This window comes from Channa argus, chromosome 13, assembly GCF_033026475.1.
Source record: "Channa argus isolate prfri chromosome 13, Channa argus male v1.0, whole genome shotgun sequence".
Classification (NCBI taxonomy): domain Eukaryota; kingdom Metazoa; phylum Chordata; class Actinopteri; order Anabantiformes; family Channidae; genus Channa; species Channa argus.
The window spans coordinates 23,142,446-23,213,442 of NC_090209.1; the positions used below are offsets into that span (position 1 = coordinate 23,142,446).

Here is a 70,997-nt window from a genome sequence, read left to right on the forward strand (position 1 = left end):
ATGGTTCTCTTTGAACAGCAAATTCTCAGTGTTTGAATGCTAAAAAGTAGCACCTAGTGGCCGTTTGAGTCCATAATGGACCAAACTATTTCTGGTCTCACCTCTTTCACTGTCAGCTGGTTGGTTTTCTGCAGCATCAACAGATTCTGCTGCAGAGGCTGTGCATTGCACTGGTTGTTAAGGGACTGTGTATAGTTGCTAATGGTCTTCTAGTCGAGTTTTATTGCTGTCAGTAAGACAGCTGAACTAGAGAATAATAATTATTTTGTCTGAAGTCAAATTCATACAATATTTATATTTCTCATATTTTAGTCTTGCAGAACATAATGGCTCTCATATCTAATTGTTTGCTTGGATTGACCTCACTGTAAGCTTTAATTTTGTGTTTGTTTCTTCAATTCTTTGACTGCGTGTACACACGAATAGCTACCTAGACACCTGCCACAAAAGGAACCATTTGCTGGAGTTTTCCCTTACAGTGTAGTACAGAGGTTGTAACCACAACCACAAGTGATTTTTTAATATGACTATGTTAGTGCATTTTTTTTTTTATCCAGTAACCATCTAAGGAGGTAAATATGCGTGAAACTAAGTCCTTGTTGGTTAGTTAAACAGCACCTTAAACACCTGTCCCCCAAACCGAAACGTTCAATCATGACGGTTCTCACTTTCTGCAGAAAGTAGAAATCAGTTTATCATTTTCACTTCCTGCAGTCATCGTAAAGCTGTGTGAAAAGTTAGCAGTTCTTTTAAACCTCTCTTCAGCTTTTTTTTTTTTTTAAAGTTCTCACACGTTGACTTCAGTTGATTTTCATGTGTACAAACCGAAACTGTGGCACTGTGGATCCTACTTAATAGATACGTCCAAAAGTTGTATTAACTGGAACTTTCAATATAGAAAGTCAAAGAGAGTAGACTACAACATGAATCTTTTTATCCCTGACAGCAGCTGTAAACACCTTGAACATGCTCATGAACTGGACAGTAATTGGGACATACTGAGATACTGCACAAAAAAATTTAATTCTCCTCCAGGCTTTACCAATGCAAAATACTTTTTTTCTTATTTTACTGCTGAAGCCTTAATTATTGATTATTGTGAGTGCACTCTCTTTTCCTCTCCCTGAAGTTCCCTGAAACATCATAATCCTTTTCATTATTTAGTCGATATAGTGAATTCTTAAATTCTCCCCCCCCTTTTTTTTTTTTTTTTTTTTTTTTTTTTTTTTTATAAATGTAATGTCTGGTAGTGCACAAAAATAAAATGACATTTAATTCAATTCAGTTCAACTTTATTAATGTAGCGCCAATTCACAACAAAGTCCTCTCAGGGCACTTTACAGAATAAAGTCAAGACTATGAAGATGTATAGCGAGAACCCAACAATTCCCCCTGGAGCAAGCCATAGGCAACAGTGGAGAGGAAAAACTCCCTTTAACGGAAGAAAATCTCCAGCAGAACCAGGCTCAGGGTGGGCGGCCATCAACCTTGACCGGTTGGGGTGAGTGGAAAGTGAAGATAGAAAAGAAGAGAGCAACAACAAAACATCGGTTAGGTTGGTAGGACCAATAGCTGCACGCTGGAAGACACACAGCTTCAAAGCCGGGTACACCTGCAGAAAGGGACAGAGAGAGGGGGACAGAGAAGGAGAAAGACAACTACGGGAGAAAACACACATACGGGAGATAATGACATACAGTTGTGACAATTGCGGGGTGAGAGGAAAGAGGGTCAAGAGGAGGAAAGGAGCTTAGTGCATCGGGGGGTGGGTCCCCCAGCAGTTTAAGCCTATAGCAGCATAACCATAACTAACTATATGCTTTATTAAAGAGGAAGGTTTTAAGCCTAGACATAAAACTAGAGTCTAAGTATTTTGTTGCTAAGTCATTCATTCACTCATCCACACAGTTTACATGAATGGTTGTTAAAAATAAAGAGTGGGTATTCTGGTCTGATTATTACTGTGGTTGTACAAGACTTTTTTGCTGGGGGGCTATTGGCTTCTCCAGTGTTTCCTTCATTACTGGTTTTATTTTTTATGCAAAGGAGGTAGTAATTGAGTGATCAGCTTTATTACAGTGATCCTATGGACCAAAAAAGACATGCATCTGCTCTCTCTGTACAAATTTATTTTTGTGTTCTCTAGTCTTTATGTTAACCTCGGTAAATTTACTAAAGCTGTTTGATGTATATACGTGGTACAAAGTTGTTACGGATGTAGATGTGATTCGATCTGCTTTTATTTAAAAAGACTTAGAAGGGATTTTCTTTTTATGTGGTGATTGGATCAACAGACACAGTTTGTTGGTGGAGCACAGTGGGCCGGAGGCACTATAGATCTAAATAAGGGATGAAATAAGATGAGGTAGGTCAATGCTGTTGAGTTGACCCCTCTGCAGGCACAAGTCAGAGCTTTAAACCTGATGCAGGCAGCTACAGGAAGCTAGTGCAGAGATCTAAACAGTGGTGTGTGGTGTCCTTTTTGGCCATTTAAAAATGAGACGTGCATTTTGGATCATCTGGAGGTATCTTGTGCGCGCTGTACTATATATATATATACCATATATAAATATTAATGTGAAAAATATCAGATTAATAGCAATACATGTGGGGGCCTGGTGGATCACTGGTAGAGCAGTGGGTTTGGATGCAGAATGCTGTGGGTTTAAATCCCAACCTACCAGGTGTGGTCCCACTAAGGGTTGTCTTGGTGTTGGTCCCAAGCCCATATAAAAATGGGAGGGTTGTGGCAGGCAGGGCATCCGGCGTAAAAACTCAAATCAACATGCGGAACATGTGGACAAGGGACAAAGGGACAAACCAAAACCTGTTGATCTATACATGTCAGGGAGAGTTGTTGGTGTGACAGTATTCAGTTGAATATCACTAAGTGATGGGAATGGCAAAACATTACAGCTTTGAACGGCATCTGCTATTGGGAAATGATATGCCACTGAACAAAGCAGATCAGAAGTGGTATTATGTCTTAGTCACTTTTCTGTCTTTGTGCAGCTGTTACTGTCTTTAGTCTGACCCTCTCGTGTCCCCCTCCAGGTTTTTTGCAGGTGGGTCAGAACGCAGTGGGCAGCAGATCGTCGGGCCCCCCAAGAAGAAAAGCTCAAATGAAGTGGTGGAGGATCTGTTTAAAGGAGCCAGGGAGCATGGAGCTGTGCCTCTGGAACGTAGTGGGAAAGGCCTTGGGGAATCCAGCAAAGTCAGGGTAAAGTGAAGCCAACAGTCTTTTTTAATTAGTTTTTTCCACAGCTGCTCATGTTGGTCACATCTTTCAAAATACTTTTTCTGTGGTGCTTCTATAATTTGCTACTCTTCGAACTGGATGCTGAGCAGGTCATTTAACTTCTTTTCATGTTTATAACATTGTCATCTTGTGTTTTGTTTTTATGGACTTCTCTCATCACACAGGCCTTTGGTGGTGGTGGTTACAGGCTGGGAGCAGCACCTGAGGAGGAGTCAACTTATGTAGCTGGAGAGAGGCAAGGCTCCAAAAGCCACCAGGATGTGAGTAAAGATGGTCATAGGTCCTGCTTCTTATTTTTATCATGTCTTGCATAATATCCTGGATCTTGGGAACTAGTCAACCCCCTGTAAGTGGCTATGTAGCTTCTAAAAGGATGTGATTGTTCAACCAAATATGTGTCTATACACATACGGTATTGTTGTGTAAAACTCAGAGAAAAAGACAACCATTTGGATTGGCCTAAAAAGTGTGTGTGTGTGTGTTAGGTACATGTGGTGCTTAAACTGTGGAAGACAGGTTTCAGTCTGGATAATGGTGAACTTAGAAACTACACTGATCCGGGAAATGCCAACTTCCTAGAGGCAATCAGAAGAGGGTGAGAATAATCAATTATATAAATGTTCATTTGAGTTCACTTTTTGTTCTTACTGTAAATGTGAAGGATGGAGTTGAACTTAAAGGTGAATCACCTATTGTAGTAAAGACCTTGTTGTTGTTGAGATCATGTGATTAAGCTATTGTTCATCTATTGTTTGCAACCCTGAAGGGAGATTCCCCTGGAACTGAGACAGCGTTCTCGAGGGGGCCAGGTCAACCTGGACATGGAGGACCACAGAGATGAAGACTTTGTAAAACTCAAGATGGCCTTCAAGGCCTTTGAAGGTGAAGGACAGAAATTGGGAAGGTGAGACTGATTAAATTAATTTTACTACGCATGTTTTTTTATATTGTGTCTTCTCTGAAATATTACAGGCCAGAACGCAGCAGCAGGATTCAATGCAAACCACAAAGGCTGGTAAACAAGTAGTACTGGTTTTCCAGTGGAAATCATCTTTAGTCTTAGCATTGACTGTCTGCATGGGCAAATTTCAAAATCGCTGACTGTAAATGGTTGTGATAGAACTTTTATACCATAAAATTTTGGAGCACATTAAGCTTTCAGTTTTAAAACTTTAAAACAATCCCAATAATAAGACATATTTATGTCCAGTTTGTACAACTATAACTTTCCAGATATGCACTTTCAGGATTCATACTTATTAAACTTTAAATGGTACACGTTAGATGGCTCTTCAGAGCGTTCTTAAAAGTTAAACAAAAAGTTCTTTCAAAGTAAAAGTGAAGGATAATATATATTTATCAAGCTGCTTGATCCTACTTAGACCAAAGTTAAAGATTAATCTCTTAAAAGCTCATGAATTTTCACATGAAGGCTTAAAGCAGGAATATGTGGTATCTTGGTCCCTAAAACACCATAAAACTAACTTTAATTTACAGATGTCTTAACTTCTGTAGATAGAAATGTCGGTCATACATTTTTGTTGTATGATGGCAGAAACTATGAAAGAAACAGATAATTTACAGCTCTTAAAACTTTGCACTTTTCTTGTGTTCAGAAATTATTCACACTTAACTTAACATTTTGTTATGTCACACCTCATTCCAAAATGGATTAAATTCATTATTTTCCTCCACATTCTACAAACAATACCCCATAATGACAACATGAAAGAAGTTTGTTTGAAATCTTTGCAAGTTTATATTTAAAAAAAAAATAAATCACATGTACAAAATTCTCTATATAAGGTCCCACAGTTAACAGTGCATGTCAGAGCACAAATCAAGCCATGAAGTCCAAGGAATTGTCTGTAGACCTCCAATTGTATCGAGTGCTTGTGCATTGTATTGACGCACAGATCTTGGGAAGGGTACAGAAAAATCTTCTGCAGCATTGAAAGTCCCAATGAGCACAGTTGCCTCCACAATCCTCATATGGAATAAGTTTGGAACCACCTGGACTCTTCCTAGATTGGGCCGGTTGACCAAACTCAGAGAGAGAGAGAGAGAGATAGAGAGAAGGGCTTTGGTCAGGGAGGTGAAGAATGGGAACCTGATGGTCACTCTGAAAGAGCTCCAGCCTTTCTCTGTGGAGAGAGGACAACAACCACCACATGGTGGTGGCAGCATCATGCTGTGGGGATGTTTGCAGCATTGTACAGAGACATCCTTGATGAAAACCTGTTCCAGAACACTCTAAACCCCAGACTGGGGCAACAGGTTATCTTTCAAGCAGGATAACAACCCTAAGCATACAGGCGAGATCAGAAAGGAGTGGCTATGGGACAACTCTGGGAAAGTCCTTGAGTGGCCCAGCCAGAGTCCAGACTTGAACATCTCTGGAGAGATCTGAAAATGGCTGTGCACCGACGCTCACCATCCAACCTGATGGAGCTTGATAAACTGATAAGACTTGAGGCTTTAATTGGTGCTAAACGTGCTTTAACTATGCAAAGGCGTTGAATATTTCTGTTCATGTGATGTATTTTTTTTTTTTTTTTTTCATTTTTAATACATTTGCAAAGAGTTCAAACAAACTTCTTTCACGTTGTCATTTTGGAGATGCATGGTTTTCACCAGACAGCAATGGCAAGCTGAGGAACAAATTAGAAAACCGTTGTGCTAAAGATAAAGGAGGTTACATCACGTAAATAAATGCAGACAGTAAAGTATCACTAAAGGTAATGGCAAACAAAATTAGTACCAACTTGACTTGTTTTCTTTTTTTTTTCTTTTCTTTTTCTTGTTTTCTTACATATTTGTTCAGCCAATGTACTTTCATTCTGACCATAGTTTTTACTATTGTAGTCCCAATAACTTAAGATGTTCTCTCCTTTTTTCGCTCTGTAGTGCCACCCCAGAGTTGGTTTCAGTTCTAACCACCAGTGAGCAGGACCAGGCTGCTAATGAGGCACAAGCCCGTGTGTCTGTCAACCTTGACCCCTCCCAACCTGTCACTAACATTCAGATCCGGCTGGCCGACGGTGGCAAGCTGGTCCAAAAGTTCAACCATACCCACAGGTGATTGATTAGCGCTTTTTTCCTCGGAGTTGACATGAAGAGCTGTGCCTGTTTAGTCTGTATTAAGCCTCAGAATGATGTCTCTCTGGCTGTGTTGCAGCTTTTCCCACAGGGTAAATCTATTTTTAACTAAGCTCTGCTTTATGGGTTAAAACCTGTGTTGTTTGACTGCACAGGAAGACATAGGAGTGTCTTCCTGTGCAGTTTGAGGAATGTGTTTTAAACACGGCAACAGATAGAAAGGAGAAGGGTCACATGTTGAGATTTAAACAGTAGCTCTGTCAAAACAACCGAGGGAGGTATATGAACCATTTAAGGTTTTCTTAATGTTTCTTACTGTCTGGATCAGCTGAAGTTGATGTGTTTTCCTACCCCTTCAGGGTGTCTGACTTGCGCCAGTTTGTGGTGGCGGCCCGGCCTGCCATGGCCGCCAGAGAGTTTGTTCTCATGACAACCTTTCCAAACAAGGAGCTGACGGACGAGAGCCAGACGCTGCAGCAGGCCAATCTCCTCAATGCTGTCATTGTGCAGAGGCTTCAGTGAGTTAGAGGGTAGGTGGGGGATGAGGTGTATCCCCACCGTGTGGTGTGGCTGAACAACTGCAGCCATGTGGAAACTTCTGCTCCTGAGGGAGGAGAAAACACAGACTTACCGATGGACTAATTTCTGATTTATTTTTTTTTCTAAAGTGAAACATAGCATTGTGCTCCCTAGGGCCCCACTCTCACCCTCCACCCCCTCTGTGGTGGGCAGTAATGAGTGGAAACTAAAAAGAAAGGAATAGATTTCATTTAGGAGCTGTTGGAAAGCTGCAGATGCTGTTCAATTGTTGTAGATTTAAATCCAAATACATGGCAGCAGTCCAGCTATCTGAAGAGTGGTTTGTTTGCAGAGATGCTCGCTAAGCCTGGCTCCATTAAAACTTGCTCGCCACTTTTTGTTTTCTATTAACCTTAATTTGCTCTAGCTGCTTTCAGGCGCTGGAGCCTCAACAGATCAGTGGCAGATTCTGTTTGCTTCTGCCTCAACAGCACAAACCAGAAAGAATATTAATCTCGTTGAGGTTAAAATGCAAGTTGGCATGGTTTTGTACAAGTTCCCATTTTCCCCCCACTTGCTCTACTTGGTGAGAGAAGTGTAACGATGTGACAAAACATTTAGGCTTTCATTTTCTCCAAACCAAGCTAAACCAGTAGCCTTATGCTCCTTCGTTCACCTCCACAACCACACCCGTCCCTTTGTTCAAATGAAGATGGAATAATTCTTTTTAAAACCGACTTGTTTTCCCCTTCGCAGATGGTAGGATTGTCCCAGTTACACAGTGTCACTTAGATATTGTGTAATGTTACCGCTAAACATGGCTTTATTATAAAACCAATGGATGAACAAAATAACTAATAGATTGTAAACACTGATTTGTAGTAGTGGAAGTAAATGCCTGTGCCACTGACATCTATGCATCATGGGGCAACACTGAAATATGTTTGGACCTCTGGTAAAATAAATTCATTTTATGGTTGATGTACAAAGAACTTGTTGTCCTGTGTTTTTTATTTTTTATTTTTTTTAACTAGAGTTTCAGATGAGCGACATCTTTACCATGTTGGGAAAACCTAGTGTAATTGTGTGCAAATACAGAGGTGGACAAATTATTGTCACCCTGTCAGTCAAAGAAGAAGAAACATTATTTTCTCAAATGATTTGAAACTGACAAAAGTATAAAAAGAGAACAAGAAATAAAAATCTATTTATTTTTGATTTGGGTCCTGATTTTAATTACATATTTTAAATAACACAACAATGGCCAAACCAAACAGAGTAACTGATAATATTGAAGATGTGATGCTGATTACAGGGAACTTATTTTGAAAGTATCACACCCAGCTTCATAAATCATTGATGCATAGTTCTTTATTTGCTTTGTCATATTTATATCTCCAGCATATTTTACTGCTGATGATGTGTGTTTGCCCATGTTTTGCAGCTGTTTGTGCTCAACATGTGACTGAGGAAACCTGAGAATGTTTTTATTTGATTTATTTTTTGTTCAGGAGCCAAACGGTTGGGTTGGGGGGGCTGTTAGGGGTTAAGTGTCCTGCCCAAATGTTTTCCTGTTACTGTTGATCTGCCAATATTGACCATCGGGTCCTACAGTTATTCTAAGCACTCGCTGTCGTTGGACTCTACAGGAAGGAAGATGCTAATGTTCCTATGGCTGCAAATTGGCCCTTTTGACGTAAGCAGAGAGTATCTGGGTGTCAGCTGGGACAGCAAGACACTTTGACTCAAAGCCATTCGCCTAAATTATAGACCATTTTCTCTCTCTGATTTTTCTCTGTGCCAGGGCACTATAATCTGTGTCCATTAGAATTTTTTTTATTTCCAATTATTGTAAGACTTGACTTTTGTCTTATATTTCTTAGAAATAATACTAATCCCTCAAACCTCCAATATGGGGTAAATAATGTAACAATCTGCTTGTGTGACTGCGCCTGTAATAGTCTAATGATACAGATGTCAACGAGATTGAATTAGCAGCCAGGCCACGCAGGCAACTCCCCAGGTTTGGTAATATATGCTGTGTAATTGATTTGCTTAATCAAATCTGCACCAGTAAAGCAGTGATTGGGTGGAAGTCTCACGACAATCTAGTTTTAGGCCTTAACTGTTTCAGCTCACATCGTGGTCTTTTGTAATAAAGTTTAACCGATCGATAACTAATTACAAAACAGAAGAAAAATCCCATTTTGCTTATTTTGTTTGACAACAAGTCAAAACTTAAAAGTGCTGAGTTCACTATCGCAGAAACAACTGGGACGACACAGGGAGGACACTTTTTGTTTAAGCATCAGTAAATCAGGAATAATTAATGCTGGATCTGTCCAACTTTAACATGTCTTCTACTAATAAAACTGAAGGGTCACATTTTCTGAAAATCGGTTGGTTTGCTAACAGAGACCGAGCCACTGTGGCATTACATCACTGGACTGGATATCTGTTGCCGATGTGTATAATTTAGTTCTTCCCTGTCCAACAGAACAATTTAAATATCCCCAATGACATTCTTCCTATCAGCACCTGTCAAATCCTGTCAACTTCCAATTCACACGTGTTGGGTTTTGAGGTTTATCTGCAATAAAATTCTTTTAAGGAAAAAGTCCTTTTTTCCAAATATCTACAGTACAACCCCCTGCACATTTGACTGGGAGAAATGCTGTTATGGATATGAAATATTGAATAACAGGTAGGAGTGTGGTTGGACTTCTGCCAGCTCAGAATGGTGATGACATTAACACAACTCTTTTCTGACTGATCACACTGGCAGCACTTCAACTAGCCTGGTGTTTAAAACACTCAGTCTCTGAAGAAGCTGGTACCACCTGGAAATGTGAAACCAAAGGCTTAAAGACAGATTCCACCAATTTTTAACTTTCCACCTATATGGTTCTTGTGTAGGGAGAAAGTCCTCTGTCTTCCTTATATTAAAATATCTACACTTTTAGCTGAAACAAAACACCTCCTGATGACATCATTGGGAGTTTTTCCACCTTCAAGGGCACAGTCATCATCTGGAAGAGCACAGTGACAAAAACTACGTCCTTTGCAGTGTGAGGATTGACAGGAGTCCCAGGCTTTTTGAAATCCACCACCAGGTCCTTTGTTACTGATGCTGAGCTGGAGATGATTGCAGACCAGTTAACAAAATGTCCACCACCGATGAATACATGATATCTCCACGCTGCACACATCCTACAACCGCAGTCATCAGAAAGCTTCTGACGTGGGACCTGTGGTGAAGCTCTTTGGGGGGGTGAATATGAGGCACATCAAATCTATTGAAAAAGGTGTTAAACTCTTTAGCCTGTCAGTCCATCAGTCGCCATGTGTCTCACAGAGTGGCTACTACTGGCCTCAAAACATCCCTGCAGGGCATTTGTGGCCCCCTCAGACCCTCTTTTCGCTGTCTTGCTTTTAAAATAATTTAATCCAGTGCAATAATTTGGCCACAGCCGCCAGGGGGCTCGTCGTCCCCCTGAAATCCGTGTGTACGGATTTTACTTTGGAGGCGGTGGGCGGAAGTGTTGTATAATATGAGGGATTGACGCTGGTCTCCCTGCAGAGCGGCACAGAGACAGACAACTGAGAACATCCGCTGGAGGAGCAGGCAGGCAGAGAGACAGACAGACTGCGGGAAGTGTTGCCGGGCGCACCGATACGATGGGAGTCGAAATCGAGACCATAACCCCAGGCGATGGTAAAGCGACTGCACGCAAAGGGAAACGTGTTTGTGTCCGTGACTAAATGCATGTTTTTGACGCGTGTCTGTGTGCGTGTGTCCAACCACCACAGCCGCAGAAACACCGCCTTAATTGCGTGCGTCCGTTTTATTAAGCGCCTCTTTGGTTTCTCCACAGGAAGGACTTTCCCCAAAAGAGGACAGACGTGCGTGGTGCATTATGTCGGTGAGTTTCAAATGAGAAAGTTATTGCTCTTAACGCATGGAGACGTTCTGCACATTTAGTTGCTCCCGGTGGTTGTGTCCACTCGCCGAGGCCGTGCGAGTGGAGTGACGGCTGCGAGCAACTGTCTGCTGCACGCGTGTGAAAAACATCCAAGCGCACAATCCTGAAAGTGTCGCTCCGAAAGCTGCAGATCCTCACAGGAACGTCGCGTTGCCGTGACACAAGAGTAGATTTGCAAACGCAGTGGATTGTCTTCAACTATTCCGAGCACACTGTTGTTTAGCCTCAAATCCTCCATGCTGGGATTTCTCACTAGGGCAAAGAAGCACGCTGCAAGACACCGACTGGGCTGCGTGAATGTTTAACCCCTTCCCCACATTGCCACTCTTAGGACGAACATTTGGTCCGAGATGTGATAACGTGCTTGTGGTGGTGTGTCCCGCGGACGGGGCTGTGGATTCATCACTGCGTAAAATAATGCGCGCTCCAGTTTGGGGCCAAGCGCTCGGTTACGGTCTCATCAAGACCAGTGGATAATGTGGGGATTCGTCTTGTCTGGAGAGATAAAAAAAAACAAAAACGGGAGACACAGATGGGGTTCGCCGCCGGGTTCTCTCAGAGGCCCAGACAGACAGACAGAGGGACCAGACAGCTAGGGTTTAAATCCCGTCTCATTCCCAGCGCGCTTCTGTCATTGTTGGAGTTGTTGAGCGGATTATAACCGTCTGGGCGACGGAAATAACGGCAAGATCGATGTATTTTGTCAAATTGTCTCCAGAGACTCAAACAGCATTTGAGCTGTTTTCACGAGGTTCTTCGCTAAATTAATCGTGAAGGGGGCTCCGAGCATCAGTTTTGGCTTTCAGTTCTTCTTTGTGTCATAGTGATGCACATACGGCAGCGGTGGTTATTGTGATTATGCACTGATAATCTCATTTATTAACATAAGAAGATAACAATCCAGAGCCTAAACCTACACTGCACGTTCAAGATATTCAGATTCCCATCATAAAATAATGGAACATATGAATTCTTCACAAGCTGCAACCACTGATTCTTTACTATTGCTTAGTTATTTTATACGTTTGCTACGTAATTCTAGTGCACTGTGAGGCTTTTTGCAGGCTGAGCTGAAAAGCTCAGGATGCTCAACATGATGTTTGTGTTCAGCAGATATGTGCAGTTGAGGCAGGGGGAAGATTCAGGTTGTAGCTAAGGTCAATGAGACTCACGCTCCGATGCTCTGTAGGGAACATGATGTCTATACATAATTTCATGGCAACCAGTCGATTAGTGTGTGACCCCCCCCAAGACAGACTCTAGAATGAAATCTATTAAATGTCACTACAATTTAGATACAACGCAGTACAGATTTCAGTTTAAATAGAGAACTGATAATGAAACGTTTGGCATCAGCAGCAACACTGGACTTCAGATGGCGTTTGCTCCCCTGCGTGCCAGGCCGTATATTTGTCTGCACCTGTTCTCAGTTTGGCGAAGCTGGTCTCAGCCTGGTCAGATAACGGCTCTCTCTGTAACACAAGCCTCTTTGCTTCAAGATTATGTTACTTGAAGTAAGACCCAGTTTGGGCCATGCACGTTGACATAGCTTTTATTTCCTCCTAGGCAAGAGCCTGCATTTTTTCCCCCCCCTATCACACAAACTGCAGGATTTCCTGTCTGGGCAGTCTCCCCTTCCTGTCAGCCTACAAAGCAGCCTTTTTAAATGGGACATGAAACACGATACTGTTACACAACCCTTTAAAATTGTAGACACTCGAGTGAGATCAAAACTTGGAATTGCTGTGTTCATTTATTAATTTTTTTTCTCTTATTGCTGTCAGCAGGAAGTGGTTGGCGTGAGAAAATGTCAGCACTGTGATGTTTGGTGGTGGGAAAAACGGCAAACTGCTGCTTATTGCCCTTGATACTTGGATCGGACCTTTCAGCTCTTACAGTTCCACTAAGCTGCTATCTATACGTCCACAAGAGGACAGGACACCCACTCCACTGTCTAGATTAAAGGTTGCATCTTGCCGGCCGCCCCCTGATGTGCCCAACATTATGTGCAATGTTGCACCTTCTCCCACACACGCACACACACGCACTTCCATCACCCCACACTAAACCATCACACACTCGAGCTGCCTCGCCGGCGCTAATAACAGTAATAGTGCTGGCAGAAATAGTCTCCAATGGGTGCTATTCTGCGGATTGATGCATGCGTTTTCCTGGCTGGTATGCTGAAGCCCACCCTGTAGACAGCTGCAGCGGCTATTTGTGAGATCCTTGGAATCCCTTCATTTGTGCTCTCAATATACACACAGCAGGGAAGATGGATGCCAGACAAGCTCGGAAGTTATACGTGTTTCTAGCGTTGTCTGTTTATTTCCTGACTGTGCACCTCTGTCTGCCGTCTTGTTCGTAGGCTCCCTGACAGATGGCCGCAAGTTTGACTCATCTCGTGACAGGGACAAGCCTTTCAGGTTCAAGATCGGCAAGCAGGAAGTAATCCGAGGCTGGGAGGAGGGCGTAGTGCAGGTATGATGGAGAACTGAAAGCACACAACAAATGTAAAATAGGATTTATTTAAGTTGGCCTTTTGTCTGCCTGGTGACCGCATACATATTTTGGCTGCTACACTCATTCAGCATCTCCGTTTTGCGGTTTTACAGTGCATGCAATGCTCTCCCTTCAGGCGGATTGTCGCCAGTTGTGATTCAGAGGGAGAAATAACTGGAACTGCGAGACATAAGACACATTATTTTCAGCCGATACTGTTGTTAGGCCATTTGCTGAAGTACATTCTTTTACTAACGTGGCTCAGTTAACGAGTTTTCACTCAAGGTTTCCATTAACTCTGAACACACTGGGTGAGTACGACATGGACACATTTCTATATCTCACGCAAGGTCTTGCAGATTTGTGGTAGTGTAGCTTCTTGACCTGCTTATAAGTATATCACTGTTTAATATCTCAATGAGGCATCTATTGAAAAGCTTTTGATGGCACATTTAGATTTAAAAAAAATGGATCAGTATCAGTAGGGGGCCTGGTGACTCAGTGGAAGAGCATTGGGTTGGGATGCAGAAGCCCGAATCTCAACCCACCAGGTGGCCCTTGGTCGCTGGGCGGAGAATAATTAACTAACTTTCCATGATGCCCGATGTCTCTTTTCTCTCTCCTCCATTTGTGTCATCTGCATCCTCCTACATCCAGATGAGTGTTGGTCAACGGGCCAAGCTGACCTGCTCGCCTGACTATGCTTACGGAAACAAAGGCCACCCGGGCATCATCCCTCCTAACGCCACCCTCATCTTCGACGTTGAGCTTCTGGGTTTGGAATGAAACAAATTCACAGCCGATTTCTTTGTTTTGTGTAAGTAATTTGTTGGCCACAAAAGGTCTTAAGTTGTGCTAGAAAGTGCCACAAAAAAGTCTGAAATACAGTAGGTGGTGATCCGAGGTGGCTGAAGTGCACAAATTCAGTACTCAAGTAAGTAATTACATGTAAATGCCTAATAAAATGCCAGATTGATGCCTCGTCGATAAGGTTTATGCAGAAAACTGAAACTTTTTTAATTTCATTCAAAAGTACATTCAGGGGGCTTCACACCAGCAAAACTAAATTGTTGGAAAGAAGTAATATTGTGAATTCATTTCAAATGTGTCATGTGAGCTGCAAACAGAATACTGTATGTATGTATAGACAAACAGTTCTCGTACTAACTACTAATGACTCTAAAATCTGCAGATTTACTAGCCAATAAAGAAAAAACATATTTCACTCTAGACCTTGTAGGTTCTAAATCAGGACTGTAATTTATCATCTAGATAGAAACAGAATGTGTTATAAAATAGTTTGCCAAGTGCAATATTTAACTATATAATCTATATATCTTCGGTCAGATAATACATTGTACCAACAGCAATCTGTCTTATTAGTTAAGAAGCCAGTGAGCTCAGTTGCTTAGGCAAGAAGTCCAAGCAGTTAGCTGTTGACTCCTGTCCCACATCTGTCTGAAAACATTCCTCTTTTGTGCAGCTGTTATACAATCTAAGTGGATGAGGAAACAGAGCTACGTTTGCTTTCGCCATTTAGTGACAACCTCTGTCCCTCAAAGCTCAGTGCAATCAGGAGGGCTTGTAATTATAAGGATACGCCTGGATCTTTATTTATCAAAATCGTATAATATATTTATTCAAAAAGTGGACATTATACATGTAAGTCCGCAAGCAGCATGTTCCTTGTGGCGGCCTCGTCTGGCTTATTCATTACATAACCTGTTGTACGCAGGAACTTGGTAGTCAGCCCCAAATCACATCACCTTAAAGTAATTATATGGTTCAGAATAGGTCAATGTCACTGGATGAACGACTCTATGCAAAAGTTGTTTGCAATTCAAAACGTTTTCATCTGAAAAAAAAAAACATAATTAAATGCTGTGAAATGACTTGAGGATATGTTCCCTCAAGCAAAGTGGACCAATCAATCAGTTGAATTCAAATTCACCATATTTGTACTACTGTCTACTACATTTGTATAGTTGTTGCGTTTTATTTTTACTACACAAAGAAAAATGAGCTTGGAGAGACTCTTCTGATGTGATGGCCAGTAAATGTTTTATTGCCTGCCGTTTTAGGCAGGGGCCATGTTGAAAACTGTCCTTGGCGGTGCATTAATGAAAGCTCACACGGCCGAGCTCTGTGAGGAGGCCTGCTAAATGCGCAGAACTAAAGATGAAATTTAAACAGATGTGTAAAAAGTGGATATGATGGCCCATTAAAAATTATGCTGTCGAGCAAACGACTCAGATTTCAGAGCGGCCTTAAAGACGTCCGGTGTGTTGGCTGCGTTTAAGCGAGTTTAGTTCCTCTACAAGCTGATCTTAAGTGTGATTTGACGAACCTTTCGAGAAAAACTGCACGGTAGCACATTTGATTACATGCTGATCACTGGTACCTGACAGACGAAGTTGGGTGTTTTAGGTGCCATTGCTCCTGTCGATGGGTAAAGTGACCACTACAGCAAAATGACTAAACCCTTCGGATGTGAGCACCGAGCTACATCGGAGGATTTTATTTGCGCTTAATCCGGATTTTTCCTACTTTCTGTCTTCACAGGTGACTTCCTACCTGGGTGACCTGGAGAGAAGCGAGGAGAGTCTGCAATTGATTCGATAAGAGGCTTCAGTCTGTAGTTCCACTACTTATTTCATCAAACATGTTTGTGTTATTTTGTCTCTGTGACTAAGTTAATTAAAATTTTCCAAATTTTCATATCCTTTCTCTTAAAAACTATGGGCCATAACCTTACAAAGTTTCATGTTCTTAATCTTGATTTTTTTTTTTAATTTTTATTTTGTTTTTGAAGCTTTTCATTGTGTTTTTTTGGAAGTGTTTGGTAGTGCATGGTTACACTGAGAAGTACAAAATAGCAATGAATCACTAGCAGCGGTGTTAATCTGTAGCGAGTAAATGCGTTCGAGTATTGTAATGTTCCAGAGCTGGGGCTTGTTTTATGACAGAATCAAAAAGTATACTCATAGAAAATGAAAAGCACACATTTGCATCAGAAAAGTGAAAAGTGTTTCTGATTGACGGATAAGGTGTAGTGTTGAATTTAGTAGCCACCTGTAGTGAGATGTCTAGTTGTTAATGGAGGCCTTAATGGTGCAATGCAGGACCTGAGTTTGCAACCCCACCATGTTTTTTTTTTATTGTTTGAATTGGTAAGTGAAGTGTGAGCTTCACAGGGCTAATGGGCACAAAGGAGAACCAATCACAGTTCTAATGTGTGTCTAAATATTCTGACTGCGCACACAGATACTACCTTGCCCTGTCTGCATGGAAACCATAGTATTTACACTTTGATAGCTTTGCATCCGTATCCATTTGCATTGATATTGCCTTCTTCTGCTCTGCCACATCTTTAAACCCCATTTAAAGCCATACACAGGTCAGGTGTTTAATTTGAGTTTATTTATTTCTACAAAAAAAACAAAAGGGGGGGAAATGCTTGAAATTTACAAAAAGGGGTTTGAGGAATCGATCGAATTGTGACCTCCCCCAACTTTATTTTGTGTAAAAACTTCAATTGTATTTTTCCGATGCCAACTTTCTATCGCTGACAATTAACAAAGCTAATGTGTTACCTATGATGATGGGTAGATCTTTTTTTTGTTATTTTCAGTTTTTGCCAGCGTCAGTTGTTTGCTACGCTGCCCAACTAAAGTCTCTGTTGTGGTAGAAAACCAAATGCTGACATCCTACTGGTTTTTGTATCGCTAATAACTCTCTAATAAATAGTTAAAATGGATTTTGAAAGAATGGAAATTCTTACCTGGCTGTCAGATATTGACTATGTCTATTAGCCAAGCTGCAACTGGTGTGGCAGCAGTCCACCTCTGTACTGTGTAGTTAATGTGCTGATACGTTACTGTATGCAGGCTAAACCAATGATGACATATATAAAATAAACAAAGTGCTCTCCACTTGCCTATATCGAAGTATTTTCTCACTTCTGAATTTGGAGTACATAATTAAAATGTGTGTACGTGAAGTAAAGTGAGTTTTACATTACATTACTTTTTAAATTTTAGATTTAAGTTAAGACTATTACACTGAACCAGGTAATAAGCTTAATTTACAAGGAAGACAAAGGTCATTGGGTGCTCACTTAAGAACCGACACCACTGGGAATTCAGAAAAAGTAGAACAGCATTTTTGAGGTTGAATCTTTTTGTTGTGTTTGTTGGTGGATTAACCTGTTTTCTCGCCCCGAAGCTGTGATCCTACGCAAGAAAGTTCAAGCGACTGTAACAGTGCATAGTCACATTACAAGTCAAGTAGCTGACATACAGTGAACCTCTGGCTTTTGTTGCCACTGGCCTCTCTATTGTGATTCGTTGCATTGTATATTCAAATCCTGATTTATTTTGGAAAAGGTTACTGCTAAAAAGAGCGAAAGTGGACTTTATTTACAATCAACAGCTTCACGTGTATCCTCTCCGACCTTCAAAATACAACGCCCAGACCCATCAGTTCCGCACTGGTAACAATGCCCAACAAACAATCGGCCCTATGAGCTGGCAGTTATTAAAAGACATTTCAATACTTCTGAAACAAGGAGATTATTACAACAAACGGGTTTGAATGGGAACAAGTCACTTACCTCATATGGAACTATTGGATTGTGGTAGGTCTCTGCCGTGTATTAATGTCTCCAGTTCAAGGACAACTACTTGGAGCATTTTTGTTTAGGAATTTTGTGCATCTGCATTTTGTGATTTGGAGGATTTTCATTGGTTGTTGGTCATTGTTGCTATCTAGTTTCTTGGAAACCTACATGGACAGAAAATGAACTGGTGAAGAAAAATAACCACTGGGAATTGGTCTGTGGCCATAGATTCTTATTAAAAACAGTCCTAGTATTTGTCAGGCAGTGAGAGGAATACAGTAAATAATTGTTCCTGGGAAAAGGCTTGTGGTTATTTCTTCAGGGCATTGTAAACATTTAAGGGGCTTGTCGTTAATGGGCTGCCAGCTTATTAGTTACACCAAATCTAATGTGGTCTAATCAACAAGCCTGCAATACATCCTCCCTTAGAAGATGATATTCAACAAATTTGTTGATATGGTTTTAGGAAATTGTTGATTAAAATGAACAAATATTTTGGAGGCTGTAGGTTGTGCTGCTGTTGAACAAAGAAGCATTTCCATTTTGCAGCATAGCATAAATGATAATTGAGTGGACAAAATATTGAAAACATCTACCAGTTTACCACTGCAATTCAAAAGTGAAACATCTCTAAAACACTTTTATTAAATTCCCATTCGCCTAATTTGGTTCTTAAAGTGCGGCTTGACGATTGATTTGTAAATAGAGAATAAGGCAATATTGTGGTCGTGCTTTAAATATATGCAAGAAAGAATATGCGAGAAAAAATAGAGAAAAGCAAAGTGAGTTGAACATTTTAAGGGCGACTTCACAGACACTGAACTTGCTCCCTTTGATTCTATAATGAATATGTGAATGGTAGCAAACGTCCATGTATTAAAATATGTCCTCACCTTTATCTGAAAAACTCCTCAGGATGACATCATCTGGAGGTGTTTTCAGTTCACATGGTGTCATCTGAAGGAGCTGGTTCCATTGTCCATAATGCGAGCAACCAAATTACATCATTACAGCTGAAAAACTCCTCCAGAAGATAAGAGTGATAGGTTTATGTATTTAGTTCCGCTTAAAATATGAACCAGTTAACGGTAAGCAACCCTGCACTTATCTAGGCTTGGGCATACGAACTTTGGCAATTTTAAACAGCCAAATAAATCCTGATTCGTACCAATACTTTAATGGTGAAACGTGTCCACATAGGACAAACAGAGCCAGGACCGACAAACTTGCCAGACACCACAAGTGTTGTTCCACAGGCCATCGAACGCAACCACTGAAACAGTTGCTACATTGCTGCTCTTGTCAATCTTGGCCTCAGTCACTAGACCCCTAAACAAGGGGTTGTGTTAAAAGCCTAATGCACCTTAGGTATAAATACATAAACATAAAGAAATGATAATTTAAAAAAGTACAGAGTTATCTGATTCACCCTTAGCTAACCACTGACAAAGTATCTCCACCAAGTTATGTAGTTCATGTCGCTTTTTCTCAGTTCTTTATTGACAATGTGTCATGAACAACGTGTCAACAATATCAAGCATTCATAAAATGTTTTATGTCATGTCATAATGCCGATCACAAGATGCTGAGTCAACGTGCACGCGACGGGTGCGAGGCGTGGCGTCCGACGTCACACATTGATCGACGTGATGCGAGACGACCAGGAAGCCAGTAAGTGACATCACTGCTCAGAATTCCCCCTCAGCACCGTTTCGGCGACGAAAAACACTGAACTAAACGAGTGTATTGCTGTGTCCGAGGTTTCTCTCCAGTGTTTACGCTGATTTTCACGACCAAGACATTAAAGGTGAGGCTGACTCAACTTTACGCCGTTAAACGAAGCCCTCATTAGCGGCAGCGGTTAATGTTCCATCCAGGTTTAGTTTACCTAACATGCTAACGTTACGGCTAGGTGCAGTTAGCTCTTTGCGCCGGAACAAAGACGGCGCGATTAGCAGCTCAGCTGCTTTTTATTTGCATTCATAATCAATTCGTTTTGTTCCAACTCCAGCTATCGTACAAGATTTGCTATGTTATGGCCGTTAGGAAGGTAGCCACCTCCGGTGAATTTTTTTTTTATGGCTGGGAACAGTGCGTTAACCTTAGCTAACGTTAATTTGCAACAGTTTGTGTCGTAATGCAAGTTGCTATATCGCAAAGGCACAATTGTTGTTCCCTATTAAAAAAAAACAAAAACAAATAATAAAAATAATAACGTTATGGGTTTGTCTCAATATTTAGACCTCAATGAATCGCCTCGCTTGTTATACCCTGTTATACACACGTAGAGATTGAGCTCTGTCGTTGCAATTGGTGCAGTAGCTTGTTGTGTTCGTTTAATCAGCATAACTGCATATTGTTGTGGCTTGTGTAATGGGTACAGTAGAGAGGGTGTGGGTCACACCGAAGCACCCAGACCTCTGTTTCCTTTTACCTTTTGCAGTCACCTTCCCACTGCCTCTATCTCTTTCCCAGTCATGCCAATAGACTGGAAGGAAGCTGCCAAGAAGGCCACATTCTTATGTTTTAACCAATCCGTTCAGGCTTATTGAAGTTTCCACCAAAGCTTTTAGTTTACTATGTACGGGCCGAGTAGCAATGAGGATTCAGCTGCTCTCAGTAAAGGAAAACATTTATGGCAAAACCTCTTTTCTGCTGCCTGTCTGTACACAACTGTGGGGAATTTCTGTAACATTTCAGATGACTCCAGGTGCTTGGTTATGTCATTGCCAGAAGTGCCCAAACACGCATTTTTTCCGTTTGTAGTCCAAGTGAGGGAGGACTATAAAGCGAACAAACAAACACAGCTGAAAAGTAAACACAAGAGGTATTAAAATGCCTCCGTGTGTCCGCTAACACAATGAGGGGCTTGTTTGCGAGGACTGAGAATAGCAGAATAGAGTAGTAGCTGGGGGAGCTGGGGGAGTGAGATGTCGCAGTAATGTGATTTTGGTCAGAATGAGTTACTTCTTTTAGAGAGGTGATTCAGTTTTTCCTCACTGGTGTTAAAGTGGATGTTTGGCCACATGTCCGTCCATAGTTTGTACATGACATGTCAGTTAATCGGTTTTGTTTTTACTTGACTTCAGCTTATTTTTTTATATTGCTGTGCTATTGCTCTGCATAGCTTTCTGTTACTTATGGAGTAAGACAGGATTTCACATCTTGTTATTGTGACTCATAGTTGTCACAGGGTGGTGGATGATTTTTTTTTTTTCAAGTAAATGTAGATAGACTGAATAGTGCAGTCACTTGCTTTTTCAGATAAGTTTTTGGAACTTCTGCCTTTATTGTAGGGACAATAGCTTAAAATAGATTAGTGACTGAGCAATGACTGACCTTATCAAGTTTATCATATATTTGCCAAGACGCAATAAATGAAGCATCAAGTAAAAATCCTTCGTTGCAATAATTAAGATTTTTTTATTCAATCATTTGTGGCAAGTTGCCAACTCAGTTTGTTCTCATGTTACTCTACATTAAGATGAGCCGTCATTCAGTGAATTATACAAATTTTAAATTCAAATTTAGTTTCCTCTAACGTTATTAGGCATTTGAATAACTACAGTTTACAAAAAAAAATTGGACTTTTTGCATGAATCTCCTAGAAGGAACGGGTAGAGTTTACTGGAAAGGAAGACAGTCGTTCTGTCACGAAGATAAAGAAAAGAAAGAAAGTACTTAAAGCAATGGTTTGAATTCTGACTGGTGAACCTTTGCTGCTTGCTCTCTTTCTGCCTGTTACTGCTGCCTGCTGTCAAATAAAGATCAAAAGGTCAAAAAAACATGTAAAACCAGACAAATGTATATATTGAATAAATAAATGTAGCTTTGCTATCAGAGTGATACTTCATAGTAGAAAATGAGAATTGATACCTGGAGCAAAACTGGTATGACTTGCCAAAATAATTGCTGTAGTTATTGAAGCACATTTTCAAACAAAAATGTATGAGTCTTAGATGTAGATATTATATGGTTTTCCTTGTCTCCAGTGAAAAATAGATAAAGCATCATCTAATTGTAGATGAATTAATAATTAAAACACTTGCAGGAGATAGAAAATTGAATAGTGCACTTATACTATGGCCAGCAAAGGTTCCCATCTTAATAAGTCTGGGAACTTTGCTGTTTGGTATTATAACCTATTCCACCTTAGCAGTTTTAATGCTAACAGGAGCTGCTTTGTTCCTTATCACTCTGCCACTAGTTAACATTAATACCACCTGGTGGTTTAATCCTGTGGTGGACGGGGGTCAGCGTGGGGAAAATGTAATGCTGGCTACGAGTGACAGGTGAACTCACGGTGGATCTCAGCTCACTGCCTTCTCACTTGCTGTGGGTGGAGACGTGTTGCAGCAGACCTCTCATTGCATCCACGCTGACCCATGTTAGTAACACCACCAGTTGCGAGTGATTGGCTAACGAAAAAACAAACAGTTGATATACTTAGACATGCCTCAACCTGTTTTTTTTGAGCATATATTCAGTTAATTGAATAACCGTAAGCTTTCATGTCCTCTTCTCGGTTCAGTGTGCTGTTTTATTCGCAGGATTTGCTAATGGCCTCTTCTGAGACTAGTTGTGGTTGGAGGTTTGGTTAAACCCTCCTTCGGTGTGATGTGACCCGAGAGCCGTTAACCAATGCTTGTTATGTTCCCGTGTGTTTCTCCTTTAAACAGTGTTTGCTCCTGTAATATGCTCTGCAGCATTTTGTCCTTCACCAGTTGCTGTACTGTACTTGTGTGTATATATGTATATAGGCCTCCTGTTTTTCAGTGTATAGTAATTGAACGTCAACAGAAATCTTTATAATGGAAACTGTGGAAATGGTGTTGGGCAATGCAGTTGAGCTTAAGACCTGGTGAACAAAACAGATGACTATTCTATACTTCTCCCTTTTTTGTGCTACTTCTGCCCTCGGGTTCTCTCGTCTTATTCAGCTGTGTGACATGTGAGTCATTTACAGCAAAAGTTTAAAGTCGCCCTTAACAACTTAGGTTCAACTAGCATAAGAACAAGATTAGATAAGAAGACGTGACTCAACTTTCCGCTCCAAAATGGATCAAATTCATTATTTTTAGTTCTACAAACACATACCACATAATAACAATGGGAAGGAAGTTTGTTTGAAATCTTTGCAAATGTTTTAAAAAAAGGAAGAGAAAAAAAAATCGCATGCACATAAGTATTTACAGCCCCATAATAACACACACACAGTCACTCCAGAATTAGTATCTTATGTCATTATACAGGGGGAATCTGTGAGAAATAAGTCAGAGGTAGAAAAAGATCTGCCTATGTGCTGCAGATTTCCAGTATCCGGGTATTTTTAAGTGCATGTAGACTTGTTCCCTGATTACTTGAGAAACTTGGGTTCTCTGAGTAACCTGGTTACTGAAGTACATTTAAATGCAGTCATTGAATGAAGTGACTGTTCCGTTAGCAACAGTTTCTGATTAGAGTTTTCCCCATTTGACCAATTCTTTCATTTCTTAAAAATCTACTTACTGCAATTTATACACTTTATTTCCAAAGAAGGGATTCATTGTCATGTGTTTGTGCTACCACTGGACACGTTATTTATCTCTCTTCATTAGTCACTCATTTATTTTATCTACATGCCATTGAATGTTGGTTTGGTGAACAACATTTCATAGGCTTTGTCAGTTTAGAAAAGTAAAATATAGTGCCTACAGCTACACCGTTGGTTTTGCTTCTCAGTGGAATTGCTTAGACTGGCAACCTAATTCACATCATAGAGAGCAACTTGACTCTGTTAATCTAAAATGTAGCCTAATGGAGTTTAAAGGTAACTGATAACATGAAGGTAATGTGAGTATATCCCTGTCAGCAGCCTGAGAAGGTGTATCTAACTGTTGTTATTCTGTACAGCCATGTCATGCTCCTTTTTCCAAGGTCCTGCACTCATGGCTGTTTGTGTTTTCTCCTCAGCATGTCTCTGTATCCATCCCTCGAGGACCTCAAGGTCGACAAGGTCATCAAGGTTAGTGTTTTAGGGTCATTCGATCGTAGACAGACTATGTGCAGTTGAGTAGCTTTGTAGTAGCCTATGCCAGGTGTTACACCACTGGTTCATTCATCATTATGGACACTACACTGCCTCTCAAAACACTGTGTCTCAGAATTTTTCTGAAGTTTGAGAAAAAGGAATTTTTAAAAAAAATAATAGCGTTTATCAAGGGGTTGCCTCAAAATCATGTTATCCTGGCTTCCTGCTGCTTGGGATTTGACATTTCCTTGTTTAATCTGTTTGTTATGAGTCTGCCAAGCTACCTGAAGTCAACAAGAAGATATTGAGCACAAAATTCATTCAATAACCAAACATTCATTCTTAAAAGGACATGAATATAGCATGAATATAGTTGCCTGTCATCCAGTATTTGCCTTTTTATGTCCAAGTGCACGGCCACTTCACTGCTGCATGTAATTGCTTTCTAGGCCCAGGCCCAGTTTGCTCAGACTACCACCCCCATGCCAGCCATCACCGAAGGAACATACCAGCCTCAATCCGCTACTGCTGGGATGCCAGGGTCAAGTGAGTCTTTTATTTTTATATATTTTTTTATATATATATATATATATATATATTATTATTATTATTTTTTTTTTTCCCATTCTTGTCTCCACTCTGGAAAATGATCAAAAGCTTGTGATTTTGCTTTCCTTGTTTCTAATGACAATAGTTTCAGTGTGTGGGTGGTCTGTGGTTATTCTTTGAAGGCAACACAAGAACTGTTGTATTGGGTGCAATTAAAGATGTAGAGTGAGAGGACTGGGATGAGAGGAGGAGTTAAAGGGGTCTTTTGAGAGTAAATGGAGTAAATGGGCCCCCCACAAAGGCTTTGTTTCCTATGTGTTTGTGACTTATTTCCGCTAAATATGTTTTTCTGTGTTTTGGGGAATATAAACCCAAACCAGGAGCTACACTCGAATGGAAGACAATAGGGACAAACGGGCATCCACACAAAAAATAGCAATGGTTCAAAGATAGAGAGAAGTACATTCAGATATAAAAGAACACACTTGTTCTGCATATTTTCACTCATCTCACCTCCTCTAATCATTTTCCCACTCACTGTGCTTCTCCTTTCTCTGTTTGGGTGTAAAGTCCTGTGGGATTTTGCTCTTTTGTTTTCACCTCTGCAGAGCTGGCTGTGAGTCACCATGGAGACTGGCTCTGGCAGTCACTCTGGGAGACGGCATGATGGGAGAAAGAAAGAGAGGGAGGAGGAGTTGATTTGAAAATGAAGGCAGAGGGAGAGAGCAAGTGGAGAGATGGGAGGAGTTTGTTCTCCTGGTGTGAGTGAGTGAGAGAGAGAGGGAAGGAGAGAGAGAGAGAGAGGTGGGGACATGGACATCAGCTCTGGACCACAGCCTGGCCAGGTATTCTAATACTGTCAGCCGCAGTCGCTGCATTGAGAACAGCTCAACAACTTGACCTCTTTTCTCCCTGTCAAGTTTCTTAATTTAAAATATGTTTTTATTTTTTAGCCGTTTTAAAGCAAGATTTAAAAGTGAGAATCAGTCAGTAGAGTGTCATGACTCCGAGTTCTCATTCACAGATTAATTTGGACGGGTGTGTTGGATTTCAAGCTGCCAGTTTCAGTAGCGATAGCTCAAGGCTTCTTAGAAGAAAGGGGTCAGACATGGGATGAATTGCAAGAAGAGTGGACTAATATTGAATGGAATAAAAGGGCATAGTTCATTCTTAAGTCTGCAAGCATGAATAGATGTGGAGCAGGCATTTGTGGGAGAGGTGAATGAAAGAGAAAGAGTGCAACTGTTCTGGCTAGTTAGTCTCAGTCCTTCTGAAATAATAAAACAGATTCAGTGTTTTTTTAATTAGGACCTTCTAGTGTAGGAGTTTCAGGGTAAATCATGATCAGCATTTTTCTAGCATTTGTACTTTTTCTGTTTGGACAGCATGTGGGTGCATTTCTCTTCCTTCCTTCTTTGTACCACTATCAGAGCCGTGTGGTGGGTGACCTCCGATTGCCTGGGTGGGGAGTTTGTGTGGTTGAAATAACTGACTCAACCCACGTTGACTTTAGATTTCCACCCTGATGCAGTCATTATACAGTCAGTGCTGTTAAAACAAATAAAATCATTGACTAATATATTGATGTCAGTATTTACTTGGGTTGAATTGACTGAGCTACTTTCTTGGTTGACATATATCTCTGATAGGTTCACTCAACCTACTACAAACTATTCAAAGAGGGGAATGCACCTCCACATTATTCATGAGGTTTGTAACTAACATGTCCACAACACATATCTAATCTTTAACTAGCCTCCTTCGTGTTGTAATAGTAGCTTGGTGACTGTATCATGGAAAAATCAAAAGCACTGATAACTAATCAGTAAGATGATGCAAATTATTGACTGATTACTATTACTGTTTTTCTAGGCACAAAAAGAGGAAGAGGTGACACTCTCCTGGTCACATGCACGTATACTGTGCTTCATACTTTGTAAATACATGTGCGATCAAACACCATATTTTATGTGACAAGAATATGTAAAGTAAATAAATTCACACTCACATTCCGATACTTTAAGGACATTTTAAAGTTATAGTGCATGACTGCTTTTATTGGAGGTGTACAGCTACTGAATGCAGACACATACAGAAGATGTCAAATGTTGACATCTTCGTCTTGACGTTTTATTCCAATGATTTTAATAACTCAAAAACATAACATAATGTGGAAAATGTGGAAAGTGGTGACAAAACTTTTTGGATGCACTGTAAATAACTGGCTAACATGCATATCTGTGTATGCAAATATATAGCCACTGGCTGATTTAAGCTTGTGCTTATTTTCCTGTTGCCTCTTATTACTTCCCTTACTTGTTCTTTTTTTATTTATTTAAAAAAAATTTTTAGCTTTGCAAGGATAAATACAGTAACTGTTGCTCTGCTAGAAGGGCAGCAGCAGCCTCTTGTTGCCAGAAACGTGATGTAGTCATGCAGCAGGAAAGACGACATGAGGTAGTAAAACCAGAGGACCAAGCCTATTTTTAGCCTTACAGCCCTTCTAAATAGAAGTTAGGTGGTTAATATTCTGACTCAAGTCGTACCTCCTCTCTGTGTTACCTCACCATCTGAGAGCTTCGTGACTCTTAGCCTACAGTGTATTTCTATTTGGCTGGAAGGCGTTTTTATGTTCATTTTCTGACTCAAGCTTATAGCACAACAGGAAGACCAAGATGAGGTGAGATTCCATGATTCCATGAGTCTAAGAAATGGAGAAGAGATGCCAGGAAAGACTGAGCACACTGCAGCAGAGTGCTTATTATCAACAGTCTTCCAAAAGAGGGCTCATTGTAGCTCGAGCATGACCCTGCTCTGATGGACAGCTTGAATAAAATATCAATTGTAGGAATGAATTATAAAGGCTGAGAGAGCTGTTTAGCAGGGTTTGTACTTGCACAGTCAGATGGAGACTGAATGTTCCGTCCTTAATGCTACAATTTAGGAAAGAAACTGTCCAGTAGATGCATTAAGGCTTTGATTGTGCTTTTTGTTCTGTTTTGTTTTATGCACTATGTAATCTGAAGGTCAACTCCTTTTCTCTTTCACTCCATCAACCACCTGCTCATCCTACCTCCATCTTTGGCTACTTTTTTTCGCCCCCCCTTCTTCCTCCTTCTTATTTATTTACCTGCCTTTGCATTTCCCCAGGTTTGTATCCAAATCTGGAGGAGCTGGGAGACTACATGGGCCTGGCCCTCAACAGCGATGAAGTCCAGAGGAACCTAGCCCTGTTGCCTGTGGCTAACAATGTAAGTGATTGTGTCATGTGGAGGAGTGTTGTCCTGATTTCGGACATCATCCTGTTCACTTACTTCCTGATTTTGCTTTGTTCACAACCTCTGTGATGGTCTGACAGGTTGGGCTAGTGATAGTAAATGCCCAGGTATGACCATTTATTTTTAGATTTATGAGATTTGAATGATATCTACGGTATGATGTTGTTTATAATGCTGTTTGTGATGTAGCAGAGTGTCATGTTCTACCCTTGTTCCAACAAAGGTGGACCATAAAATGCTTTCAATGTGGTTGACCCCCTGAAGGGACAAGCTGTAGCCGTATATATTATATTAGGCAACTGTTGTAAGAAAAAAGGCTCTAATAAAATCACTGTTTGCTTCTTGCACAGCATTAAACGTTAGAGTCTAGCTAAAGCACATGGTGGAGTTTTAGCCAAAATGCCAAATGTTTCCCTTCAGAGTTCGCAGATATTATATAACAGAGGGCAGATTTGAATTTGAGGTTACAATTCATTAGGAAACACAATGGTTAAAGCCTGTCACTGTCACCTTTCAGCTCTTATTGATGTTATAAGTAACAGAAATGAGCCATGAACTGTATATGTATCCAAGCACAACAGTGCTGTGTTCCTGGAGATCCACCTCGGTGAATGACTCACCACAGGCCCGGAGCAATGTGTGGGAGGGTGTGAGCTCTTCACTCCTCTCCAATCACTTGTATCTGTGTATGTGTTGGTTGGGATTCTGCAGATGTCACAGAGCCCAAGCTTGTCAGCTGGCATTCACCCATCGGTTTTCTCTGCCATTTGACCATATCTTCACCTCCATCATTATTTTTAAATTTTGTTTTATTGTTAATGCAATAAAAAAATATTAATGAAATGTTAAAAAAAGCAGCTTAAAGCCTTCCTAAACTCATTATTCACTTGTGGAGGATGAGAGAGAATGTGAGATGAATCTTCCCACATATCTGTTTGATGCAGAATTCCTTTTTTATTGCCAGCTGAAATTTAATCTAAATTTCCTCCTTAATCCTTTCTTCCCCCCCCCCCACAGCAAATGGCAGTGCCCTCCTCAGGTGTTGGGGGGATGGTGCGGCCAGTCACAGGTGCAGACGTTGGCATTCTGAGGGCAGAGATCCGCCCAGGGTTGCGGGAAATTATCCTCTGTAAGGACCAGGACAGGAAAGTGGGACTCCGTCTCAGTGCCATCGACAACGTGAGTCAAACATTACGAACTCTTTAACCGACACCAGCTTTAAGGGTTCAGCACAGACGAACTAGGGAATCAACATCCCTTGATTTCACTCACCCACACCACAGTAAGCTGGTCTGGCCCTGCAAGAATTTGCAATCTTGCAATTGCAACAACTAATTCTGAGCAACCCTGCAATTTTCAAAGTCATTATTTCTGAGAAAAGCAGTTGCAAAATGAGGAAGTCTCGGCTCTAACAATCCTCAAAATCAGCAAAGTCCTCGAGGGACTGATGTGACCTTTATTTGAAGCATGTCAACCAACTTGTTAATCACTGCTGGTTTGACCAATTTACTAATTTAGCAACAAATGAAAGTCTCAAGACTTGAATGGTGATGTTCTTTATCTGAATATTTGTTATTTAGGGAGAGTAAAGGATTACTGGAGGTATATATGGACATATACAGCATACTCATGTGCGTCTCAATTTCGGGTTCATATTTACTTCAGGGTTCTAGGGAAATTGTTTTGGATAGCATGTTTCACATATGAACTGTGGACAATGTTAGGAGTATACAGCCTTGGACATTGTCCAGAGTTGTATTTCACAGATGTAACGCACAGGGGGAGATTACAGAGTCAGAACCTTCCTCACGTGTCTCACTCGGCGTCTGTAAAGGTAAACAAAGATTTCAGCAATAGAATGGACCTGATGACCTTTTTCAGACCTCTGCAGGAATTGGTCTTGGGCAGATTTGGTCTACTGAAGTGAATTTCCCAGCAGTAGGCAGCACAAAATTACAATGACAAGAGAAAGTATGTGAAACCTCTGGAGGTCCCTTGTTTTCTGCAGTCATTGGTCATATGTGGATGTATTGAAGTATGTATGTGTATGAAGTATTTTATAGACATAGTGAACTACAATGTCCTGTCCTTTGTTGTTACTGAATAAACCTACATATAGGTATGAAGGAATAGGGGCAAATAAGTGATAAGGCAGTCGTCCACGGACCACAGGGTCAGTGGTTCGATCCCCGGTCCCAGCTATATGTCAAAGTGTCTCTGGGCAAGACACTGAACCCCCCCCAAAAGCCCATTCCGCTCCATCTGTGCAGTGCCGGTCCAAGCCCGGTAGAAATTGGGGAGGGGTTTTGTCAGGAAGGACATCCGTCATTAAAAAAAAAAACTGCGCCAAATCAACATGCGGACAATGATCTGCTATGACCCTGAACTCACAGGATAAGCTGAAAGGACAGAAAATAAAAGGTGAAGGAATAATTTGAGAGATTTCAGGAGCGGTCATTTCAAATACCAAATGGTAAATTGTGAAATTATTTTAAACTTCATTAACCAAATAGTTTGTGTCCCAATGTATAGTATGCTGTCAAACCCAGCCTTTACTTAGCCTTTAAATTCTGGAAACAAAGTCATAAGTTGAATTACAAATTTCAAAACACAGTAAAAACAAAATGAAAGACTGAATAAAGCAGCAGTACAACAATATAATATGTTTAACAACATACATCTATTATATAAAATCAGTGTGAATATCTTTTCTTCTTCTTTCCTGTTCTATTTTGATCCATTTGATCGTGACTCCCGACAACCAATTAGCATGGTCGGCGCACATCTCTGCACAACTCGTTGTTGAGATTTGTGGATGTGCACGTCGGGGCCTCTGCGACTTACGTAACCCAACCCAACCTAATACCCAACACGCCCATTCACTCACTTTTACTCCTCTTGACAATTCAGGACAGCAGCGTGCAGAGCAGGGGGCTCGAAGAATAAAGTTGCTAAAGTCTGCCGCGTCTTGCTCTGACATTTTAAGATACTTCAGGCACTTCTTTAGCTCTGTGTAGACCGTCTCGTTAAGACCCCCCCTCAGCATGGCAGAAGTCAGCCGGTTGGCTTGGCAGAGCGGGGAGCCATTGATGTAATATGAGGTTCTGGTGTATGTGTCTGTTTATGTTGTGGGCAGGATCTGTGTGTTGAGCTGAGGGAAAGAGTCTAGAAAGACTTATGAAACAGTGAACAGAGCAGACAGAGACATAAGATTTTATCTTTGCTCACATTGGCGTCATGGACACCCATCATCAATCAGTTAATCTACAACTGAACATCCTGAAAACTAAAAACTATAACGACTTCTTTAACAAGATGCAGAATCCTTCAATGATATTGTTCCACTCAAAGAGTTTATTACTGTATATTCCATGAATATCAAGTAAAAATAACCAATTATTTAGTTATGAAAAGTCCAAACAAGATGTTGGGTGATGATTCCTTTTTTTTGTGTTCTTTGCTTCTCATAGTTTGGTTGATATTATCAAGGAGTGTCTTTCATCTTAAAAGGTCAATCCTTCTCTCCACTATTAACATCTGTCCTCTGTCCCTCCCGTCTCTTCGTCTGACTCATTTTGGATGTCTTATTGATTCTCTCTTTTCCTCTCACAGGGAGTGTTTGTCCAGCTGGTGCAGGCTAACTCCCCTGCGGCCTTATCTGGGCTGCGTTTTGGAGACCAGATCCTCCAGATCAACGGGCAGAACTGTGCCGGCTGGAGCGCAGACAAGGCCCACAAAGCTTTGAAGGCCGCTGCCGAGACCCGCATTGAGCTGGTGGTCAGGGACAGGTGAGGAGTGTGTTGAATGCACGGAGGATGCAGGATGTTTCCACAGCCTTTAATCGGGACTCGTGTTTTCCTTTACTGCCATCATTGACTCTATGGAGCAGTTGTAGTTAAAGTTAACACAAACTTCTTTACATTAATGTTTCTAAATATGAAAAGAACGTTTTTTTTCAAAATTCATTCTCTGGTCTTTTATGTTTATCAGTAGTGTACAGAATTTGGGATGCATTTTGTACCGTATTACTGAGACCACTTGTGTTAGTGGACAGCCGGGTTATAGGTAAAGCAAAAAGGCTGCTGTCTGACAAGATAAGCGACTCATATTACAAACATAAACACAAGCATTATCAATTTGCATGAAAAAAACTTGTGTTGATTAGATAAGACAGATAATCCGTCTTGCCTCTGTTTTCAGTTTCATAGTGTTTCCGTTGTAGTGAAAATGTCTGGCTCCCTCTCCTGGCTGTGCCAGAATTTGCTGCTCACCTCTGCGTTTAGCCATGTTTCATTTTACCCTGTTATTTCCCATGTTCTCAGGTTTATTTAAATCCAATATACCTCTGCAGACATTCTGTTACGCTGCAGCAGTTCATAAGAGCCATCATGCTCTTTTTACACCTTTTACATTACTAACCCTTCCTGTGTGTGTTTGTGTGTCTCTCTCTAGGCCCTTTCAGCGCACTGTCACCATGCACAAAGACAGCTCTGGCCACGTGGGCTTCATCTACAAATCTGGTAAAATCACCTCATTGGTCAAGGATGGCTCTGCTGCCCGCAACGGCCTGCTGACTGATCATTACATCTGTGAAATTAATGGACAAAACGTTATTGGACTCAAGGTCAGATACTTGTTTCTGTCCTTACATCAAACAATGTTGATTACTACAAGTGTAATTTATCTTAAATTGTGTCAGTACACAGCAGAACACAAAACTAAATGATCCAATATGCAAACGCATTTCCAGAAAAGTTGGGACACTGTGTAAAATGTGAATGAAAACAGAAAGCAATGATGTGAAAATCATTTATTTGTAAATGGTACAAAGACAATGTTTCAAATGAAACTATTTATTTGCAATTTTACACTATTCTTAAATTGTAGAACTACCTTTCACGGATGATTACCTCAACCCATTCATAGTTCTAAAATGTCGATGTAATCTGAAAGAGATCATTGACTGTAAAGTATTGGTAGGGGAGAGTGTAGCCAGACAACACAGGATGGTGGTGTGTAAAATGACTCTGGTGGTGAGGAAGATGAAGAGGACAAAGGCAAAGCAGAGGACGAAGTGGGGGAAGTTAAAAAAAGGACGAACGTCGTGTAGTTTTCAGGGAGGTGCTGAGACAGACTGGGTGGTTTGGAGGTGCTTCCAGATGACTGGACCACTACAGCTAATATGATCAGGGAGACAGGTAGGAGAGGACTCGGTGTGTCATCTGGAAAGAGGAAAGTGGACAAGGAGACTTGGTGGAACGAGGAAGTTCAGGAGTGTATACAGAGAAAGAGGTTAGCTAAGAAGAAGAGGGACACTGAGAGGACTAAAGAGAGTAGACAGGAGTACAGGGAGATACAGCATAAGGTGAAGGAAGAGGTGGCAAAGGCCAAACAAAGAGCATATGAGGACGTATGTTAGGTTGGGCACTAAAGAGGGAGAGGTGGGAGGATGTGCAGCAGGTTGGTGTGAGTAAAGATAAGGATGGAAATGTATTGACAGGTGCCAGGAGTGTGATGGGAAGATGGAAGGAGAACTTTGAAGAGTTGATGAATGAGGAAAATGAAAGGGAACGAAGAGTAGAAGAGGTGACTGGTGTGGAGCAGGAAGCAGCAAAGATTAGTAAGAGTGAAGTGAGGAGGACATTGAAGAGGATGAAGAGCGGAAAGGCAGTTGGTCCTGATGACATACCTGTGGAGGTATGGAAGTGTCTAGGAGAGGTGGCAGTAGAGTTTCTGACTAGTTTGTTTAACAAGATCTTGGAGAGTGAGAGGATGCTGAGGACTGGAGGAGAAGTGTACTGGTGCCAATTTTTAAGAACAAGGGAGATGAACAGAGCTGTGGCAACTACAGAGGAATAAAGCTGATGAGCCAAACAATGAAGTTGTGGGAAAGAGTAGTGGAAGCTCGGCTAAGGGCAGAGGTGAACATCTGTGAGCAGCAATATGGTTTGATGCCTAGAAAGAGTCCAACAGATGCAGTATTTGCTTTGAGGATGCTGATGGAGAAGTACAGAGAGGGTCATAGGGAGTTGCATTGTGTCTTCGTAAATTTAGAAAAAGCGTATGACAGGGTGCCGAGAGAGGAGCTGTGGTATTGTATGAGGACGTCTGGAGTGGCAGAGAAGTATGTTAGAGTGGTGCAGGACATGTATGAGAGCTGTAAGACCGTGGTGAGGTGCTGTAGGTGTGACAGAGGAGTTCAAGGTGGAGGTGGGTCTGCATCAAGGATCGGCTCTGAGCCCCTTCTTGTTTGCGCTGGTGATGGACAGGCAGACAGATGAGGTTTCACAGGAATCTCTGATTTGTAGTGAGAGCAGAGAGCAGGTGGAGGACAATCTAGAGAAGTCGAGGTCTGTTCTGGAAAACAGAGGAATGAAGCTTAGCCGCAGCAAGACAGAATACATGTGTGTCAATGAGAGGGACCCAGGTGTAACGGTGAGGTTACAGGGAGCAGAGGTGAAGAAGATGCAGGACTTTAAGTACTTGGTGTCAACGGTTCAGAGCAACAGAAAGTGTGGAAAAGAGGTGAAGAGGCGAGTGCAGGCAGGCTGGAACGGGTGTAGAAAAGTGTCAGGTGTGTTGTGTGATAACAGAGTATCGGCAAGACTGAAACGAAAGGTTTTCAAGACGGTGGTGAGACCAGCGATGTTGTTCGGCTTAGGGACAGTGGCACTGAAGAAAAGACAGGAGGCAGAGCTGGAGGTAGCAGAGCTTAAGTTGAGGTTCTCTTTAGGAGTGACGAGGATGGACAGGATCAGGAATGAGGACATCAGAGGGACAGCTCATGTTAGATGTGTTGGATATAAAGTCAGAGGAGAAACTGTGAATATATCGGTAGAAGGATGCTGAGGTTGGAGCTGCCAGGCAGGAGGTCTAGAGGAAGACCAAAGAGGAGATTTATGGATGTAGTGAGGGAGGACATGAAGTTAGTTGGTGTGAGAGAAGAGGATGCAGAGGACAGGGTTAGTCTTTGTGCTATTTATGTATAAAATTGGGTTTTAAGGGATTTGTGACGTGTGTGTGTGTGTGTGTGTGAGTGAGTGTGAATGAATGATCTTTCAAGAGACAGCTATCTAATGGTGTTGAAGTTACAAGGGACTTTTGCACAGATCTACAGAGAAGACTGTGGTTTTGGAAAGTTGAACATTGCATTGTTTCCCCCTCTAACAATGCCACTAAATAATGGAGGGAGAAAACTGTTGTCAACATGCTTTTGTTATTTTATCGCATGAGATCTTGACATGTTGCTGTTCCTGTCTAAAAATCCAGGATTCTCAGGTCAAGGACATTCTGAGCACTTCTCCGACCGCCATGACCATCACCATCATGCCCAAGTTTATCTACGAGCACATGATTAAGAGGTAGGCTGAAATCATTTCCCCCTAATCCAGTGCATGAATTTTGTTCCCATCAGCTCAGAGGTTGGGATTCCACACATTTTTCTTGCATTGTGGTGACAAACACACAAAGATAGATATAAAAGTCTCCCACTTTAATGAAAGGACGATGAAGTGGAGCCTTTACGACACAGAGGGATAATGTCTTTTTCACAAGGTTGACCAGAAAATCACAGGTGGTAATAGTAGGATTAGATATAGTATAACTTCATTAACACAGAATATATTTTGTCTGCTCACTGAAGATGTAATTTCTTTCTTCCTTAATAAGTCTGTGGACTAAATTAACACTTTTTGAACTGGTGCGTTGTGTAATCACAGAAAAGCCTATTAAAGTGACTTTACTTCACAGGATGTCTGCTGGTCTCCTTCGGTCCTCCATGGATCACTCCGTCCCAGAAGTGTGAAGATCAGGGGGACGACTTCCAACTGTCTGGATGTCTTCAGCACAGAGAAATGGCTCTTGTGCTCTCTCTCGCTTCCTCACTCATATTTAGTGCCGTCTTTATACCAAACCATTTCCTACATTACAATCACGTCTCATTTAACATAATCTTAAGATGCCTTTTTTCTATTCTTCCATTGCTGTTTATTTGCTACCTTTTCCACATCTTTTTTGACATTAGTACATTTTATGTTAACCTTTTAGTCTGAGTACTTCCTGTTTATTTTTTGTATATGAAACTAATAACAGTACAATTCTGTTTAAAAAGCCATGCACACGATCATGAGTCCAGAGCTTCCTCCTCAGTTTAGAGATGAATCATTGGCATGTGATGTTTCACCTTTGTCAAAATGCTGTAAAAGTCCATGGTTGGTCATCAGAGCCCTACATGTAGATTACAGCTGTGCCCTCAGTCCCTGCACTTGGCTCCTCAGGTGTTTACAGACACCGTCTGAGCAGAACTAATTTCAGGGGCCGGGCCGGGGGGGGGGAATCATATGTGAAGAAGTTGCTGACTTTTTTTTTTTTTCCTAGATTTCAGTGTACAGTCACTTTTAGTCGGCCACTAAAAATAAGTTTTTAGTGCAGTAAATACAAAATGCTAGTGTTGATTTTGGCCATATGATTTTTCTTCTTCATTGACACCCAACAGGTACAGTCTCTAGATTCAGTCATCAGTGTCAGAAACAGAACATAGTAGACTTCACCCTTTTCAAGAGATGGTGCTGTACCGTATCTCATGTCTCTCTGCAGACAAATGCCATGAACTGGGGACACTGTGTGCACATTCCAGGGGAAAGTGTCGGGAAAGCGGCAGCAGATGCTTGTTGCTCTATGCAGCTGGGACTTGGCCCTGTCCATTAACACTATAGACAAGGCAAAAGGCACAAGTAAGAAAGATTGTGTAAATGAGTGTCACTTTTGAAGGAATTGTTGGTATTTGTTTGGACAGGTTCTGTGCTGGGTGGACCCACTAAGTGCACTTTTCATTACCTTTTAAAAGTTGTGTCTTTCCTGTATCCGTTTCCAGCAGTAAGGTCTAAATATTGTGCTTTTATATTGTGTTTGTGGTGCCTCATGTAAATGAGAAATCATGAAAACAAAGTTGTATGTTAACTATAGAAAACTGCTCAAATTCGATGCTGAAAAATCACGTGCTCAAATTAAAGCCTTTACATTGCATATTGTTGGTCAAGCCAGTGAACCTGCTCCCCTACTGCTAAGTGTTGTTCAAGGATTCCCCTCTGTCCTACTCTGACTGATGAGCACACTGACTGAGCAGAGCTCACAGTTGGGAATTTCTACTTGTTATATATAATTTCTTCTTTTAAAGCTGTTCATGTTTGGATGCATGTATTCCTTTACTTTTTCTAGGTATGCAATCTGATAAAAGTCATTCTGTAAAAAAGCGCTAGAAAAATCGAAAGTTTATAAGAATGTAACCGATATTGTAAAACAAATAAAGTCTTTCTGATCACATTACCTTGATGGTGTTGGGCAGTACAGTCATCCTCATACCAATCATGCATAACTGAGTGAGCATAAAGTCCAGGCCCTGAAAGAGTTCAGTTTAAACACACACGGAATGACCAGAAAGATGCATATTAACTCAAATCACCTGGAACGATATTTGAAAAAAAAAAAAGAGAAAAAGAAACTGCAAGATAGTTCAAAAACAGAAAAAAAGACCACAGTCCAAAAAAAACCCCAAACAAAACTAGTAAAACTAGTCAAGAGGAGCAAACAGCACTCGTGGGGTTGGGTCTTTCCCTTGTCTGTGAGAAAACAGGCTCCTGGCCCCAAACGTAGTTGGAGAAACAGACTAAAGTAATTCTACAATAAAAGGAGGGAAAACAAACAGATGGAAGATTCAGAGGAACAGATGAAGACAGCGGAAACTTTTCTCCATGCTCTTTAATAAGGAATCGAGGTCTTTCTTTATACAGTGAGTGAATGGAGAAATACCCTATTAATGTCTTTTACTGTACACACTACTATTGCCTTTAAAATAGTCAATTTACAATACATTATCTTTAGACTTTAATAATGCCAGCTCACTTATTATACAAGATATCGAATGTCCTGAATGAATGGATGTTAAAGGACTTGGTACAACCTCTGTATACATTATCATAACACACAGTCTATGGAGCACAGACAGACAAGCAATAAAGCTTAAAGTGACAATACACATTCAAATATTGACAAACACTTCCCACCTTTATCCTAAGAAATAGCCATCATCATCATCATCATGAGGGTCTAAAGGATATACACAGCGTCTCACTACTACAGCTCAGCTGACAGAGCAAATGAAACAGGGTCATAATGAGTTACAGAATAGGATAATGGCCTCATTGGCATTATAATGTATAATATCAGGGAGGAACAATTTCCCTCAAGGATTAATAATGTCACTGGACTCACTAAACCCTATTAGGGCTTGCAAGTGAAGACCTACATAAGCAGGCCTTAAACATTGTTTAAAACAAATATATATTAAGACAGAAAGTTGGTGCTTACACAGTCCCCAAAGTCCCCCTGAAACTCCCCACAATTTGTTTGCAAAATAATTTAAATTCTAACTTGTCTGCACGTGATAATAGCAAACGAGAACTCCAATATTTCCTATGTGCAATGGAGATTTCACTCAACCTCTTTGATAAACATACCACATCTCCACCCGCACCTCAAGACATAGCATTACGACTTCTCTAGCGGCCCTTTTTGCTCAGTTGCCCCGTTAGTTACAATTTTCTCAACTTGCTGATGTACAGTAAAAATCATTGGACTTTGATTAATAGGGATTTTGTTTACGCAAAACGATGAGAAGCGGATGCCGCGTCCCATATTGTGTCACCCTCGCAGGATTTTATGGCTTTTTGTAAAAAACATGAGACAGGTTTTGGCAAAGCGCTTCATGCAGTGGAGAGATGGGAACACAACTACTGCAAAAATACCGACAATGACAGGCGATGCTGAGGAAAGGTCATGTGAAACGGTGGCTTTTCTAGGGCATCTGCTCGATGTTTTCATGGCTCTGTCAGATCAATGAAACTAAATGAATGAGTGGGACATGCAACAAAAGTTTGCATGGCCTTTACATACATATTCTGGACAGATTGAAAGAGCTGAGATTAGAAGCTCTTCTCATTGGTAAAAGGCAACTGCTTTGCAGCATTCACAAAAATAACATTTATGCTTATGATAGATTTTATGATCTACCTGAAATGTCTGCAATCTCTTAATCAACCATTACCGGTTTCAAATTGTCAGCACTATGCCAAACTTAAACACGCTGCTTTACAACAGAGCAAGCAGTTACAAGTCAGCAGACATACAACACTTTGGATACACGTACAATCTCAACTTCAAGTAATTGTTTAAAATTCATAAAGTGATTAATAGTGCAAAGTATGTCAACCAAATGGTAAAAAAAAAAATATTCATAATGCTTTAATTAAAACAGTTCCGCTGGTTGTGCACGGGTGTTTGTTGATCATGTCTGACTCACGACAGACAGGTTTTTGATGGTACTGCCGCAGGCTGCTTATTTGCCCTTTTCACACACAGAATTAAAGACTCAGCAACGTGCCACCAGATGCCACTTTTCATTAAAGTCCTCTCATGGTAAACACACAACCACACAGCGCAAACACGCTGATCAACGGGATTCCAACCCCAATGTTAGAGTGTCACGTGTAGGCAACGTGTAGTACTGCCTGTCTATTTGCAGGGGCTGACTAACACCTGTAGCGTGGACTTGAAATTCACAGCAGAGTGCATTGACACTGCAGCGCGGGCGAATCAAATGTTAGCAGAACTATATACAGCACAGACGGCACAGCTCTCTTCCTTTGAAGTGTCCAACTTAGCCAGCGAGGATCTTAAAACAAGTGTCCGCTCATTATAAGACTTAGCTCCATACCATACATGCTGACATCAGCCTACTCTTTCCCATAGCGTGACTCCCGACAACAAACCCTCTAAGGCAAACATGAACTGAACAATTTGTGTTGCTAAAGAGGAAGGAAAAAAGTCCCAGCATGCGACTCGCTCTAAACCCACAGCTTAAACGTTCTTAGAAGACTTGTAGGTTTTTGTCACACCCGCTTTAAAAAAAATAAATAAGATGTTTTAAATTGCAAGGTTTCTCCAATAATGGATGGATGGAAATTAGGTGGAATTAATTGTTGCAATCGCAACATTGCACATTATTTAGGAGACGGCTTCAGTTTCTACCCAGAGTGAAGGTACTTAGTTACATTCTACCACTGTTGATTAGTGAGCCAGCTGAGCAATTCACTCGCTTCACATTTGAGGCCCAGATGTGAGATTGGCATCAATCATCTGACCACAGTAGGCAATGGTTGAAAATGCACATTGAAAACCTAGAGAGATGCTGTGCATAGAAAGGATTAAACACATTATGATATCAGGTTATCATAAAATAAGAAGCACTTTTTGCTCAACTGAATGAATGTGTAAATTTACAGCCATAGTGAACGTGGGGGGGGGGGGAGGCTGGAGTGAGAATGGAAATTAAAAGCAAAAATCAAGTGATTGTCAGACATAAAAGTTTTTCTAGCCCGTCTTTCTTTGGCCAACATGAGAAACACACATACACACTGCTCAAGCAGTTATTGTACAATCTATATCCATCAGAAACCTGCAGATCAGACAGAATAAATAAATCTAAAAGACGAAGCAGCTGTTTTGCTTGTATTATCAAGGTGCTGTGAGGCCCAGGCAAACATCGTACATGCAAAGACACTTTTCTGGTAGAAGATTTTATAAGGAGAAAACCGTTTTCATACTCTTTACTTTGCGACCGTCTAAAACCGCTCCGCAGTGTTTTGCTCGCTTCACGGTGTGACCCCTGCATACGAACGCCAATCGACCACCAATCGCCCGGAAATCAGACCCGCCTCTGCCTGGCAGAAACAGCTGAGTGTCTGTGGTTCCCACAACGCGAGCAGGTTCTGAAGGTCAGCGAACCCACAAAAGTTACTGTGTTGCTTTTTTTTTTTTAAAAGTCGAATGTTTTAAGACATATCTACACTTTCTGTGTGATCATTACTTCGTCAGTGAGCAAACTGCAGAATGCCAACTGTAGGCAACGAAACCATTTGGTTACAGATGTGCAAACTCTTATTACATACGCATATATTGGATGTACACGCTCACTAGCACATAATCATTTAAACATGTTTGAATTCAGGGAGAAAAGCAGACCAACAGACAGCCTGAACACTTACCCTGCACTTAAAACTATAACAATCAGGATCAAGCTGGAATCAAGTACAGATCATTGATTTCAATCGGCTCTTTCGGTTAGTAGTGTTAGACATCTTGGTAGCAACAGAAGGAGCCTGTGGGTGAGAAACAATAAGCAGCAGGTCAACAACAGAGTTTACAGCTCAGAGACCTTGGTTATGAATTTCTAGCTTCTAGGACCCAAACCCGTTCAGGAGACGTCACGGACGATCGGAGACACGTTGAACGGATTCTCCCCTTATATCTGCGATCCACCCAGGTCTCCCCCGCCTGCGGGGTAGTGCCTCAGCCCACCTCCCCTGCGCAGCGAGTGCAGTGCCACAGTGCAACAGCCTCGCAGCAGCGACCCTATGTGGTACATGGGCTGTCCGGCACGGGCGGGGCCCCGGCACAGCCACGCAACCGTCGGCACAACAGGGATGGCCACTGCTAGCAGATCAACTAGGAAGTGACGACTCCAATAGCTTTTCTGAATTGTCCCAGAGTCTGATTCATCTTCCTCCTCTGCTGCTGCTGCTGCTGCTCCCTCTGTGGCACCCGGTTCTTTACTTTCGTCTTCGTCATCGTCCTCATCACGCACCTCCACAACTGTGAAACCAGCTATCTCCTCATGGGAAGTAGATCTCCTTGGTTGGGAGGTATGAGGCTGTTCGACACCTGGTGATAATCCTGGGTTACTTCCACTCATGTTTTCCTTCTCTGCCTGAGTTGGTCCTGCTAGCATGCTAACGTCTTCCACACTGAGGTTTTCCAGTGCTGTCCCACTCTGCCTACCTTCTCCACAGCATCCTACAAACTTAAACTCGCGGTTCATCCCTGCTGATGTTGCTGTTGCCTCATCCAGTGCACCCTGGTCCTCCGCCACATTCCCACCTACTGAATCCATCTGCAGCAGCTGCCTTTCATCCTCCTGTGGGATCACTGTTGTTTCATCTTGCCTCTGATCTGCAGTAGTTTCCTTCTCTCTTTTTTCGTTTTCCTGCTTTTCTTCCTCTTCCACTCCTTCCTGCTGTCCACACAGAGGACTCTCCATGGAACACGCTACACTAGCTGACCGTGGTAAGGGAGGGAACAGGGGTGTTTTGGAAACTGGGATCGGCTCAGTAGCTGTACTCATGACCGTTGCATTGGTTACCGAAGTCGTAGTGGTGATAGAGTCCAGCTCCTCCTCCCCCTCGTCAGACAACCAGGTGGAGGTGGGGCTGCAGGCCTGCGAGCGGAAAGTGCGCTGCTCTGCAATGGTATCCAAATCAGAGGGGCAACCAGTCGCTGTGGGGATGGGGCAACTTTCCGTTTGAATGCCCGTCTCCCGGAGGGGATGAAGGTACAGGTGGTGGTGGGACAGGCAGGGGTGGCTCATGCAACCTACTCCGCCCAGGCCGCAACGAAATGGCGTTAACCTCTCACCTGTGCACAGCTTCTCATAGGTGGAGGAGTGTGGCATAGGGTGGGGCACAGGGTGGGACAAACTGTGAGGGAAAGAGTGAGGTAAGGTGTGGGAGAAGGTGTGAGGCAGAGTGTTGGGCAGAGAGTGGGAGAAGGTCTGTGTGTAGGAGTTGAGTAAAGATGCCGTTTCCTCGGTGAGGAAGGCGGCCTCCAGCAGGAGGTCAGCCCTGCTGGGGACACCGCTCTCCCCGCAGCACACAAAGCCGCTGTCCTGGGTGCCGTCACCTGACAGACAAGGAAAGTCTTGCCCATTGGTGCTCCGGTCCACCAGTGCCTGATCGCTCAGCTTGGTGTAGGTGGAGCTGCGAGTCAGAGAGCGGGCTGGGGAGCCATCACAGGAGCAAGAACCCCTCCCTCCCACTGTCAGTCTGGGTACTCCCCCTGGACTTTCCCCTGATACTGATGCTGGAGCTGAACCCCCGACACGGGTCCGACAGCCTGGTATGGCTACCCCCTCTTTGGCTAATCCGGCCTGGGCTAATTCCATACTAAGCAAGAGGTTCTCAAGCTTGTGGTTCTGAATGTTGATGTCTTGGAAGTACTTCTGGACCCCTACATCCCCACTGAGCCCCCCGGCATCACTGAGCCTGGCACGGACAGTTTCCACGGCCTGTTTGAGCTGCTGGATCTCCTGACGCGCCTCCTTCAGGGCCAGTTGCGCCTCGACACGATGACACTCCTCCTCAACCCAGTCCTCCTGCATCCTGCAAAGCTGGCCTCTCAGCTCATCTATCTCTGTGTCCCTTCGAGCGTGAAAACAGGCAGGAGAAAGACAGATGTAAGGGTTAGAGCCTGAGTGGTAAGGGAACACACTAATCAAACAATCTGATTTTGTGGCCATTGTTGATCATCTTATTTCCATTCTCAGATCCTCACCTGTCTTGCAGAGTGTTGATGGTTTCTTTTAGCCTGGCCCGCAGGTGTCGGATGCACACCTCTTTTTGTTGCAGGGGTGTGAGGTATTGCTCTGGGAGAGGGGGCTGAATACCATGGTTATCCGTACACGAAGTGTATTTCTGGTGACGTCTAAGAAACACAGAACACAATCAACAGTGGTGCTTTTTAATTTTACCGCATTCACATGTCAACTTTAAGAATTAAACCTTAACAAGAGTTGTAAAGAGCTAAATACTCCAATAGGTAATAAAGGAAAACAAAACTATTATTCCAGAACAACGTAGAGCCGAGGGAAGCTAGAGATAATTTTCACACCTTTGACATAGCAAACAGTTTTTTAAAAATGATCGATTAAAGCAGCTTGAAGAGATTGAAAATAATTTGACAGGAGATCAAATCATTTGGATTGTGTCATATCAGCACTGAAAGAGCAATAGGCAAAGCCTGAGAAACTCTAGGCTGATTCCCGAATTTTTCAGCTAATTGGATAATGAGGTGAAGATGAAACAGCAGTTCAGCCCAATTATGAGGTTATGGAATAGAAACCTATGAATATCAAGCAGGATTTTATCATGGTGAAGAAATTAAACTGAATTTCAGGGTCAATCTCTACTTACACATTTGCCTGTAGAGAAGTGCAATCAAAAGCATATGAGCTCTCAGACTGAGCAGGCCATGCCGTGTCTGACATCTTACCCTTTTGTGGGGCTGCAGTCGCTGCCTTTACAAGATCCTGAGTTGCTGCTGCTGAGGGAGGCGTTACCATAGGGATCTCTATTGCTGGGGGCGGCAGGTGTCCGTCTGGTCCAAATTAAGAGGAGACATGTTAAAGTGTTTCTGAAACCACCATGAAACCAACAGCCAGACAGTGATGTGACGGCAAACCATCGTGACACTGTTCAAAACCCATAAAAATCATAATAGCGATGAATGGAGCAGACTTTAATTCAGGTCCACTGACATGCCACTACAACACAGAAGTGCACAGACAAACAACAAATACAGAGGCTGAAGTCAGTGCTAGTGGACAGCAGGTCTGCCTAAGAACATGGACACACCCTCCTGTGGGCACAGACAGTGATGTCGCAGTTTGTTTGTTTTTTTAGAAAGGGAATGTGCTCTGCAATGATGAAAACGACTTACACACCTAATAACACAACTATGGAAAGCATTCCTCAAAAGAAACAAAGTGGGGAGTGTTTTCTTAAACAAGAAAAAAAGAAACCAGGTCAGAAAAGACACATCTCTCAACATCATGAAGCATTCACAAGGGGGGGGGGTCTCATCATTGCCATGCACCATAGTAACAACACTGATTGGGAGGAAATAAGAGGAGCTCATAACAGACCGAGAACGAGGGGTGGAGGGAGAGTTTGTTGAACGGCTGTGGCGGTCCGGGGACTTGGTGGAGGTGTATCCCTTAGTTGGTGACTTGGTTGATGCATAGCCTTTAGTCGGACGCATTGAGACCATATAACCTGTCTCCATGGGAACGTAGTCTAGCTCAATGAACCTGCAGTAGTCAAACCTGACCAGGCAGAGACAACAGGGTGTTAAATCACAGCGGACAGCAGACGACTACACCTGAACGATACAGTGCAGCATGCTATGAACGTATGCATGCTGTTCTACTGCAGTGAGACAAAGCTCTGAGCAGGAGGGAGTTCAGATGGCATATCAACAATCACTCAAACCCTGTTATGCCCCAAGAGACGTGGCCCTCTGAAAGCTTCATAAAGGGGGAGGACAGATACTGTAGCTCTGCTTTCACACTTAAGGCTGCTCTCTTTAGTTTGCCATTCAACACACAACATCAACATGAAGTCATCTGCAGCTTTGAGGCCTTTACGGGCACGAAACCCATTCTGAAACGTGCAACCTGAAATACTATTAACACGAGACGAAATGTTCAGAGCCTCTAATGGGGACAGAAGCTGTAGCGCGGCAGCAGTGGGAGCAATGGCGTTTAATCTAAAAGCCTCATCATCTAAAGCATTGCACTTCAAAACAAGCCTCCACACAAATGTCTCTACACAACATATCCAGTTTGACAAATTTGTGGACATAAAATGTGTCAGTAATCAAATATAAAACAAACAAACAAAAAAAAGACTAACGATTGTCAGAGGAAGTCCAATTTTACAACCTGGGCTACCAAACACCTCCAGAACAGTGTCTCTACATCACCTGGAAATCTGTCCTATGTATAGCATCTCATATCTAGGATGTAGTTTGCTCTCTGCTCCCTCCTCACCCTTTACCAGAGACAACCTCAGGGCAGATTATAGTTTATAGGATTGTCACCGTCGCCTTCATGGCTCTAGTTTTTTTAATAATTTCGGCTGTCAGATTTAAAAGTGGGCTTGAGCTACGACAACAGTGTGAGCCAATATTGCATAAGGAGATTATCGTGTTGGCATGAGAGACTGATTAGTGTAGTCAGAGTGAGTGTGGAGAGAAGACAGAGACGCTGACTGGATGGACAAAAGTACTCTTCCATACTTTAACTGAACTTTTTGAGGAAACCTTCAACCTTCCTCCAGCTTAGGTAAATAGACTTAACCCAACATCTGCCACAGCTGGCCAAGGAGGGGGAACACAGAGTGGCGTGAGGGGGAAACCCTGCGTTGTGTCCACAGAAGGACAGTGTGGAGACGGACCAATGCTTCATTTCAGACACCAGGAATGCTGGAGCAGGAAGGGGGGTAAGTCCACAAATTGATATGTTCCAACTTCTGATTAAGTAAATACATGATCCATGTAATACACAGCCAACAGCAGGGCCCCCTCAGGACCAGGGCTTGGAATCTCTGCCCTACACAACTAATATCCCATTGGCATTTTTAATTACCAACCGTCTGTAAATGTACCACATGACAACATTTAAATATTTTGTAAAATGTGCTTTCAATGTGCCTTGTGCAGTGTGCCAGTTTTGGATTTGAATTTCAGCCTGATATTGGTGGTTAAAGCAAATACCAGAAATAAGGGTTGGACCTTGCTTATTTTTTTTTAAATAAAGGCTATTGTAAGGCCTGAGGAGACCACACATACCCAAACATCAGATTTAAAATCATGTCACAAAGACACTGGGTGTTAAGATCATATATAGCAACTAGCCCACTGTGTAGCAGCTGTTTCTATCTATGATTTTCAAGAGCATTGTCGTTAAAAAAAAATAATAATAAAAAAACTACTCAAATGAAGCTGCCAGGTGATCAAAAGCAGCAGTGATCAAATTCCCAATTCTGCTTTACAGGCACCTTAAAAAAAGAAGCACCGGAAGTTTGGATACTGGATCTACCGGGCTGTTTCCTCTTGCTTTAGGTCTTTACATTTCACAAGATGAAAACCTGCTGGCTCTAGCTTCATACTTGAATACATACAAAGGTTCAAACGAGAGTGGCATCAATTATCTCGTCCAGCTCTTTGCAAGAAAGCTATTGCTTTACCTCATGTCGGATAATCGACAATTTGAAATACATATTGCAGAGACACGTAAAACCACATGTAGCCTGTCCTCCAAAGAATATTGTTGAAAATAAGTAAAACATATTTTACTTTCAAACACTGCTGCCACACAAGTTGAGTATCACAGTATAGTAGAGTTTAATCAGTGGTAGCCGGGAAATGGGACCTGTGATGGGCAACTTCTGTCAGCATTCTTCACAGATAAGACCAAAAAAACTATAATATAATATTTATAATTGATGATATTTTTTAAAATATAGGAAATGTTAAAACTGTAAGTGGACATGACTGTTGCCCAGTCACATTGGAAATGAGGGGAAAAAGCAGTGGCAATCTTAGCAGCCAGGGATTTGGACACAGGACACATTAACTCCACAGATAGTTCACTGGAGACGGGATGCGACTGTTCAACATTACACAAAGGTCGCTACATTTGACACAAGGCGTCATTCTCACTTCTTACACAACTGTGTTGCGGTATATACCAGCTTCCCAGTGTTTCTACCAAGAGCTCTGAGAGAAAAGTGTCCTGTGTAATTAGTTCAGGGAGCAGGGCCACACATTGACTACTGAGTAGTCCTTTGAATATAATTATGACAAAAGCCAAGACATTAACAGAACAGAACCGAAACAGGCAGGGGGGGAAGCAGCTGAGTCAGCTGGACTGTGGGTGGTGGTCGGGTGGATGTAGTGGTTGGAAGTGTCTCCCAGGAGTTGGCGAGTGAGGGAGCGCAATGCAGAAAAACTCCTTAGTGCAGTTTTTTTCTAGTGGAGAAAAAAAAATAAAATAAACCTTTGCTCAAGAAGCTCAACTCATTTTAAAGATAATCCAATAAGCACATTATCTTTTCAGTCAATGTCAGTGCACAGGTGCCGCTGTGGTGAACCAGTGATCACTTATGATCACAGTATGTATCCACAGCACAATAGCGCTATTTCTACCATGCATGTAGCCACTAAACACAACTTCATGTGAACAAATGTATTAAAGTGACACTATTGTAGTAGCAGATCCTATTGAACTTAACTCTGTCTCTGATTTTACTCTAAAACAAGTGTTAAGTTAGATAAACTCTTCCTAAAAGCCTTTTCACTTCTAAAGTGTAACACACAGTTTTGAAAGTGTCAGTATCTGAGCTAAGCAGCCAATCAGGGTTATGGCAGGATAAACAGTAGTACTCCACTAATAATAATAATAATAATAATAATAATAATAAAATCCTGCAACGGGTTTCTTTTAAAATGCCAGAATTTAAAAAGTCATGGGGCTCATTAAAGATTAACTAATTAGTTGGCTACAGCTGGGAAAAAAGGAAAAAAAATACTTCTTCTGCTTTTCTGAAAATGAATTTGTTATTGATACTTGTCGAATGGAAGCGAGAAACTTCCTTTGGGACCAATGGTTTCAAAACGAAAAACAATGACATTTAACTGGTAAATTTACCACTTCTATTGCTGCAGACATGCAGTACTTTCATGGAAAGTGGAAGAAGAGCTATAACACAGGGAGCATAAGTATTGGCTGTGTGCTGTTTGCTCTCGTTTTAGTGGCTACAGTGCACGCCGGAGCTCCAGCTACGCAGCATGCTCTCTGATAGTGTAACTGAAGCGTGTCTCACGCAGGAGCCGCGGGCACAGGAACGGCCACCGGCGCTGTGGCCCCTGGCTCGGCTGTCCCCGACCCTGACGCCGGCTTGGGCACCGGGACGGGGGAGGACGCCAGTATTTGCTGCAAGCGTCGTTTGGGCTGCAGCACCTTCAGAGGGTTGAATCTGGGGAAAAGAAATGAGACAGAGGAGGACACCACAGCTGCAGATTGAACGCTCTGCAGCTCCACACTGCAATGATAATAAAACCACTACAACCGCCGTAACCACACCTCGACTCCAGGACGCCTGTGACCCACACATAAACCTATGGTTGGCAACATCTTTAAGGGGAACATCAATCAAACCATTATAAGTCACTTGACACACAGGTGTTAGGTGAGATTAGAATTACTTTGGATGCTTCAGCTCACCAGCAGATTGCAAGGCCAAGATGGCTTTTCCACGGTATTAAAGTACTGACTGGAAACTGGAAGAGAGATTTTAACAAGTTCAGCAAGTTCTCAGGGCACCACTTTCTAATACAACAGCCTTTATAAAAGCTGGCAAGGTTGTTTCTGGTTCTTTTAAGTTATTAATAACAAGGACCACTAGTCTTTCTCTTACAGTCAAATGTAATCAACACTACAGGAAACTGTCACAGCCTGGTTCCCTAAAGGAATATTGCTATAAATGGATTAGAACTAAATCAATAAAATACAAATTATAAATGATTAATATTTTAAATCCTCTAATGGGGCTCTTATTACAAAGTTGAGTGTCTTTAAAATATACAATATTCTACAGTAAAAATCAACAAGCAAACAATAATATTTAATAAAAATTATTAGAATCCATATCTAGCTTTATTTTTTAAATTATAATTTACCATGTATTGCTTGACTTGCTCAATCTGCCTTTGATAAGTACCACTGAATGTTTGGGGAAAACACTGACATTAGATAGTTTGTTCACATTAATTCTTTACAAAACGAGCAAATGAGCACAGACAAACAATTAGAGGCAATTCAACAATCCCATAAACAAAGAAGAACCAAATGTCTGGTAGGATAGGACGTGTATGTGTGGCTAAGAGAGGAGAAAAAAAAAAAAAACAAATCAGGGTTTCTCACTGGTTACTTACCGCCGAGAGCCTGACGTAGACCTCCGAGTGGCTGGAGCAGGGGCAGACATGGGGCAAGACAGCCGACTGCACAACCCAAAGTTTCCTCAGCTCCGTCTCTGTTCGTCAGCTCAACCTTCAGAGCCTGGAGGGGAAAACACATACACGGCCAGAGCGTGACCACAGACACCCAGGAAGAAGAGAGTGGACAGCAAGAGGAGTGACGGAATAAGAAATACCAAAATAATTATGGTGACCCACACACACACACACACACACACACACTAACACTCACACACGGGATGGGTTTTGCTGCCTGCTTTAGTGATCGGCTCTGGATGTTCAGCCTACAGCATGACGCGTTCGACTCAAGCTCGCAAACACTGGGTACAGAATTTCACCAACCAATCACCTCTGGCCTGCTTGTGTTTCTAAGCTTCTGTTTATTTGCTCTGTGTGTGTGTCACCCAATGTCAGAGTTTTCCTGTGAGTACAGAGACATGGGTTTTCTGCCACAGCTGTGGTTTTTCCAGGCTCATACAAATCTATAAAAAGAAAATATAAATTATAAATTAATTCCGCCAGGATGTATTGTGAGATAGAGAAGCACACTGAGAGTGAGAGACAGAGATCGACAGAATGGAAAGGAAGTGGAGGTTTCTTTTCAACAATAATACATCACGTACAACTTAAAGGGCTCCTGAGGGCCAAATTTGCACCTGCTGAAAGTCACGTTCCTGCTTTAACACTGTGCTGTCTATATATGCCAACCATGCTTGGGGGGGCAAAAAAACTCCCCAGTCAGTGAAGGAGGTTACGTTGTATGTAGGTAGATTAATGGAAATTCAACTTTTGCGTGGTATCGCTCTCTGTGTCACTTAGCCCAATTAAATCCTGTTAAGAGAAGAAAACTATTCTCCACATCCAAGCTCTACTTTACCACCTCCGTCTCTTGGATTTATGATACTTTATTGTTGTCCACAAGAGTTTGCAGACCCAGGTTTTCAAACATAATTTGATTAATTTTAGGTTTGTTAGAAATTTGCACCTCTAGAGAAAAGCATCAACAACAACTGGGTCTCCACCTCACTCATTTTGCTACCACGCCTGCTTCTAGTTAGTTGACGGCAGCAAAATCCCACTAAAAAGTTACTCGTTGGAGGTGACTGCCTCGCCTGGCACACGTCCACCTAAAATATTGTAATTCGGACAACAACAGCATCATACATCATTACACATAACCCCATCAGCACTACCAACAACAAAAGATCAAACTCTCATTCCAGTTATTAGGGATCCTGATTTCTGTATGCAAACAGGTTTATTGTAAACTGGTGAAGCAGACAGACACACATCCAAACAAACTTCCACAATGCCAGATGAATGTGTGTGTGAGGAGTGAAATGCTGCCTTCTCATTAAACTCAATGGAGGCCTGAAGTGCAGTGTGCACTTATTTCTGCTTTGTTTCTTCTTATTTGGTCTAATTTGTCCCGACTGACTTCCACATTTAGCTCCATCTTCGCAAACTAACAAAATCGACATGATATACGTTTAATATTAAAGCTTGTTTTGCTAACTTACAGTGTAACATCAGAGTCAGTGTACAGAAACTATGATCAAACCATGGGCGGCCTGTGGAGCAAAGGGTAGAGCATTAAGCTGGGGGACAGACGTCTATAGAATCAGATCCCAGCCCACTGCTCGCCCCAGGGGGAGGGGTCAAATGCAGAGAAACCATTTTATTGTAACGTATGCAACATGTATGTGCACCTAAAAGTTATAATAAATAATAAAATTAAGCTAATGAATATTCTAGGAGTAGTTTTACTTTAGAAACAACATCAACCTCAGACCAGCTACTACACGGACAAGCGATCAATCACAACACTGCCTTGATTCAAATGACCCTCTGTTTTTTTTTTGAATGACAGAATGCCATTTTATGGGAATTATTTATATAGGAACTGTTGTTATAATATACAGATATAAATACATATTTTTCTTCTGAATTATAGTCAACGGGCCTATGGCTTGCAAAATAGTTTAATTCATGGGTTTTGGTTTTAGTCTGTTATCAATTGGTCTATATAAAGGTGACATAATGTGATAATCAGAGACCGAGTGAATCAAATCATGGAAGAGGAGACAGGGTGCAGGGAAGATGAATGGAACAACCTTGCAGCCTTACTTAAATCTCACTCACTAGACCAGTTTAGATCCAAACCACAGAACATTATTGTTTGCTGATCATTCAACTAATTTCACAATAGGCACACTGACCAGACAGAAAAAACATTATTAGGTATTATTCATGTCACTAGTAACATGAAAAATGGTTTATTCAGGACATATTATTGTCTATTAGCAGTTATGATTTCATTAGGATCCCCACACAGTGTGAAACAGACCCAGGAAGGCAACGTGTTCACCAGCTCTGGCTGCTGTCACAACAGATCAAACCATATCAGAGCACATCATCAAGCATTTATTAAGTTAGGCGTGTTATGTAACAGCATCTGCAGGCACAGGACAGCCTCAGTGAGGAAGACACACAAGCAGCGTCTTTGCTTATAGGACAGAAATGGTGAGCAGTTAGGAATATGTGAGAGTGAGTGAGTGAGTGAGTGAGTGAGTGAGTCTGTGGAAAGGTGTGATTACACACACATGCACTCACGCTGTGCCATTTTTTAATCCCCTGTGACTGCAGCAGAAGAGACACTTATGAAAGACACAATGTCCTTGCTATGAAAGATAAATTGGTCTAAGCTAGTGTCTCCATTTAAAAAAAATCCACAACTGAACTGAGAAAACAAGACTCAGTAAAGAGAAAAGACAGTTTACATGCAGGCACAAAGTGGGTAATAAAGCCCCCCACCTTGTCCTCACCTCGGTGGTAATACAACTCGCGACTTGCACCCCACAGGTCGGACAGAGAAAGTGTGGCTCACAGCAGCTACGCTCGAAAGTCTCCTCAAGACTCTTGCATTCCCTTCTGACAAACATGGAAATCTGTTTTGGACTGTTAGACAGCTCCGTGATCTATAACACTGAGCCAGTGCCTTTAATGCAGGACTACCATTCAACAGTCAGTCAGTGTTTGGGTCCGTTAGTGTGCTCAGTGTTGCTCATCCAAACACCCCTCTAGTCCTTTACAGCACTGTTGCTGTGTGGTGAAGGAAAACCGGAAACCGATCACCAGGATGTGCTAGATCATGGATAAATGCTACCTTTGGACCGTGTGCATGTAGGTCACATTAAGCGAAGGGCTGTCACTCTAAAAATCATGTTTTTTCCCCATTTTAAATAGCAGAACTCTGAGCTCTAATTAGTTATGACTAACACCATTATCCAAGAAGGTGAGATAAATATTAGGTGGATCCAGCAGGTGGTTTGACTGGAAGCAGCAGGATGATTAAGCTGCAGTAGTAGCATTTCTAGTGCTGTACACGATGTCCCAAGAAGGGAAGCGTCAATGTGATTTAAATAATGAATCTGTGTGCTGGATGCAGCACTGCATCTCTGCAAAGCAAACACTCTTAACCAGATCATGATGACTCACTCTTATCTGGGTAGACTGCACACTCAGCAGCAACAGTGCGACCCACTATTTATGGTATTCTGTGTGCAATGAATACATCTGTGCATGAACAAGATAAGATTTGATGTAAAACATTATTTACTATGTGTGGTGAAGGAGTTATGGTCTGTTATGAGTTAACTGAAAAATCCTTGACAAAACAAACTTTTATGATAAAATAATAAAAATAAAATAATAAATACTTGCGTATTTGTCAGTCCATGTAGTTGGGTCTGGTCCCTGTAGTCTGCAGCAATGCCACGGGAAGAAAACAAGACACATGGGACTCACGATTTATAATGAACACAGAGGAAACACCAAGTTACAGATAAAAGCAGCTTTTCATGTATTTGATCATGGTTTCCTGTGATTGAAAAAAAAAATCAACTAGTCAACAACAGAAGGAAAGTGTTAAAATGTCTTCTGTGGAAAAGACCTTCGGTGCCCACAAGCTTTTAGGTCTAATTGAATGTGGTAGTGGCCGCAGTATCGGCCCTTATAAATATATAATTGAAGATTTACTTTTAATAACAGTCATACGAAAAAAGCTCCATGCTAGTTGGCTGAATATTAGTCAAGCAACATGGACATTACTGGATAGCAGTGTGATAGCTTGCATCCCGGCACCATGGAACATGCCACATACTATGGCCGGCTGTTTGGTTTTTTTAAATCTAAGGTCAATCAGATGTGCCAGCCTCAAAGTAAAACATATTGGTTGGAAAAAATAAAAAAGTCCTACCCACCTGGATCAGGTGTGTTCAGTCAATCAAAAGCTAGAAGATACCAACTCACTTCATCTTCCCCCTCTCAATCTTCCAGCTTCTGATTGACTGAACATACCAGTTTAAAAAAATAACAACAACACAGATTTCCTATATAGCTCATGCATTGCAGCAGTCCATATTCATGCTAGATGATGAAGTAACATAGGGGACACTACCATAAGAAAACATACCACAGGACTAAACAGCAACATCATTAGTGGCTACACTTTCCTTCCAGGCTCTATGCTTCCATGACAAGCACGTGTACTAGTTGGAGACAAGCACATACTCACGTTTTTGTGAAAAATATGTTGCGTGCAGGGCTCAAACAGTGACGCTGGGTTTTCACGGCGTACACAGATCAGGTCATTCCTGCAGAGTCACCCTGCTGCTGCAGCAGATGCAGGGTAGCTCAGCTGAGATCCAGCAGAGCACAGCAATAAAGATGCCGTGCAGCTTTCACTGAACCATCAGTGAACAGGACATTTAACCACAAGGGTGAAAGAGAAAATGACAGAAGAGAAAATAGCAAAGATTGATCAAATCTTCAAGTTAGACAGATTTTCATGTGCGTTTGCTTTAGATGAAATAGCTTCTTTCAGACTTTTTACCCCATAGTCGCGCTGTAATTTGACAGGGTTTAGCCCTCATTTGAATTTAAGTGCCTAGTAAAATGCACGTGGCATTAATTCAACTTCTATGGCATTTTAGACAACTCTTATCTGAGACCACTGGGAATCTCACATTTGCACTTAATTAGGTCAAAAGCTCAAAATGTCTTACACTCATGAACAAAGCAGAAACGCTTTAAAGCATGTCGGGGAGCTGCAGCTTAAGTGCTTATGCTAGTAGTTCATGTGAAGTGTTTTTCCTTAAAGCAAAGTCAGGCAGAGCATTGATAAAAATGGGAAAAAAAATCAATATTCACAATCATGTTAATACCATGTTGGAGGAGCCAAGAGAAGCTAGATACATTGATTTCCTTCACTCTCTGTAGATCAGACTCCATTCAGGATCATGATGCACTAATGCACTGAAAGTCAGGAGTGATCCTTTTCTTAACAGGAAAACATTACCATGTCCTCATTACAACAAACATTCAAAAGGGGCCATTAACGCATCCATCAGGCAACATCATAAGCATTACAGTCATGTTTCAGGCTACAGTATAAACAGACTAATACTCACTCTTTTAGCTCTGTTCTGAGCCATCACCTAACTCTGCACTTACACCTAACTCTGCACTTACTCTGCTCTACATAGTAACTTTCTCCTGTTAGTTTTGCTTTGGGGTTTTTTTTGTTTTTGGTCCACAACCTTTACAAACAACTTCTAAACTATCTGCTCAGAACCAAGAGCAGAAAGACAACATTAGCAATTAGTTTGCTAAACGTTATGGAGAATTTAGCACCTCAAGAGCCAGATACTTCCTCCAAGTGTTTGTGAAGACCAAATTAATGCTAATACAGCTTCATAGTATGTGCTTAATGTGTAAACAGGAAACTGTTTGCTAACAAGTTGCCATATTAACATACATAGGCTAATTCATCATAATGTGTTGCAAATACATCTTATGGTTGCTGCCTCCAAGTAGCAGAAATTCTGCTCATGCATGACGCATAAACATTTTCCGGTATGGTGCTGTGGGAAGTATGGACAAAACCGCATTTATCCATGTTTACTGTACAGTAATATCAGAGGGTCGTTAAGAGAACAGTCATCAAGAAACTGAAACACTTTGGCTGATCCACAAATTATGCCATCGTTTTATAAAACGTAGTTTTACTTACTCAGGTCTTGACATAGTTCCAGACATAACATCCTGAGAACTGAATGAAATGCCACAAAGTGTATCAAGGGGTCACGAGTAGACACAGCTTCTGTTTCAAGTGTAAGAAGCTAAAGCGTTTGGGCACCAACCCAGGCCAAGGAGGAAAACCAAACTCTCTTTGAGAAAACTGCTTGAACGGCCTTACACACTTTTCTTCCCCCCCCCCCCCCCCCCCCGCCCTCAGGGCTACTCAGATATCGTAACACTATCATGCTTCTTTTGGATCTAGTTTGACTAGCACATGTACACAAATGATATTAAATTTCCGTATATCAAAATGTCTCGGTACTTGTAGCTGAAAAATCCCTCCAGATGACATCACTCGAAAGGAAGCTTTAGTTTAGATTATGTTGACTTGTTGCTCACATTATAGAGTTTGTAATCATGGTCAACCAGCTTTTCCAGAGCTCCGACAGATGACATCATCTTAACTAATGATGAAAAACTTCTCTGGGAAATGTTTTTCAGCTAGAAGCAGAGAAATATTTTAAACCATTATTGCACATTTACATCTTAAAGTAAACGCATAGAAAGCAAGATGAAAAAAAAAAAAAAGTCGCCCTTTGAGATTTAGTGCAAGCAGCTGAGACTGACAATGATACTTTGCATGCAGGAGGAAGGAAAAAACAACATTCAACAACACAGCCTCTGGAGATTCTGCACAAATAAAGACCTGAAATGAACTGTTGTACGTAGTCCTGCGAGATCACTGCTGCCATGTTACACAAAGATCTCAGGGATAGTTCTGTTTGTGTTTGATTACCAAATGAAGAAGTGGCCTAATTACACATTTTTCCCCATCACGGGCACATCAGAACAATCACCATGCTGTGAAAATGACTGCAAAGTCTCCATAGCGACGGTCAGTCCGCCACTTGTGAGGAACATGAGCAGTGGTAGAGTTGCCATTGGTTGTGAATGCCGAGGGAGAGGATAGAGGAGCCAGCTGATGACAAGATGGCCAAGGACAAAAGAGAACTGCACTACAGGACGGTGAAAAACATGGAGCTCTGTCTCTGCATTCACAGCATGTTTTGTTCTGTCATCTTCATTTTCACACGCGTCAGGAGTTGGGCAGCCTGTATGTACAGTAGGCTCATAAATAAAAAGGTCCATGTGCACAGAGGAATTACAAAAGGGGCATCGAGGCCAGACGCTCTAAAGTGACTGTTGTTGGAAAGCAATAAAAGAAAAGATAGACCCAAAACAAAACAAGTACAAATAGTGTAGTGTGGGACTGTCTTTATGTGGTGCATCTCTGCTGTATCTTATCATTTAATTCTGACAGTTGGGCATTTTTGTGTAGGATTTGTTGTATTTGTGTCAAGGTTAATCCAGAATTTTACAGAATCTCAAAACTCAGTTCTTCATTACATCCTTTCACGTTTGACTGTATACAGCATTGTTACATTTTGGAACTGGCTTCAAGAGTTTAATCTTGACGATGTAAAAGAATAATGTTTAGGAAATGGAATGAACAGTTAGGTAACCCCCAAGTCAGTGAAGCATTGACATGACAACCACACAGGAGCTGTGTTCCTGTCACTGTCAGGTGGTACGTACATACCTCAAAAACAGAAATGCTGCAAGGTCAAACTGCAGCACCAGGAAAGCTGTCACGACTTTGCTGCCTACAAACATGGATGGCACTTACTTTGGGACACACAGAGCGTTTCCTCCATGCAGAACCACTGCAACGATGAAATGTCGTTGCAGTGACTACGTCTATGAAATACCTCGCTTGTTGTTGTCCTGACACCGGTGCACAAAATACACGTGACGCCTAAAGGCCTTGGCCACACGCACAAACTGGGCGCACAGGATGACAAGACGCGCACGCATCTGCTTGCGCACACTGCGCAGCATTTCTCCATCATCTGCACCAAAATAAACAGACGGGGGATATAGCCGGAGCCATGTGGACAACGTTTTCAATAAACGCCGAGCTCCATTCACACAATATTTCTAGGATGATACTTGCACACTATACTCTCCACTCTAAACACGCATCCTCCGCAAAACGACACCTCTGTCGCAGCCAATCGCACAGATGATGTTAATAACAAGCCCTGGCCTCCCTTACCTGTGCCCCTTTCCTCCTAATGTTTAGTCCTGTCGTGGTTCCATCGTCTCGGGTCTCAGTTTCCCTGCGGCTCGTCGCCAAGAGCCGCTGGATGCAGCGGTGATCTTTGCTCACACGCTCGGAGAGGGGAGGACAGGAGAGAGGAGAGGAGAGGAGAGGAGAGTGGGGGCTGGACCAGGGGGACGCAAGAGGTGTGCTCGATGGCTGCCGCGTGAGGAGAAACACAAGGGCATATGGATGGAAGCATCTGCGTCACGTTACGTCGGATATTTTTAAAGGGAAACACCACGGTGCATGACTTCCTGTCTTCACACCGGAGAACAGAGCTGATGGAAGCTCGTTTTATAGACATCAGCCTGGAAAATGACTAACACTGCAAGCAGAGCAATGGCACAGAACAGTATTAATTCTTACTAATCTAATACATCACTCGTGACCATTTGAAGACTGAATTTTGCTGATTTAAAATCAGTTCCTGCTGCTTATAATAAACGATAGTCACTCATTTGCAGATGTTGCTGCGTGGCCCAGTATTGGTTGTTGCACAAGTCACATTGTCTAGCAGTTGTCTTGTTTTAGAGAGAATGTTGCACCAATTACGATCACAATAAATATGAATCAAAAGGCTTGATGGAAGGATGCGGGAGAAATGTAAGACCTAAAATCATTCTAGGTGCTAACGCTAGGGGGAGACAATGCAGAGGGAGGAGTCAAAATAATGACTTAGATTCAAAAACTCTAATTGAGTTGTGGAGATTTCATCATTTGAGAAGCTTCGACTCCAAATCACCACTTTGACAGTTTAGGCTGTTGAAGCCCACCTGCTGGAAAAGGACTGCTGTGGGATTACAGTGGACTTATTTCCCGTCCTGATGTTACTGTGATATTCAGTAATGCTTTAATGCAAAGTGAGTCAGTCCACACAGAAAGCAAAGTCTATATGCATGTCAGGGTTCATGTCACCACTTCACGTCCTTCACACGGAGAACAAACCCGCTTATAAACACACGGTGCACAGGGTTGGATTGGAGATACAGTGACTATAAAAGGGACTTTTACCCTTGCAAATTTTCACATTTTCATTTTTTAAAACACTTAATCGTGGTTTATTTGTATGGTTTATTTTGTACAAAAGATTACCAGAAAAGGTTACATCAAAATTACATCTTCTAAAGTGGGTGGAATACGTTTTATAGGCACTGTACTACTCCTAGTTGTAAGGATTTTACTTAACTGATACCCGTAGCTTTGAGATACAAAAGTTTCCACCGTTTGTGAAAAAGGAGGAAGACCGATTTTATACCCGTCACCCCATCATCTTGTTGGGTCACACAAAATGCAATGTAATAATCGACAACGAACAGAAGAATAAGAGGAGGAAAATACCCAAACAACCACAGTCAGCAGCACAGGCAAGTGGTTGGCAAGTGTATTTCAAAAACATTGAGGCAAAATCCGGAATACAAATTGTAAAAGTTAAGGAACCTAATTTTCCAAAAGATTGTTACTGTATTGAGAGGCTACACTGCTTACATACAGTATATAGCAAAAGCCCACTGTATAAAATTGAAATAAAGTGTAGAGCAAAGGCACTGATCACATAATCTTGTCAAGCACTTATAGCTCTAATGGCTGCACTGCTAAACCTGCAACAGCAGAGGTCACTACATCATTACTTTAACTGGTCAGGTCCACTTTCTCAACAGAGATGATTCAGTATAAAAACAAACAAATAACTCAAAGAATTTGAAATAACCCAAACCTAAATCAGTTAAATAAGTGGAGAACATTTTAGATTAAAATAATAATAATAAATAAATAAATAAATAAATAAAAGGGAGGTTCAGGAGCTATTTTGGCAGGTTCAGTGTATCCTAAAATCCTATTATGATTGGCCTTTAACTTATATTGAAACAGCTGTTGGATTTAAAATAAAAGATAAATAAATGAAATAAAGATTGTCTGTAAAAGGTCAGAGAGGATTGAGTATTATGAAATGTGTCATTTTCGGATAAACTGCAACCGGAATTCCAATCAATGGAAATTGTAAGCAGGTTTAAATTTAACATCTTTACCTTACAGAGCACACAAACCAAAAGAAAGCCACACAAATTGGTTCTGACAACGATAATGTTTCAATGTCAGTAAACAAACTCTGGAATCGAATATGTTGGAAAGTAATTTATTCTTCAACATGGTCATTTTAGCATTTGAATGTTGGGAGCAAGGCAAAATTGCACAAATTAAAAAAAGATTGTTTTGATCCTCTGCATAGTAGGAAGAAATAGGTACGTAAGCAGAATGTGTACACAAAGTCCTCAGGCTGCAAAATGCATCGACTACTTCAATCTAACAAGTGTCTCCGGTATGTGTCTGGAGAGGTCATTCAAGAAACCAAACACATTCTGGTTAATCATAAGAAACTACATCAGCAGCAACATTTCCCCACATGAAGCCTCTGTAAATGTTTATAAAGTTCTTCAGTGGTAATACGCTCAAAAACATATCTAAATGTGAATAGGTGATGTCAAGGCTCCTGTGAGCCAGACTCATTTACCAGTCTGGCAGCACTGTCAAGACAATACCTTCTAAAGGTTCCTTATTGAGGCCTAACCCTTCTAGTCAATGGGAGAAGGCCAATGTGGGATGGGAGCTCATATCTGTAAATCACCGTGCTACACGTCTACTGCTCTTCTAGACAAGGCCGACTCGCTAGAAAGGTCCCAAATCGAGCCTTAGTAGCATACAAGGAAAAGAGCAAAGACAGAAAATCTCAGCTCTAAAAATGTCTCTCAAAAATAATCATTTAAAATGGGATAGACAAGATCAAATTTAAAACTTGATTATGACAGGTGACATTTCTGCTCGACTCTTATTTAGTGTTACTTCAATGGAACAAATATCTGAAGAACTGGACAGAGTTGAGGGATTTTGAGACTTACGGCATTTTCTGCCAAGTTAGACTCTTTTCCGAGAGGTACTACACGTGCTGCTAGCCCGTTTTCTATTTGTGTATAAAATGGTAAAACTTCGGCACCACTTAGTGGTTTTATCAAAAAGAAAAGCTCAAACAGCAGGTGTGGAGTGGGGCTGTGTGATGGAAAATCGAGTATGATTAAATGATTGCATTTTACCTAGTTATGACACCTTTTACTCACTGTACTATTGAAATGTTGTTCATACTTTGTCTTATATACATGTTTTGTGTTGAAGTGTTTGCAGAACTGCTCCAAGGTCAGTTATTGTCCAACAACAGACCATCGCACACTGTAGTGACCCAGACTCCCTCCATGCTCACAGGTCCTTATCAAAAGGCTGAAAAGGGAAATGGTTTCCATAAAAGGAGAAAAGGGTTGGGGGCAGTAGCCTGAGGGTGGAGAATGTTCTGCCCAGCAACAGAAGGTTATAAAACTAATGTGTGATGTATGAAGTTTAGAACTGCACGGGATGGAGGCTTCAAACTCTGTCCATGTACTTCTGTCTGGCAAGATAATAAAACCCTAAAAGACGTCCTGGATGTCGAGGCCTCTTTACTGATTACACTTGGTGTCTAAGACCAGATATTGTCTCATAGTTCCAGCTCCTTTAGTGATTCACGTTTGCCTGTTAGGGCAGAGACACCCCAAGCGAAAACTAGCGGTGACGAGGTTTCTTCGGGACGCCTTTATCCAGTCTAAAAAGGGGAACTTTAACACATTGTGAAGATTTCAGCTAAAGGCCAGCTGACATGTGCATTATGTGCATGCATGACAGGAATTAATATCAGTACAAGTTTACCACACCAGCAGGTGGTGGAGAGTGGAAGATTGATCCTCAGACCTAAAAAACAAAGTCTTTATTCCACATGGCTGTGTTGTCAGAATGCTAGTATTGGATTGTTTAGATGAGAAAAAGATGACAAATGAAAAGACCCTTCCACATGTGCACTCTTGACTTGGTCTTTGCTTGCTTTAAGAACGCTCTCTATTCTCATGCAACAATTCGCTAAGCTGAACAGCTGATAAGAGTGGTCTCTTTCCTCCAGTGTGTTTACATGGACTTAACTAACGGGGTTACAATCTGCCTTTTTGGGAAAGCTGATTTTTTAATGTGTGTGGTAAATGGTCTGCACTTATATAGTGCTTTTCTACCTATTGGCACTCAAATCGCTTCACACTGCTTCTTATTCACCCATTCACACTCGCACCCCCATGGGGGATCTGCTATGCAGCTGGCCAATGCTCACCGGGAGCAACATAGTTGGGGTTCAGCGTCTTCGTGACCGGAGGAGCCGGGGATTGAACCAACAGCTGTGAGATTGGTGGGCAACCGCTCTACCTTTAAAACAAAGTCTGCCAAAATCTGATCTGAAAACAAAAAGCACCTCGTAGAAATCCAAATTAATTACTTTCCCCTGCAGATGTCGTGCGAGTGTGAAGTGGCACAACCTTTATCACCTGAAGTAAACAAAAGAGAATCTGGAATTGATCACAATACTGGGCTCCGTACACTGTCCATACACCCAAACCAACCTCTTGCAGACATAAAATCTTATAAGTTAATAAACATAGCACCTCACTCCTTAAAAACAAAAAAATAAGTAGAATAAAATAAATAACTAAATAAATACATAACTATTGTATCAGATATACCCCCATATTCCCCACAAGTGGTTTAGATTGATAGAATGTAATTTGTAGGACACAGGCATGACAAGTATGCGAAACACACTGCTAATTATGATATTATTTTTAGTATTGTAAATAGATGTTCGTCCTTGGTTTTGTTGCGTATTGTTGTACTGCACTTTGTATTCTTGCAACGTACTCAAGTACTACAAAATTAGACAAGTATACAAACAAATTGAATTTCCCATGGATTATACCAAACCACTCAACCAATGTGGGAAAAGCCAATTTTATTTATTTATTTATTTATTTATTTATGTAAGAGAATAAATGAGATTCCAAATGTCTGGAGGACAAATGTAGCTAATGAATGTCTTAAATAGTTTGTGATGTTTTTCTTTTAAAACACTAATAACAGATTCTATGATTATACCCTGATAACTTCTGTCTTCTTCCTGAGGAAGCAGGAAATGATAAAAGCAAAATGTACTTCTGGTTTAAACATCAAAAATACAACTCTAATAAATCGCAAATCAAACAGTAAAGTCAACAAATTCAAAACTCTGGAGCACAACTGCTCTGCTAACCAGTCAGAGGGTCAAGTTTAATAAAGGCATCAGGGGGCTCTCTAATTTTATTAATGCTGCCTGCTTATGCTTTGCTGGTACCTCCTGTGTTGTCATTACCATGGCGATGGCATCTCTGGTTTGACTTTTTCTGTTTTTGTCGGCTTCAGGAGGGTTTATTGTGCTCCCCACCTCATGCACTACAGCTTGGTCACTGAGGAGCACCCTGAGGGAAACAGGCTATTCTTATAATGAATTGCTGATCCTTTCTCCTCTGACATCATACTGTTTGTGGTGAACATGGTTTTAGTTATTTTATCTCATGCTGCAGTTGAAAAAATAACGCAGAGAACAAAGGAAGCCTTCAGAAAGAGTTAATCACATTTCAACATACAGTACATGCTTTAGAAAAACTCATTAAATCAGGCATTTTAGGCGGCGACAATCATAGAAACTACTCGCAAAACTGCATATTTGTCAACAAATCAAAGACACCGTCTAATTTTTATGTTCATTATGGGTCAAAGATTTTCAGTAGGAGACAGATCTGGACGGCAGGCAGGCCAATCAAGAACACACATGTCTATGAAGCCATGCAGTTGTGCATGTGCAGACACATCCACTGACTTCCAGGGAAAAGACGTTGCTTTGATGGCAGCATAATGTCTCTATAAATACTGTACGTCTCTGTATACCTCTGCATTAGTGGTACCTTAACAAATATGTTTTGTTGCTGTGGGCACCGAAGCAACCCTGTACCACCACAGTTGCTGGCTTTTGCACCTTTCACTGATAATATTCTGGATCGTTTCGTCTTTGGCAAAGAAAAACAGACGCCCAGTCTATCTTAAACATGGACATGTCTGACCACAGAACACATTTCTACGGTCTTTCCTTGAACCTGACATGAGCCCGGACACCAAGGACTCAGCTGTATCTATGCACAGAATTGATGTTTGGCTTCCTTCTTGTGCAAACTCATTTCAGGTTGTATTTCTAGATGCAGCAGTGGACTGGGTGAAGTAGGAATGTCCCGATACTAGAATCTGGTACTTTGAGCTCTACAATGGGAATGTCCCACTGACTAACAATGAGGTAGTTGATATAGATAAGAAGAAATATATCAAAAGGGAACTTAGTTAAGGTTTAGTGTTTTCAGTCTTTTTGACATCTCTTTAATGCAGGGTTTGAGGGGATGTTGCATCAGTGCAAGAGTGTTTGCATCAGTGATGCACAGTGCAATGTGCAGTCAGGCTGACATGTCTGCCAACACCAGCAGTGTTCTTTTCATTCCTTCATTTTCATTCATTTTTTATTGCTGCGGTTTAGATGCATCCCACCATGTGATGATAGGATCCAATTTCAAGCAGAGATGTTTTGGAAAAGTGTCCAAGGAACAATGTTGTAATCATTTCTCTGTGTAATTCAGCAGGCTACGAAAGGCTGGATGGGTAATTCAAATTCCACATGTAGTCCTGTGTTGAATTGTGGGGCTGCATAAGGCAATTGAGCTTTGGCTGCAAAAATCTAAGATTTTTGTCTCATTTTGTTGTTGGCTGATTTTGGTTCAGTGGCTTTATTGTTCCTGGAAAGCTTTCAGAATTTTGAGGAATCGTTTCCAGAGCTCAGACTATATCGTACACTTGACTTTTGCTCAAAATGATGTTTTGTCCCTGAGATGAGTACTGCATGTGCCACCAAACCTGACAAAACGTGAGGCTTTATGTCGAAACCTGAGCTCTGATGAGATTTTCACTCCACTTTTTAATGTTCTATGGGGGAAAGTTCTTTGTTGTAACATGCACGATTTAGAGATCTTAAGAACAGTAAAGTGTCCAAATCTATATACTACTATATACCAGACTTTCAGTCACATACAGTGTACTTGTGCAGCTGAACAAGTATATTTGACCAACCATTTTAATATAATCTGTCCAAGAGAACAACCTCTGCAATCAATTAGTTACAGGGCTATTTCCCCTCGCAGTAATGCACCTGTAGACTATGGGCTGGCAAAAGTATCAAACAGCAGCTTCAATAATTTGTTGGCAACGTAAATTCCAACTGTTTTCCATTGCATTTTTAAACTTATTGTGCTAAAATCAGTAGGCTGTTAATATGGACATACATACACTGCATACACTGAATATTTGTTTTATTCACTCTGAGCATCTATGTAACAAATAATTGCTGACAGATCTACCAACTTGCAACAACACAATCAAATCACTCTAGACAATCCAAAATACAGCGGCACGTAGATTTTTTAATAGGCCAAAAGGGACACAGACGGAGGCTACTCACAAAAATTCTGTGGAAGATGGGAGTGGGACGTGCGTTGACATACTGGGACTGGCACGTGAGACCATAGACATTTGTCATGGTTTTTCCTTGTCCTGTTACAATCCCTGACCTACCCATTGCTGATTGCCTGCGTCAGGTGTGTCCTGTCAATCAGAAATGTAAACGTATTTTTCTGTTTTTGTTGGGTTTACCTGCAGCTTTTCTTCATAAATTCAAGCTGCAACTGTTGGACTGGAACGCAGATTTCACAGCATTTCCACCGTGGGCTTTACACTGGCTTAGCATCTGCCCATTCAAGAAATTAACAACGCTACTACAACATTATGGCAGCAATAATGTGAACACTTACAACTTAACAGTTGGGTGCAGGTTTATAGCACTAGAGGAGGCTTTTGTGGTTTTCCTAGAAGTCAAACGATCTGTTAAGTAAGTGGGCAAATAAATGTCAAACTGTTATTGATTTGGGTCATTGTGTCATTAAACAGCACTTGTTTGTTCAGATAGTGGCTGTAACAGAATTGTATTATGTCATTTGGATCAGAGCAGTCCTGGTGCTAACATATATGCAAGCCATTTGCCTTGAGTCTGTGCAGATGGCATTGATCATTTAAAAATATAAATTTTATTGTACGGAGAGAGAAAAAAAAATTACAGGCCTATTGTATGTACTGCCACTGATCTGTCATCACGTTTACATCATCAACTTTCCGCGTCTGCTTTCAGACGAGCACTAGCGAGCACATGGAAGTTTACTGCACTGAGCAAGCGTACAGATGGCTTGAGAAAAAGAGAGAAAAAAAAAAAACATGTTCAGTGCACATTCTTGGTACTGACTGACTACATGCGATGTGTTCTCCTCGGCCAATGTTTACACAGGGAGAAAGATTGAGTGTGTGTGGTGGTAAAGATGATTTAAAACAAATCTTTTATGCAGTCAGAGCACATCACATTTCTATTGAACAGGTGTGAAATTGTATAGCGCACAAGTCCGAGTGAACCGCGTTGTGAAAACACAGAAAATGGAAATGTCAAACACTATATTTGTATATCTTTTAAAAGGTGAGAAAAAAAAAATTCTTTGAACAAAAAGATAAGATCACGCTTGTACATTAGAACATTAAAACAAGAATGACGTAGAAGACTGGATTCAAGTCTTTTTCCACCCAATCTTGTGAACGTTACAAATGGCTGTGCTGTGCGTTTAGCATCCAATAAGCTTTAAACATCCACTTCATTCCTCTAACTTGACTTCTCAGATGAAATGTCAGGCTCAGCACCAGTACAAGAAATAACACATACCTACTCCATGATTTGCACTGAGGGCAAGGTCTGTCTGAATACACCCTTACATAGGAAGAAATAAAATTCATCTCAGTGGAGTAGTTACAAAATGTACTTTTAAAGAAGGATGAATATAAAATTAGAATATAATATTAAATTACAGGCTGCTGTTTCAAGCATATGGGCCAAATCTGACTAAAGCAAAAATAACATTAACTAAAGAAATCAACAGCTTCTGGATTTTTACTTTAATTCCAACCTTGAGAATTTTAGCTGTAGATGTAAAAACTTTAAAATAAGAGTTTGTTACATTAAATCAACAGACAATGGGCAGGATGTGTCTTATAATAAGCTGCCCTGGGATTCCGGTGGTGCTGCCACAGTGTCATTGACACGGAGTTTTGCTCCATTTTATCTTGCGAGTCCTCACAACACCTTACAATAGCTGGGACCCCTACACCTGTGCTAATAGTCGCAGCAAACAACATCTGACTGAAGGCAGCCTATGAACCCTTCTGTCTATAACCTGAGAACTGAGCTCAACAGAGATTCAAGCAAAGGAGTTTCAAAATTAATTTTGAAAGTATGAAAACCATAAATGCATGTCTCAGTCACCACAGAATAATAAATATCTAACATTACCACGCAGAATAAATATAAATGTACATAAATATTTTTGGATGTTTTTCAATTTTTTTATTTTATTATTCAGCTTGTCCCGTGAGTTCAGGGTCGCTACAGCGGATCATTGTCCGCATGTTGATTTAGCAAAGTTTTTATGCCGGATGCCCTTCCTGATGCAACCCTCCCCAATTTCACCCGGGCTTGGACTTACACTGCACAGCTGGGGATGGGAATGGGCTGTTAGCCCTGTGGTCCGTGGACGACTGCCTTACCAACTGAGCTACAGCCGCCCCTTTTGAATGATTTTCAATATAAATATATAAAATATACTGTACTACAAAACAAAAGGCAGAATTAAAAGCTTTGTAACTTAGCATAACCATGACAGGCTGTTTTAAAATTTAACTTAAAAAATCTCTCCATTTGTACAGTGATAAACCAGTCAAAATTGGAAAAACAAGGACAGGAATACAAATTCCACTGGTCTAACATGAAAAAAAAAACATAATAGAAATGCAATAGAAATTTTTAAGATATATAGATAGATATTGCATGGTGGATAGATAGATAGATAGATAGATAGATAGATAGATAGATAGATAGATAGATAGATATAGATATATATAGTTTTTTTTAAGTATACAATGTATGTATGTAAAAAATGCTGTATTTCCGCCAATCTTCAAAGTGACTGGGATCGATGTGTGGCCTTCAGTTCGCCTCTCTAGCTCTGATGCCTTGTCACAGAAAATCAAGTTCACTCTGAACCAGTGGTCTAAGGATATTATTAGTTTCCATGGCAATGCCCCTAAGAGAGAGTCATATTTGCAACCATGTCCCTGAACGCACCTTGCCTTCAGGCTGGATTGCCAATGAGAAGTGTAAGTGGAGGTTAACGGTCAACAGGTGCACGTGTTTATCTGCTTGTATGTACAGTTTGTGTGTGGATGTGAACCGACACATAAGCATATAACCCTCTTTCTCTAGGAAAGGTTATGTTTACTTCCAGCATAGTGGTAACTATGGGTGAGGCCTGATTTGCTTTACTGTCACTACAGTGATACCAAAAACAATAAGACGAAATTCATAAATATATTTTTTTAAATTAATCATTTAATATCACTACCAGGTGATGAACAAGGACTTGACATCTTAGGCTCCAATGTACAGCCATATCTTTGAGAAGCCATTGGAGTCGACTGCCAGCTTTGGAAGCACCTAAATAACACAGCCAAATAAAACCAAGCCTATCATGCACCCAAAACATGAACAACACTATTCGGAATATATTTTCATAAACACTCAACACTAAGGTTTTATCACTGAACAGGCGACTGGGTACAGGCCCAGGCCCATGAAGAGACAGGACGCGATACACGGGATGACCACAAAGAGACAGCTGCAAAAAGATGTTCCGGAACACAAAAATAGTACACAAATGATAACAAAAATGGCCACAGAGTTATGCAAAATGTCCCATGCACATAATAAAAGAGACACAAATGCCAACATGCTGCTCATGGCTGAGGGGTCTCTTGTTATCCAGCCATCGAGCTGCCATCTTTGTTTTTTGATCCGGAAGCAGATTAAAACATAAGAAACGAGGTCAAAATCTTTTTCATCATTTAGTTGACTGCTCATTTATCTCCCGTTTGTTTAGAAAAATGTCTTTTGGGATTCTAAAAAACAAAAAACACTCGTAATAATAATACACGTTTTTTAAATGACTTTCTGGGGGGTTTCAAACATCGTCGGTTGATTAACGTATACAGGAAACAACAGTCGGACCTGAGACCGAATTTATGCTAGCGAGACCGCCAAGCAGTCTACGAGCAGACAACGATTCGTTTTAACAAATTTTAAGTGTTTTATCTTAACTTACCGGGGGCGTTTATGGTAGAGACGGCGAAAGACGTTTTCCGTATAATCCAGTCAATCTGGCAGCTCGTGTGGCTGTGACAAAACGTGATAAACGGGGATGCGTTTGTCTCGTGCACCGCTTCCTCCGCCATTTTTTACTAATAGGCGGCGGGATATTTTCTGCGACATGTAACATTTTCGCAGCTGCGCCAATTGTATTTTATTTGTTTATACAATCGGAATATTTCATAACCTCTGACACCCGGACTGACTTTTTTTTCCCTTTCCTTTTTGTTTTTGTAGTCTCTTATTAACAACAGGAAACAGGTCAAAGGTCATCCCGTGCTCCACTGATATAGATAACTCAAAGACAGAAGTCATTGGCACATTGCTATAAATAAATAAATAAAAAGAACATGAACATTTATTAATCTGTGGTCAGTTTGACCTATATGTCTTAATGCCTGCCTTGTGTTTTTTAATTTTTTTATTTTAGTGCGTTTGAGCTCTTTTCTCCAGCTCGTTTAATTGCTTCAGCAGCACCGGTCTTTTTGTTGAATAGGTATTGTTGAATACCTGATGTTAATGTGATGTTTGTGTGCAGAGACATTTGATATTTGTATCATGAGCTGTGTGTTGTTGACTGTGTATCCCCCGGGGACAGTCTGGGAACAAGATTTTTTTTACGCTTTTATTTGTTACATTGATTTGTTTTGCTGTGAAAGTTACAAAGCAAAGTTATGTTTCTGTCCCTCGTCAGTCTCTCTCCTGCTGAAACTTTCAGATTGAATTCTGAAATGGAATTTTCGATGGACCCGCTGTGTACAAGAATGACCCAAGAGAATCTTTGTTTAATGAATCATTGGATGTATTTGCAGGACCTTTGCATGTTGAAATTCAAACATCCTTCAGGAATAGTATGGGGAAGGGGCAAAAAGTGAATACAAATACAACACTGATTTCAAAGCTTAATGCATTTTCAATCTATCGACTGATCAAATGTTGATAGAAGCGTTGAAATGGAAGAATCTATATCTGAGAAGTGACATCTTTGCCACAGTGACTGAAATAATCACAGACAACAAGGAAAAGAAAAAACATTGTCTTCTCTCTCATAACCTAGAAAGACAGATGCAATAAATTACTTAAATTCATTTTTTGCTAGGACCCTCTCAGTTGCCTGTCAGACGTTTTCTTTCTTGCGGAGTATATGCAGCTTACAGGTAAGTGGGGGGCAGATTTACCATTCAAATCGTTGATTTGAAGTTTGTTTAACGTCTCACCTCACTGAAGTCGTGCGGGTGTACTCTGACACTTGACACTCTTTTTGGTTGTACATGCAACAATGCAATAGAGCCCACATTTCACCAGGTCAAGATAATAAAATAAAAATGCAATTTACTCACAAGGGATTTTAGAAAAAATGTGAAAGATGATGCTGTAAATTGTGATTAGTTCCATATGATGCTTTACGAATTGTAATTTGAAAATCACCTGAGTTGGAGGAACAAACAATAAATCTTTTCCTTTGGCAGGTGATTTATATGATATTCCAAGGATTTTATTTTGTACCCACATAAAGTTCAGGGATTGGCAAGAGATGACGAGTGAAGAGTGGTCAAAACTGAGGCAGCAATGACTAAGTAATCTCGATTTTTAAACTCCAATAAAGACCAAGCTTCAAAACTGATGGACCCTGCGATTATATTGATTTTTCTGCCCACACTTATGCCTTTGGTCATTTTACTGGCAGTCATTTAAAGAGAACCTGTGAAGACGAGGGCCATGCTCTTTATACCCTGCAGAATTGCTGTGACATTTTCTGGCAAATTCCCCTGAAATAACATTCAAACGTGTTGCTAATTACCAGTCAGTCACTTTTCATTTTAACCGTGCTTTGACAGTTAAAACAAATGCAAACTCATTCACTGAGAAGACAAAGAAATGATTCGCCATTTTAAACCTTATTTTATTGATCATGAAGTAAATGTTTTAAACCTATGTGGGCTGAAGCCAGTGAATCAGGCTCCAACGTG

At 41.3% G+C, this 70,997-nt stretch overlaps 4 protein-coding genes and 1 long non-coding RNA gene across 19 annotated transcripts in view; 4 read left to right on the forward strand and 1 right to left on the reverse strand.

The window, feature by feature from the left end:
• Positions 1-7,869, forward strand: part of nsfl1c (NSFL1 (p97) cofactor (p47)) — a 9,668-nt gene extending 1,799 nt beyond the window's left edge. The window contains exons 4-9 of the mRNA XM_067528284.1: positions 3,055-3,220; positions 3,424-3,519; positions 3,745-3,854; positions 4,026-4,163; positions 6,167-6,337; positions 6,718-7,869. Coding sequence (XP_067384385.1) covers positions 3,055-3,220; positions 3,424-3,519; positions 3,745-3,854; positions 4,026-4,163; positions 6,167-6,337; positions 6,718-6,880 — 844 coding nt within the window. The 3' untranslated portion in view covers positions 6,881-7,869. The remainder of the gene's footprint in view (positions 1-3,054; positions 3,221-3,423; positions 3,520-3,744; positions 3,855-4,025; positions 4,164-6,166; positions 6,338-6,717) is intronic.
• A 2,567-nt stretch (positions 7,870-10,436) lies between these two features.
• On the forward strand, positions 10,437-16,806 carry fkbp1ab (FKBP prolyl isomerase 1Ab). Of its 2 annotated transcripts, XM_067528286.1 has the most exons (5): positions 10,437-10,592; positions 10,753-10,800; positions 13,229-13,341; positions 14,020-14,179; positions 15,925-16,806. In XM_067528286.1, the coding sequence occupies exons 1-4, from the start codon at positions 10,556-10,558 to the stop codon at positions 14,146-14,148; spliced, it is 327 nt and encodes a 108-aa protein (XP_067384387.1). In that variant the 5' UTR covers positions 10,437-10,555; the 3' UTR covers positions 14,149-14,179; positions 15,925-16,806. The 2 variants fall into 2 exon arrangements, with proteins under 2 accessions (XP_067384387.1, XP_067384388.1); XM_067528287.1 differs by lacking the exon at positions 10,753-10,800.
• A 2,829-nt stretch (positions 16,807-19,635) lies between these two features.
• On the forward strand, positions 19,636-36,809 carry sdcbp2 (syndecan binding protein (syntenin) 2). The gene is made up of 9 exons (XM_067528285.1): positions 19,636-19,787; positions 23,933-23,984; positions 24,440-24,536; positions 27,690-27,790; positions 28,835-28,996; positions 31,430-31,605; positions 32,270-32,441; positions 35,087-35,178; positions 35,567-36,809. Exons 2-9 carry the CDS (start codon positions 23,934-23,936, stop codon positions 35,619-35,621), a joined length of 906 nt encoding a protein of 301 aa, XP_067384386.1. The 5' UTR covers positions 19,636-19,787; position 23,933; the 3' UTR covers positions 35,622-36,809.
• On the forward strand, positions 24,620-27,253 carry LOC137140142 (uncharacterized). Its single transcript, XR_010916427.1, has 2 exons — positions 24,620-26,249; positions 26,412-27,253. It is a non-coding gene; the product is annotated as an uncharacterized lncRNA (long non-coding RNA).
• Positions 36,810-37,555: 746 nt separating the features above from the next.
• Positions 37,556-58,097, reverse strand: snphb (syntaphilin b). Of its 14 annotated transcripts, XR_010916426.1 has the most exons (10): positions 57,720-58,095; positions 54,099-54,267; positions 53,242-53,285; positions 49,481-49,604; positions 48,370-48,522; positions 44,628-44,807; positions 43,976-44,080; positions 43,259-43,408; positions 41,123-43,125; positions 37,556-41,031 (listed from the first exon to the last, which is right to left on the reverse strand). XR_010916426.1 is itself a non-coding variant. In XM_067528273.1 (9 exons), exons 4-9 carry the CDS (start codon positions 49,528-49,530, stop codon positions 41,175-41,177), a joined length of 2,589 nt encoding a protein of 862 aa, XP_067384374.1. In that variant the 5' UTR covers positions 49,531-49,604; positions 53,242-53,278; positions 54,099-54,267; positions 57,720-58,094; the 3' UTR covers positions 37,556-41,174. The 14 variants fall into 14 exon arrangements, 13 of the variants coding, with proteins under 13 accessions (XP_067384374.1, XP_067384371.1, XP_067384377.1 ...); XM_067528273.1 differs by having other exon boundaries at positions 37,556-43,125; positions 53,242-53,278; positions 57,720-58,094; XM_067528270.1 differs by having other exon boundaries at positions 37,556-43,125; positions 57,720-58,094.
• Between the last annotated feature and the right edge of the window lie 12,900 nt (positions 58,098-70,997).

Bases quoted from the DNA above. Each gene is read 5' to 3' on its own strand.
- snphb (XM_067528271.1), bottom strand. From the start codon at position 49,530: ATGTCTGCCCCTGCTCCAGCCACTCGGAGGTCTACGTCAGGCTCTCGG. The intron at 48,523-49,480 runs GTAAGTAACCAG...TCTTTTCCCCAG, and splicing joins TCTACGTCAGGCTCTCGGCG to ATTCAACCCTCTGAAGGTGC. The intron at 43,409-43,975 runs GTAAGATGTCAG...TGTGTTTCTTAG, and splicing joins GACTGCAGCCCCACAAAAGG to ACGTCACCAGAAATACACTT.
- sdcbp2 (XM_067528285.1), top strand. From the start codon at position 23,934: ATGTCTCTGTATCCATCCCTCGAGGACCTCAAGGTCGACAAGGTCATC. The intron at 24,537-27,689 runs GTGAGTCTTTTA...GCATTTCCCCAG, and splicing joins TGCTGGGATGCCAGGGTCAA to GTTTGTATCCAAATCTGGAG. The intron at 31,606-32,269 runs GTGAGGAGTGTG...GTCTCTCTCTAG, and splicing joins GAGCTGGTGGTCAGGGACAG to GCCCTTTCAGCGCACTGTCA.
- fkbp1ab (XM_067528286.1), top strand. From the start codon at position 10,556: ATGGGAGTCGAAATCGAGACCATAACCCCAGGCGATG. The intron at 10,593-10,752 runs GTAAAGCGACTG...GTTTCTCCACAG, and splicing joins GACCATAACCCCAGGCGATG to GAAGGACTTTCCCCAAAAGA. The intron at 13,342-14,019 runs GTATGATGGAGA...TCCTACATCCAG, and splicing joins GGGAGGAGGGCGTAGTGCAG to ATGAGTGTTGGTCAACGGGC.